We start from the raw sequence: 71,869 nt of genomic DNA on the forward strand, positions 1-71,869 counted from the left end.
AAAACGCAGCGTGGTTATTGTGATACATCTTTAATGAAGATGATAAATGTACAATATACAAAACAAGAAATGTGAAAAAACCAAAAACAGCCCTATCTGGTGCAGACACAGAGACAGGAACAATCACCCACAAAACCCAACATCAAAGAGGCTACCTAAATATGGTTCCAAATCAGAGACAATGACTAACACCTGCCTCTGATTGAGAACCATATCAGGCCAAACACAGAAACAGACAAACTAGACACACAACATAGAATGCCCACTCAGATCACACCCTGACCAAACAAAACATAGAAACATACAAAGCAAACTATGGTCAGGGTGTGACATCAGAACAGTTTTCAGCTGTGCTAACATACTTGCAAAATGATTTTCTAATGATCAATTAGCCTTTTAAAATGATTAACTTGGATTAGCTAACACAACGTGCCATTGGAACACAGGACTGATGGTTGCTGATAATGGGCCTCTGTACACCTATGTAGATATTCTAACAAAAAGCAGTTTCCAGCTAAAATAGTCATTTACAGCATTAACAATGTCTACACTGTATTTCTGATCAATTTTATGTTTTAATGGTCAATTTTTTGAGTGCTTTTCTTTCAAAAACAAGGATATTTCTAAGTGACCCCAAACTTTTGAACAGTAGTGTAGTTGAGTAAAAGTAGTAAAAAATATAACTGTATATATTTGGTGGGCCGCCATTTGGGGAACCCTGATCTAATGGACAAGTTGTCTTCTGTTCAGTGTCACATCTCACATTAAATCAAACCAGGGTTGTATTCACAAGGAATGAAATGATAGATTGACCAAAATGTGGGGGGACCACCTGAACTTGTCCAATAAGAAACATTTGTTTTCCGTTGGAAATTGTTTGCTACGGTGTGCACTAATGAATGCAACGATGTACTGTCGCTGGACAAAAATAAAATTGTCTTTAGGTACTGTAACTACTTATATAATGCATAATGATGGATAAAAAAAATAAAAATAAATCTTTGCAGTAATTATATACATTTTTCTCACAATGGTTTACTGCTTTTGGTTCCTTAAAACATTAAAACCGTTTAGACCTTAGAACATTTCAGATTAGCCTCCCCATCAATTATGATTTTCATAAAAAAAATGTAAAAGATTGTAGTAATTAAAAACTACAATTAAAATCTTCATCCTATTTACAAAACCCGAACAGTGTCAAGGTGTGGGATTTGAAAAGGAATTTCAAAGTGTGAAATATACAAAAAAAATCGTAAGTGGAGTAGGCCTCAAGCAGGCACATCAACAAATCGCTTGATATACACTTCATACAGAGAAGAAAACATTTTATTGAACTGCAAAATAAACAAAACTTTACACATGAACATCTCAAACCACTATAGTCGAGCTAAACCAAAAGCCCAAGCTTCTTTGGAAGAGCCCTGACCAGTGCCAAGCAGGGTAGCATATAAATTGATGAATCATTCTAGCTGTATCTATAGTGCCAACTTCCAATCATGTACTGAAGTAAGAAGGAACTGATACAAGATTTGCCAGGAATTATGGGAGGTGGAGTCTTGTCGTGGACACCATTCACCTCAAGCTGCCACAATACAACAGATTAGTCAGTCTATACGTAATGCCATCAGCAACATGATAGCAGTAAAACATAATGGGAATTGAAACAGTCATTCTATAACTACAATATTAAGACAGTAGCAGCCTCTTTCATAACATAAAACCATTGTGGCATTTACAAAAGTATCATAATCAACCACCAGGTAAACATTTACATGTTCAACTTGAAACTGATAACTAATTGACTCTCGTTTTTCAGGTTTACAGTTGCGTTCCATTGCACTGCCTTCATGGAGGCGAGCCCTGAGCAAGATATAAATGTAGATCAGAATCTTACACCAGCAGATGGCGCCAGACAAGAAAGGAGATAGAGGAAGGCCACAAACAAACAGCTGTAGGAGGAGTGACAGGCTGACTTCTGATAATGGTTATATATTACATTCAGTGCCAAAAATGATAAAACACAAAGTCAAGTCAAAGGTTGCATTCCAAATGGCACCCTATTCCCTCTGGTCAAAAGTAGTGCACTATATAGGGAATTGGGCGCCACATTCTCCCCAGAGATATTGTAGCAGAATCAAAGCCCAGGGAGAATACTGGCAGATGCAGGAGTATCTCTTGAAACCTGATGATCAACATGTTTACAGTTTCATTCCATTGCATTTCCTGGACGTGCGCTCTGAGCAAGATATAAATCTGCATTTTACACTAGCAGATCGAGCAAGACAAGGAAAAAGGAAGGCCTAAAAATAAATATGTGGTAGGAGCAACAGGCTGGCTTTTGGTTATACGAGTGGTTGTTGTGCAGTCTTGTGAAACCCTCTTTCAGAAGTGTAACCAGTTTAGCTACATGTTTTCAGAAAAGTGCAGTGTTCAAATTGAATGCTTGCACAAACTTAGTATAGAACGGCGTGTAACAGTGATTAGATGGTATGGTGTTACAGTATAGTAATAACAACCAATATGGTGGAATCTACAGTAGAGGAAATGTGGAATGTTAAACCATGCATCTTGTAGTATAGTGTGTACAGTGATTAGATTACCTGGTATTACAGTATACCAATGTTCTACAGTGGTAGAATCTAGAGTATAGTGACACCATGGCAACCCTGTATAGAAACATATAATTTGTAATCAACCACAGACTTTAAAGGCTGCCATCAGCAGTAGATTGTGAAGAAACAAATGCCTCAATTAGAATGACCCGAGTGCCAAAGTGACTGTCATTGGACACTTAACAGGAAAAAGTCCATCAAAGGATAGTGACAAGCCCCTTATTGATCGTCAAGGAAACAGTCCGTTCCAGAGACTGCCAGTTAACTAATCAGTTACTAAAGACTGGAATGCTGGTCATGTGTACTGTCACTATTTAGACCTGGAGAGACAGAGAGAGGGAGAGAGAAAGAGAGAAAACAAGAAAGAGCAAATTGTTATAAAATAATATAAAGTAAAAAACAGGAGAGACTTTTCACTAATCATTATAAGGAGCACGGCCAGCATGTAAACTTCAATCATAAAAAAAAACACAAAAAAACGTCCCCTATGAAGCTATGATGCTGAATAGAAAGAGAGCTATTATAAATACAGTAGATGTAGATACAATATGTTTTAGATATATTCATTTTAGATGTACAATAGAGATATAGACATATTAGATGTAGATACAACATACAGTAAGGATAGCGTTTCCTTATGCCTCATCATCGCGGTGCCTGTCAGTTGGGTGGCCACTGTGACCTATAACCGACAAGGACAAGTCAGAAGCTGATCTGTGACATATGGTGGACGAATGTCATGTAACGTTTCAATCTCCAGAAGAGCATTGCCTCCTTCAAATTTCAGTGAAAATAACAGTAGGGCAGAATTTTTTTTTAAAGTTAGTCAAGAGACTTGCAAGTAGGGTTGGGCGATAAGGCCTAAAAGTAATGGCTCCATTACCCCCCCCCCCCAGAGGTTTGGACGATTCACGATATATATATATATATATATATACACACACACCTCGATTTCTTGTTTTTCTATAAACAAATTAAAAAAGGACAAGACTTAATTCTAAACAGAATTTTCTTTATTAAAATAAAAAATATATACAAGGCCTCAAGGCCTATTTGTGCAAAACAAATGAACACACATCCACACGTCTATTCTATCGTTTAGGAATGTTTGACCGATCGCTGTTTGAACATGTCATTTATATAATCATTTTGATTGAAAATGCATTAATTGAGTTCATTTGCTGTTGTAATTAAAACAGCCTGTGGTTATTTGCTATTGGATTGGCAGAATGACAACTGCTAACACATTAACCTACAGTTGGCCTGAACATAACTTTTTTTGAATGCACTTTAATGATCCAATGTCACACTTACCGATGGCGAGGTGAAGCATGTGCCCAAAAGCACTGCAGGCGGGTCCAGTTGTTCAAGCACAATGCTTTTATCATGTTGCTCCCGCTGTCAGTTGTCATGCACACCTGTTGGTCTTCACTCATCTTCCACAATGCCAGAGTCTTTGAGATCCTGGGCTATTACTTCACCCGTATGATCATCGGAATGTAAGACGTCTGTAGGCAGACGTTTTACAATTTCCAGTCTTCATTTATGTAGTCGACTGTCAAATTTAGGTATGGCTCTGACGTTCTGCTCGACCATAGATGGGCTGTGGAGGAAAAATAAGAAACACTAGCCAGGTTCTCTGCGACTCTTTCGTGGGTAGCAGTGTATAATCGCCGCAGGGCTTCTTCTGTGAAATACTTGCGGCTTGGCAGCTGATTTGTGGTCACCTGTACCTAGCAGATTTTTAAATGCTGGCTTTTCTACTGTAAAGATTGAGACTATATATTTAGCTATGTAATAGGTCACTGCATCCGCCATCTCCTTCCACCTCAAACATTTGTCATAAGGGATTACGTTTGAAAAGGAAGCGACTATGGTAGTATGTCTTTTAGCTGACATTTTGGAAATTGGGCGACTGGAATCGGCATTGCATAGTCTCACGAATTCCTCCCATTCCACCGCGTGTTTCCGTTGCAGGTGATGGAAGGGGTTGGTTGTACTGCTGCTTTTCGTAGCAATTGTCTTTCGACACATTTTGCACAAGACATTCGTTTGCTGAACAACAGACCTCTTCAACCCAAACCACTTCCATATTATTGAAAAAACATTGCAGCCCTTTTCAGGGATGATTTCATCCTCACGAGAGGCTGAGTTGGTTTCCCCACTTTCCATTTTGGTGGAACTCTTACCGCCGCCACACTTTGTCAGCGTGGTTACAATTTGTGAAAGGCTGTCTACAGTTGTGATTGCTGCACGCGTTGGCACATGATTCGACATTGGCCTGACAGTGAAGAGACAGTGAGAAGCTGCATTTGTCAAACGTTACAACATTATAACAGAACCTCAATACTTGCGATAGACAATTTCCATATCACGTTAAAACAAACTCGAATATATCGAAAAAACTTGATCGCCCAGCCCTACTTGCAAGACAGCAGGTCTTCCCTTACAGTGCAGACAGGCCCATATTTCACCCAGCAGTACAAAATAAACTCTGCAAAAAAAAAACTGTCATTCAAAGATAATTCATAAAATTCTAATTCAAATAACTTCACAGATCTTCATTGTTAAGGGTTTAAACACTGTTTCCCATGCTTAAACAATAAACATGCACCTGTAGAACGGTCGCTAAGACACTAACAGCTTACAGACGGTAGGCAATTAAGGTCACAGTTATGAAAACCTAGGACACTATAAAGAGGCCTTTCTACTGAATCTGAAAAACACCAAAAGAAAGATGCCCAGGGTCCCTGCTCATCTGCGTGAACGTGCCTTAGGCATGCTGCAAGGAGGTATGAGGACTGCAGATGTGGCCAGGGCAATAAAGTGCAAGGACGGACAGCTGATCGTTCTCGCAGTGGCAGACCACGTGTAAAAACACCTGCACAGGATCGGTACATCCAAACATCGCACATGCATGACAGGTACAGGATGGAAACAACTGCCTGCGTTCCACCAGGAACACACAATCCCTCCATCAGTGCTCAGACTGTCCGCAATAGGCTGAAAGAGGCTGGACTGAGGGCTTGTAGGCCTGTTGTAAGGAAGGTCCTCACCAGACATCACCGGCAACATCTTTGCCTACGGGCACAAACCCACCGTCCCTGGACCAGACAGAACTGGCAAAAAGTGGCCTTCACTGACGAATCACAGTTTTGTTTCACCAGGAGTGATGGTCGGATTCACGGTTATCGTTGAAGGAATGAGCGTTACACCGAGGCCTGTACTCTGGAGCGGGATCGATTTGGAGGTGGAGGGTCCATCATGTCACAGCATCTTCGGACTGAGCTCGTCATTGCAGGAAATCTCAGCGCTGTGCGTTACAGGGAAGACATCCTCCTCCCTCATGTGGTACCCTTCCTGCAGGCTCATCCTGACATGACCCTCCAGCATGACAATGCCACTAGCCATACTGCTCGTTCTGTGCGTGATTTCCTGCAAGACAGGAATGTCAGTGTTCTGCCGTGGCCAGCAAAGAGCCCGGATCTCAATCCCATTGAGCACATCTGGGACCTGTTGGATCGGACATTGAGGGCTAGGGCCATTCCCCCCAGAAATATCCGGGAACTTGCAGGTGCCATGGTGGAAGAGTGGGGTAACATCTCACAGCAAGAACTGGCAAATCTGGTGCAGTACATGAGGAGGAGATGCACTGCAGTACTTCATGCAGCTGGTGGCCACACCAGATACTGACTGTTACTTTTGATTTTGACGCCCTTTTTGTTCAGGGACACATTATTAAATGTATGTTAGTCACATGTCTGTGGAATTCGTTCAGTTTATTTCTCAGTTGTTAAATCTTATGTTCATACAAATATTTACACGTGTTAGGTTTGCTGAAAATAAACAGTTGACAGTGAGAGGGCGTTTTCTTTTTTTGCTGAGTTTAGTATGACCCAAATAAATAATCTCCCTTCACCACAGCCATGCAGCTAAACTCCCGAAAATTAGAACAGGGGTGAGTCATTTCTTAAGATTTCCCCATGAGAACAATACAAAAGTGGAGCCATCATCATCGCCAACTGGTTTGGTAAACAATTAGTAATCATCCGGCCTCCATTTTCTACTCCACTTGTGACGGAAGAAACACTACCCTTTGACCTACATTCAATCAAATAAGTCATTCAATTCAAAGGGAGAGAACAGTGTTCCGGCTGAGTGACTAGTTTCACAAACCAAAAGCATGTGAATGCTAGCCTGGTCAAATATCTGTTTGTACTACTCTTGCCAACTCCATATCTCATTGTCAAGACAAAGATGTTAGGCATGACAATGAGTGACAAGGGGTTGGCATGATAGCCCAAACAGACTGGCACTCAGGCTATGTGAATGCATTACGGAGTATTGTTTTTGCCTTGGAAAATGTAATCATTTTAATTTGTTGAGTTATAATTATCAAGTTTTCCAAATGAAGATGCTGGTCATTATAAAGTATGTGTATTGCTTTTACAGGGAATTATGTGAACTGTCTAGGAAAGATGGGAAACAAGTTTTTTTTTTTTTTAATAAATACTGAATATTGAAGGACTTACTCATTAATGGGAAGGTAGACTGCCTTCGAGCCCCTGTGAAAAAATAAATGACATAAAACCTACTATTACAATTTAGCTTAAAACAAACTATACTGAACAAAAATATAAATGCAACATGTAAAGTCTTGGTCCTATGTTTAATGTCCTGAATTAAAAATCGCAGAAATGTTCCATATGCACAAAAAACATATTTCTCTCAAATTTTGTGCACAAATGCATCCCTGTTAGTGAACATTTATCCTTTGCAAAAATAATCCATCCACCTGAGAAGTGTGGCTTGTCAAGAAGCTGATTAAACAGCATCGTTACACAGGTGCACCTTGTGCCGGGGACAATAAAAGGCCACGAAAATGTGCAATTTTGTCACACATCACAATGCCACAGATGTCTCAAGTTTTGAGTGAGTGTGCATTTGGCATGTTCACTGCAGGAACGTCCATCAGGGGTGTTGCCATATAATTTAATGTTCACTTCTCTACCAATGTCGTTTTAGAGAATTTTGCATTACGTCCAACCGGCCACACAACCGCAGACCACATGTGACCACGCCAGCCCAGGACCTCCACATCCGACTTCTTCACCTGCGGGATCATTTGAGACCAACCAACCGGACAGCTGATGAAACTGAGGAGTATTTCTGTCTGTAATAAAGCCCTTTCGTGGGGGAAAATGAATTAGCCTGTCCTGGCTCCGAAGTGGGTGGACCTATGCCCTCCCAGGCTCACCCATTGATGCACCCCTGCCCAGTCATGTGAAATCCTTAGATTAGGGTCTAATTTATTTATTTAAGTTGACTGATTTCGTTATATGAACTGTAACTCAGTAAAATGGTTGAAATTGTTGCATGTTGCGTTTATATTTTCGTACAGTATACATAAAAAAGCTAATAAGTAAAGCAAAAGTGATGTTGATGAACAATAAATAGCCTACTAGTGCAGTTCATGCTGAATCCATTAATATTGACTTCGAGCATCAAATACACTGTTTTTCATGGTTAATATAAGCCTAAGCCACACATGGCTGAAAGCCACTGATCGTATAGTAAAGATGTCTGATGTTTAACTACTGTACATGACGACTGGCTGAGCCTGGGTATTTTCACTATGTTGTTTGACTACTGAGGTTCTTGGCAGTGTAACTTTAAGGTAATCATACCTATTCAGAGCCAAAATGGGTGGCTGTCAACTGCTAAAGCATGCAGACCCACTATACAGGTTAATTTAGCACGCCAAGCAGAGATCCATGATACTCAACAAAGCTTCATGCAATGATATCTGTTCATAGAGCAGTTACACACACAGAGAGATCACATATATCAGCCAGGCCCATGTAAGCACCGTCTGAGAGCTGTCATCAGTCTGTACTGTATGACAATTCCTGTACTTACGTTGGACAGAGCGCCTTTTAAATATCAGCAGCGCAGCAAGGAGTCCAATGACCAGAGATCCTATGACCCCAACTGGGGCAAGCCACTGGGTAGTGGAGTCAGAAGCAAAATCATCTTTTGAACCTTCAAATGCAGGTGGAAAATAAACAATTAGCAAATTAAATAGGAAATTCACATATATTTGAATTAAATACAGGTAGTGCTACTCTGTGACCAGACATAGATGCACAAAGTCCATGATTGAGAACAAATTAAATCTGATTATTTTTTACAAATCTAATCCAGCAGACCTGGATTCAGGCAACCAAAGTTCAATGTCATTTCAACTAAAAAGAAGTTCCAATATTATTCTAAAATATAAAATCCAGAGGAAAAGGTCAATTATGATTGGTCAAAGTCAGCATCAGGTCAACTTCATTTCCTGCAGAGTAATATTTGATTATTTTGATATCTTAAAATAAACAGACTAGAGCTCTTTTCTAATCTAAATATAATCTTAATTTACTCCCCATTGCTAAGACTAATTCGTTTTCGCATTAGATGGATAATTTGTGTTTGGAAATTCCCAGCCAGGCAGGTCAGAAAAAACATTCAAAATGGCTGCGAGAGGTGAGAAACAACTGCAGAGAAGGAATGTTCTGATAAGAAGGTATTATGACTGCACTGAATCGTGATAAGATGGAGCATTAGAGACATTTTGGAGACGATGAGCTCTAATTAGCAACTAGTGCAGGTATTTTACAACTCCACTATTTCTTCGAAGCTCACCAGATGACACGCAGACTGGGTTGAGCAAACATTGAAGATCTTCTGGGATCATACTGAAACATGCAATGGAATGTTTCTTAGACAAACCAAGACATTCATTTTCTTTTTTTCAATTTCAAGGAAGATGTTCAGTCAGATTTGGGAGCATGTTATGGCCTGATCTACTCCACCCCTCAGTGACATGCTCTCTCATTATGAGGCTGATTTATTGTGCTCACACATGATAAAGACGTTGTTAAAAAGGCCTATGCTAATAAAAGTAGGCTAGATTGAGGCTGAACTGTTTACAATGATCAGGGTTAGGATGAGTGAATAAGGGAGACTGGCATGTTTTGGATTTGGCCCAGCTTTCAAAAAGGATGACATCACAAACATTCATAGACACTGTGTATACCGACCACGATGGCAGAACATACCTGCTGAACATACAAACGGGATCTCAAATGATGCCTTCCCCTCCTGGACTCCATTGGTGTTGTGCACTGTGCATGAGTAGTTTGTGGAACCACTGTATGTAGCCTTCAGAACTGTCAATTTACTGGAGAGGCTAAACAGTGTGTCGTCTGTCTTTTTGGCCACGAGTTCAGCACTGCCTGTGCAGTTTGCGCCAAACTCGTCAAACCACCAGATCAACCCTGTCTGGTGCCCGCCTGTAGAGTTGCAGAAAATGGTCACGTCTGTGTTCTGTTTTATGCAGTTCTCAGGACTGGAACTCATGGTTGGTGATTTGTACATAGCTGGACAAGAGAGAGAAAGATACATTATATTACATACAGTTGAAGTTGAAAGTTCATACACCTTAGCCAAATACATTTAAAACTCAGTTTTTCACAATTCCTGACATTTAATACTAGTAAAAATGTCCTATCTTATGTCTGTTAGGATCACCACTTTATTATGTGAAATGTCAGAATAATAGTAGAGAGAATGATTCATTTCAGCTTTTATTTCTATCATCACATTCCCAGTGGGTCAGAAGTTTACATACACTCAATTAGTATTTGCCTTTAAATTGTTTAACTTGGGTCAAACATTTCAGGAAGCCTTCCACAAGCTTCCCACAATAAGTTGAGTGAATTCTGGCCTATTCCTCCTGACAGAGCTGGTGTAACTGAGTCAGGTTTGTCGGCCTCCTTGCTCGCACACACTTTTTCAGTCCTGCCCACACATTTTCTATGGGATTGAGGTCAGGGCTTTGTGATGGCCACTCCAATACCTTGACTTTGTTGTCCTTAAGCCATTTTGCAACAACTTTGGAAGTATGCTTGGGGTCATTGTTCATTTGGAAGACCCATTGGCAACCAAGCTTTAACTTCCTGACTGATGTCTTGAGATATTACTTCAATCTATCCACATAATATTCCATCCTCATGAAGCCATCTATATTGTGAAGTGCACCAGTCCCTCCTGCAGCAATGCACCCTCACAACATGATGCTGCCACCCCCGTGCTTCACGGTTGGGATGGTGTTCTTCGGCTTGCAAGCCACCACCTTTTTCCTCCAAACATAACAATGGTCATTATGGCCAAACAGTTCTATTTATGTTTCATCAGACCAGAGGACATTTCTCCAAAAATATTGATCTTTGTCCCCATGTGCAGTTGCAAACCGTAGTCTGGCTTTTTTAATGGCGGTTTTGGAGCAGTGGCTTCTTCCTTGCTGAGCGGCCTTTTAGGTTATGTTGAGATAGGACTCGTTTTACTGTGTATATAGATACTTTTGTACCTGTTTCCTCCAGCATCTTCACAAGGTCCTTTACTGTTGTTCTGGGATTGATTTTCACTTTTCGCACCAAAATACATTCATCTCTAGGAGACAGAACGAGTCTCCTTCCTGAGCGGTATGACGGCTGCATGGTCCCATTGTGTTTATACTTACATTTACATTACATTTAAGTCATTTAGCAGACGCTCTTATCCAGAGCGACTTACAATCGTACTTGAGTACGATTGTTTGTACAGATGATCGTGGTACCTTCAAGTGTTTGGAAATTGCTCCCAAGGATGAACCAGACTTGTGGAGGTCTGAGGTCTTGGCTGATTTCTTTTGATTTTCCTATGATGTCAAGCAAAGAGGCACTGAGTTTGAAGGTAGGCCTTGAAATGCATCCACAGGTACACCTCTAATTGACTCAAATGATGTCAATTTGAGCCTATCAGAAGCTTCTAATACCATGACATCATTTCCTGGAATTTTCCAAGCTGTTTAAAGGCACAGTCAACTTGTAAACGTCTGACCCACTGGAATTGTGATACAGTGAATTATAAATGAAATAATCTGTCTGTAAACAATTGTTGGAAAAATGACTTGTGTCATGCACAAAGTAGATGTCGTAACCAACTTGCCAAAACTATAGTTTGTTAACAAGAAATGTGTGGAGTGGTTGAAAACTATTTTTAATGACTCCACCCTAAGTGTATGTAAACATCTGACTTCAACTGTACATGTGGGTGCAGTTCGCAACAACGTCAGCGGGTAAACATCGTTAAGACAGACTTGGCACATTTTCAACACCCATCAAAGGGTTATAACTTGGAATGAGATTACTGGAGGAGTGATTTTAATAAACTGGAATTACCTTTCTTCACTCACATGTTCTAATTGAGTCTGTGTACATTATTTGTAAACATTGATTGCGTGACGTGGGTAGAATGGCATTATGGAGGCTAGTTGTGGACATTCCCACTGGTACTACTCTGTGCCATTTGAGCACTGTCAAGTAACTCTGGCTCCTGCTGTGCTGTCCAATCTCTCTCTCCCTCACAATAGATCTGAATTCCCCCTGAACACATTTCAGATTAAACATCCTTATCAACCTTTTATCATACCTGTATGGGCAGGTGTGTGTGTGTGTGCGTGCGTGCGTGCGTGTGTGTGTGTGTGTGTGTGTGTGTGTGTGTGTGTGTGTGTGTGTGTGTGTGTGTGTGTGTGTGTGTGTGTGTGTGTGTGTGTGTGTGTGTGTGTGTGTGTGTGTGTGTGTGTGTGACAACAATGGAAGTTGAATAGAACTTAATTTCAACATGTGGGCATCATAACACCCTGATGAAGGCTATGTGCTGAGACGCATTTAAAAAAATTAAGTGTTGTATTGTATTGTATTCTTCTATTGCCCTTAAAGTGTGGCTGAATATCTCACATGTTCCAGTTTTTTCCTTTCATGGACCTGTGTTGAAAGGTGCTTTTATAATCACACTTGGTTGAACTGTAGACAGTATAGGACTCACCTGTGACACTGAGGCTGATTGTAGCTGTAGCATCACCACTGTCTGTTCTCACCATGCATTCATACTCCCCCTTGTCGGCCATCTTGGTATTTGTCAACCACAAGGACACATTCATATTATCCTTGTTCCAGGATGGCTCAGCAAATTTAAACCCGAGGGTTGAGGCATTTGCATGTTTATGGTATTCCAACAAAGGTGCATCACCATCACCTCCCACCCTCTTCCAGGTCACCGTCAAGATGGTCACGTTCTGAACAGCTTTGACAATACACTGCAGCAATGACTGCTGACCATAAACCCCATGGTATTCTTCTTCACACTCCAGTTTGACAAATGCTGTAAGTAAAATATCATTTCAGAGAAAAAGACCACATAAATACAGAAGATAATTATTGTTATAGTAGTCAGGTTTATCATAATGTCACCAATCTTATTGAACTTTTAGTAAAAAATAATATACAGTTCTTCCAAACCACAATGTTAATAATCTGCTGAAAACATTAAATAAATTGTTGTATTTATGTATATAACATTTTATAATAATGATTATGGAATTTATGGCACAACTTACTCTCAGAAGAATTTCCAGTGCTGATACAGGCTAAATGGATCGCAAAAAACAGAAAACTGGTAGCTGAAGTCATCTTTGGATTCCTGAGTAGGAAGAGAGAAATGTACAATGACAACACTTGTCACAGCAGTTTGAGATAAGTCTCTAGACTGCGTGAGGTAGGTCTATAGACTGCCTATCACTCATTAGGCCCTAATTTATGGTTTTAACATGACTGGTAATACAGATGCATCTGTTGGTCACAGATACATTTAAAAATAAAAGGGATGTTCATTGTCCGTAGCTTATGCCTGCCCATACCATAACCCCACCGCCACTATTGGACGTACTGCCAAATTCCCTAAAAGGACGCTGGAGGTGGTTTATGTATACATCTATAAGTACCTAGGTGTCTGGCTAGACTGTAAACTCTCCTTCCAGATTCATATCAAACATCTCCAATCTAAAATCAAATCTAGAGTCGGCTTTCTATTCCGCAACAAAGCCTCCTTCACTCAAGCTGCCAAACTTACCCTCGTAAAACTGACTATCGTACCGATCCTCGACTTCGGCAATGTCATCTACAAAATAGCTTCCAATACTCTACTCAGCAAACTGGATGCAGTTTATCACAGTGCCATCCGTTTTGTTATCAAATCACCTTATACCACCCACCACTGCGACCTGTATGCTCTAGTCGGCAGGTCCTCGCTACATATTCGTCGCCAGACCCACTGGCTCCAGGTTATCTACAAGTCCATGCTAGGTAAAGCTCCGCCTTATCTCAGTTCACTGGTCACGATGGCAACACCCACCTGTAGCATGCGCTCCAGCAGGTGTATCTCACTGATCATCCCTAAAGCCAACACCTCATTTGGCCACCTTTCCTTCCAGTTCTCTGCTGCCTGTGACTGGAACGAATTGCAAAAATTGTTGAAGTTGGAGACTTTCATCTCCCTCACCAACTTCAAACATCTGCTATCTGAGCAGCTAACCGATTGCTGCAGCTGTACATAGTCCATCGGTAAATAGCCCACCCAATTTACCTACCTCATCCCCATACTGTTTATATTTATTTCCTTTTCTGCTCTTTTGCACACCAGTATCTCTACCTGCACATGACCATCTGATCATTTATCACTCCAGTGTTAATCTGCAAAATTGTAATTATCCGCCTACCTCCTCATGCCTTTTGCACACAATGTATATAGACTCTTTTTTTCTTTCCACTGTGTTATTGACTTGTTTATTGTTTACTCCATGTGTAACTCTGTGTTGTTGTCTGTTCACACTGCTATGCTTTATCTTGGCCAGGTCGCAGTTGTAAATGAGAACTTGTTCTCAACTAGCCTACCTGGTTAAATAAAGGTGCCAATTGCATGCCAATTGCACGCTCCCTCAAAACTTGAGACATCTGTGGCATTGCGTGGTATGATAAAACTGCACATTTTAAAGTGGCCTTTTAGTGTACCCATCACAAGGTGCACCTGTGTAATGATCATGCTGTTTAACCAGCTTCTTGATATGCCACACCTCTCAGGTGGATGGATTATATTGGCAAAAGAGAAATACTAATTAACAGGGATGTAAACAAATTAGTGCACAACATTTGAGAAAATATTGTGCGCATGGAACATTTCTGGGATCTTTATTTCAGCTCATGAGACATGGGACCAACACTTTACATGTTGCATTTATATTTTTGTTCAGTGTAAGTGCATAGTGAATGAGGGCCTAACATAGCTTAATAGGGGGCAGTTGCCTATCTATTTGTCACCTCCCACCTGGATTGTCAACATACCTGTTTTAACTATTTCTTTGGCAGGCAAACACAATAAAATGTGAACATTATGCAAATAGACAAAAGAGCATTTACATTTTAGTCATTTAGCAGACACACTTATCCAAAGCGACTTAAGTGTTCATCTTAAGATGCACTACATGTACAAAAGTATGTGGACACCCCTTCAAATGAGTGGATTCGGCTATTTCAGCCACACCCGTTGAAGACAGGTGTATAAAATTTAACACACACCCATGCAATCTCCATAGACAAACATTGGCAGTAGAATGACCTTACTGAAGAACCCGGTGGCTTTCAACTTGGCACCGTCATAGAATGCCACCTTTCCAATAAGTCAGTTCATCAAATTTCTGCCCTGCTACAGCTGCACCGGTCAACTGTAAGTGCTGTTATTGTGAAGTGGAAACGTCTAGGAGCAACAACGGCTCAGCCTCGAAGTGGTAGGACACACAAAATCGTCTGTCCTTGGTTGCAACACTCACTACCGAGTTCCAAACTGCATCTGGAAGCAATGTCAGCACAATAACTGTTTGTCAGGAAATTCATGAAATGGGTTTCCATGGCCAAGCAGCCGCACACAAGCCTAAGATCACCATGCACAATGCCAAGCTGTGGCTGGAGTGGTGTAAAGCTCACCGGCATTGGACTCTGGAGCAGTGGAAACGCGCTCTCTGGAGTGATAAATCATGCTTCACAATCTGGCAGTCTGATGGACGAATCTGGGTTTGGCGAATGCCAGGAGAACGCTACCTGAATTAATGCATAGTGCCAACTATGACGTTTGTTGGAGGAGGAATAATGTTCTGGGGTTGTTTTTCATGGTTCGGGATATGCCCCTTAGTTCCAGTGAAGGGAAATCTTAATGCTACAGCACACAATGACATTCTAGACGATTCTGTGCTTCCAACTTTTGTGGCAACAGTTTGCGGAAGGTCTTTTCCTGTTTCAGCATGACAATGCCCCCATACACAAAGCGAGGTCATTACAGAAATGTTTTGTTGAGATCGGTGTGGAAGAACTTGACTGGCCTGCACAGAGCCCTGACGTCAACCCCATTGAACACCTTTGGGATGAATTGGAATGTCGACTGCAAGCCATGCCTAATCGCCCAACATCAGTGCCCGACCTCACTAATGCTCTTGTGGCTGAATGGAAGCAAGTCCCCACAACAATGTTCCAACATTGCTGGAGAGCCTTCCCAGAAGAGTGGAGGCTGTTAGAGCAGCAAAGGGGGGACCAACTCCATATTAATGCTCATGATTTTGGAATGAGATGTTTGACGAGCAGGCGTCCACAAACCTTGGTAATGTATTCTAGCTAGGTGGGTCAACCACATAACGCATATCGCTATCAGCAAAGTTAGAGCTAGTAAGGGAGGGAGAAGTCAAGTGTGAAATGCTTTTTTTTCACACTGAAGGAAACACATTCTGTTTTTAAGGAAACAATGTGTGGGAGATGACAGCACTGTTAAATTAATTCAAGTGGCCACTAAAGCTGTTGGAGTTATTCTCACCCACAATATACAGTGCCTTGCGAAAGTATTCGGCCCCCTTGAACTTTGCAACCTTTTGCCACATTTCAGGCTTCAAACATAAAGATATAAAACTGTATTTTTTTGTGAAGAATCAACAACAAGTGGGACACAATCGTGAAGTGGAACAACATTTGTTGGATATTTCAAACTTTTTTAACAAATCAAAAGCGTGCAAAATTATTCAGCCCCTTTACTTTCAGTGCAGCAAACTCTCTCCAGAAGTTCAGTGAGGATCTCTGAATGATCCAATGTTGACCTAAATGACTAATGATGATAAATACAATCCATCTGTGTGTAATCAAGTCTCTGTATAAATGCACCTGCACTGTGATAGTCTCAGAGGTCCGTTAAAAGCGCAGAGAGCATCACGAAGAATAAGGAACACACCAGGCAGGTCCGAGATACTGTTGTGAAGAAGTTTAAAGCCGGATTTGGATACAAAAAGATTTCCCAAGCTTTAAACATCCCAAGGAGCACTGTGCAAGCGATAATATTGAAATGGAAGGAGTATCAGACCTCTGCAAATCTACCAAGACCTGGCCGTCCCTCTAAACTTTCAGCTCATACAAGGAGAAGACTGATCAGAGATGCAGCCAAGAGGCCCATGATCACTCTGGATGAACTGCAGAGATCTACAGCTGAGGTGGGAGACTCTGTCCATAGGACAACAATCAGTCGTATATTGCACAAATCTGGCCTTTATGGAAGAGTGGCAAGAAGAAAGCCATTTCTTAAAGATATCCATAAAAAGTGTTGTTTAAAGTTTGCCACAAGCCACCTGGGAGACACACCAAACATGTGGAAGAAGGTGCTCTGGTCAGATGAAACCAACATTTAAATTTGGTAACAATGCAAAACGTTATGTTTGGCGTAAAAGCAACACAGCTCATCACCCTGAACACACCATCCCCACTGTCAAACATGGTGGTGGCAGCATCATGGTTTGGGCCTGCTTTTCTTCAGCAGGGACAGGGAAGATGGTTAAAATTGATGGGAAGATGGATGGAGCCAAATACAGGACCATTCTGGAAGAAAACCTGATGGAGTCTGCAAAAGACCTGAGACTGGGACGGAGATTTGTCTTCCAACAAGACAATGATCCAAAACATAAAGCAAAATCTACAATGGAATGGTTCAAAAATAAACATATCCAGGTGTTAGAATGGCCAAGTCAAAGTCCAGACCTGAATCCAATCGAGAATCTGTGGAAAGAACTGAAAACTGCTGTTCACAGATGCTCTCCATCCAACATCACTGAGCTCGAGCTGTTTTGCAAGGAGGAATGTGAACATTTTTCAGTCTCTCCATGTGCAAAACTGATAGAGACATACCCCAAGCGACTTACAGCTGTAATCGCAGCAAAAGGTGGCGCTACAAAGTATTAACTTAAGGGGGCTGAATAATTTTGCACGCCCAATTTTTCAGTTTTTGATTTGTTAAAAAAGTTTGAAATATCCAATAAATGTCGTTCCACTTCATGATTGTGTCCCACTTGTTGTTGATTCTTCACAAAAAAATACAGTTTTATATCTTTATGTTTAAAGCCTGAAATGTGGCAAAAGGTCACAAAGTTCAAGGGGGCCGAATACTTTCGCAAGGCACTGTACTTGTTGCTTCTGGAGTCAATATAGCTGAAGAATAGGGATAAACAGCTGCAATGGGAGAATAAGCCATTTTTTCCTCCCTTGTGAGGACTACTGAAAGGACCTTTTACAGAAAGATGCATGAAATAGGCTTACAGATGCAAAACTGCAGGCAATGATCAAGGGATAGGATGTAGTACCACGCTAACTTGGTTGTGGTTTGAGACAACAAACAAATCCATATAGTATACTTGACATGTGGAGAAAACTCAAAAATGTTGGACACACAAAATGAAACATTTGCAGGACTCAGAATCCTCACTTTAATGAGTTAACATGATTTTACACAGAATCAATCTTGATTGGCTGGGAATAAACAGCTTGCCTTACCTGCTGCTGTGGTCAATTCGTTGAATGAGAAGTAGAACAACAGCAAACACCTCAGCAGGTACATCATATCACCACAGCTGGCTGTGTACTGCTGTCTGTCTCTGTCTGACATCTACTTATAAAGAACAGGAAATAGGATACATCTGACATCACAGTCCCTCACAGTCAACCACACCTTCATGTATTACTTCAGTCTAATTTAGAATTCTTAATTGAATCAAATGCTATATATATGTTATTATAATTGCAATGGTTTATTGTGTTAGTCAAAAAATATGGTAAGTGGAGAGTTGAGAGTAGAGTGGAGAGTTTAGATGGATTGTATTGTTATAGAACCACAACAACATATCCAACTGTAAATGAACTTCACTGCATTCACATTACAACAGCCATGTTAGAAAAGCATATCAAAGTTACATCATGTTGTGTTCATGTTATTCACCTTCCAGATGTCGATTTTTCTCAATGTTAGCTGTTAGCTTTAATCAAACTCAGCTCATAGCTCTTCTCACGCTTTGCATCAGAATTTGAATGAGAGGGGAGAATTCCCTCTAGTGGACATGTTGCTTCTGTTCAGTGTCACATGTCTAACTTCAGTTCAATCAATCCAGGGTTTATTCACAAGGGACCAAATGAAAGCCGATTGGGAATTGTTTTGCTGCTGTGTACTAATGAACTGTCGCTCGGCAAAAAAATACAGTCTTCAGGTACTGTAACTACTTATATAATAAATAATGATAAAGATTATTTTCTTTCTTTGTGCAGTAATTACATACATTTTCCTCACAATGGGTTTCCAGCTTTTGGTTCCTTAAAACTTATGAAAACAGTTTACATCTTGGAACATGAAAGAATGCAGATTAGCCTCCCCATCAATTATGATTTTCATTTGTTTAAAGATTGTAGTATTTAAAAACAACAATTGAAAATATTTACAAAACCTTCCGTGTAACATCTTTCTCACTGCCCTGTGTTTAATGAACAGTATCAAGGTGCGTCATTTGAACAGGAATTTCACAGTGCGAAATATACCCAGATACATGTTTTATCTGGACAAAGTAAAAAAGCTTTCATCTCAATGATATCATTAATAATAAACAAAGTCACATATAAAAACATACAAAATAGGGCAAGGTACATATGGGGTAAGGTACATATGGGGTAAGTTACATATGGGGTAAGTTACATATGGGGTAAGATACATATGGGGTAAGTTACATATGGGGTAAGTTACATATGGGGTAAGGTACATATGGGGAAGGTTACATACGGGGCAAGGTACATATGGGGCAAGGTACATATGGATTAAGTTACATATGGGGTAAGGTACATATGGGGTGAGGTACATATGGGGTGAGGTACATATGGGGTAAGGTACATATGGGGTACGGTACATATGGGGTAAGGTACATAGGCCTCAAGCAGACATGTGTTGTATTGCTTTTACAGTGACTTCTGTGAACTGTCTAGGAAAGATGGGAAACCATAAACTCAAAGTGACCAATTAAAATGACATATACTGAATATTGAAGGACATACTCATTAATGGGAAGGTGGACTGCCTTCGAGCTCCTGTCAAAATGGACATAAAACCTACTATTACAATTTAGCTTAAAACAAATTAAATAAAAAAGATCATCATTAAACCAAAAGCATTAAACAATAAATAGCCTAAAGTGATGCTGATTAACAATAAACAGCCTACAAGTGAGGTTAATGCTTAATCCATTAATAGATTAACAATAAACAGCCTACAAGTGCAGTTGATGCATTAATAGATTAACAATAAATAGCCTACAAGTGAGGTTAATGCTTAATCCATTAATAGATTAACAATAAACAGCCTACAAGTGCAGTTGATGCATTAATAGATTATAGTTTTATTACAATATTATATTGTCTTTTTTTTGTACCTATTATCAAATCACTTGACAATCACTTCATATACAGACAGGAGTCCTCTCTCATCTTGGCCTCTTACACTACGAAATAACATGTCTCAATTTGGTTAGAATTGGCAAATAGTCATAACTTTACACACAAACATCTCAAGCCACCATAGTAGAGCTGAGCAAAAATCAACAACAACAGAAAGAGATGAAAGAGCCCTGACTAGTTCCATGCAGGCTGGCATAGAGAGAGGTCAATCATATCTGTATCTACAGTGCCAACTGCCAAGTATGCACTTAAGCAAGAAGGAACAGATACTGTAGAAGGGTTGGAAGGAATTGTGGGAGGTGTAGTCTTGCTGTGGACGGCATTCACCTCAAGTTACCTCAATACAACAACAGATTTCTCAGTCGATATGTAACGCCATCACCAGCAACATGATAGCAGTCAAATGTGAACTGAAACGATCACTATATAAATATAAGACAATTGCTGCCCCTTGAAAAACACAAAATGTTTTGAAATGTTTCTCCAAAATGATCATAATCAACCACCAGGTGAAGATGTTTACGTTACCTTGAAACTGATACCAATTCTCTCTGATTAATAATTGACTCTAGTCCATCGGTTTTCATGTGTACTGTTGCGTTCCATTAAACTGACTTCATGGAGGCGGGCCTGGGCAAGACATAGACATAGATCTGCATTTTCCAGCAGCAGAAAGAGGAAGGACAAAACAAAAGAAACTGCTGCGGTAGCACTGTTGAAGCAACAGGCTGGCTGTTGGTAACAAGGTTGCTTTAATGTTACAATTAGTTCCAGATATTACACAAAGTCAAGTCAAAGGATGAATTCAAAATGGCACCCTATTCCTTCTAGTCAAAAGTAATGTACTATTTAGCATAACATTTCTTCTCATACACATTGTAGCAGAATGAAAGCCCAGGGGGGACAGTGGCAGGCACAGCAGTATCTATTAAAACCTGATGATCAACAAATCTTTGGTCAAATGAAACATGTCGTATTGCACTGTACAGTCTTGCGAAACCTCAAGAGGCGAATTTAGTTTTAGTTTAGTTTAGCAGACTTGTACTCTACACAGACCAGTGTGCCATAACCAATCAGAGCTGCAGTAGGCCTATATACAAATAGACCATTGCCATATATAGATCTGTGCCATTCACTTTGAACTGGACTGTTTTTACAGCATGAGCGGTTGTGAGTAGATCAAAGCAAGAACTATATGTAGCGACTTGTGCACATTTGTACATTTGTTCACTAGTTAGTGAGTTATTAGCCCAGTTATTAATCATTTGTAGTCAGAAATTGGGTGGGTGGGGGGGTGTATGGTATGGGAATAATGATGCAAGTGGTTTCTTGCATCAAACAACACAACAACATTTTCAATCACCTCCTTGTTTGAAGGACAAGTGGATAAACAAGTTCATGTCAAGTCCTACATGTTTTTTTTCAAAAGTCTCATGGAATGTAGACTTACATTGAACACCGCACATTGGCTGCTACTGTTGGCTGAATGACAGAACAGCTATTTCCATGTTATAATGTTATGGGATGCATTTTCTCCATTGTTTATTATGGTAGGCCACTCTGGTAGGCCTACATTATGATCAAATAGCCACAGTAGCCTACTTGACCACTGTTAAAACTAACTTAAAGCAGGAACAGCCTGTAAACCTGCACCGGAAGTTGCAAAGAATTTTCACAGTATTCAAATTTGCTCTTAGCAGACCTGAGTTTTAACAATCATGCTGGTAGAATCTACAGTTTACCTACACCATGGCAACTCTGTATATAACCATTTATGTTAGGCTTTTAAACATAGGCTGTTAAAGAGTTATACCATTTGTAATCAACCACAGTGCTTAAAGGCTGGCATCCTCAGTAGATTATGAAGAAACAAATGCCTCAAATCAGAATGACCTGAGTGCCAAAGTGACTGTCACCGAACACTTAACAGGAAACAGTCCATCAAAGGACAGTGAAGGTGACAAGCTCCTTATTGATCGTCAAGGAAACAGCCCCTTCCAGAGACTGCCAGTTAACTAATCAGCTCCTGTCGCTGTTTAGACCTGGCAACAGGGAGACAGAGGGAGAGAGAGCAAAAGAGAGAAGGCGAGAGAGAGAGAAGGAGAATAATTGTTACAAAATAATAGAAAGTAAAAACAGGAGACACTTCACTAATCATTACAAGGAGCACGAGCAGCATGTAAACTACAAGATAACTACAAGGTTAACTAGAAGATAATCAATCAAAAAAATTAAAAACATGTCCCCTATGAAGCTATGATGCTGAATAGCAAGAGAGCTATTATAAATACAGTAGATGTTGATACAATATGTTTTAGATAGATACAGTGGGGCAAAAAAGTATTTAGTCAGCTACCAATTGTGCAAGTTCCCCCACTTAAAAAGATGAGAGAGGCCTGTAATTTTCATCATAGGTACACTTCAACTATGACAGACAAAATGAGAAAAAAAATCCAGAAAATCACATTGTAGGATTTGTAATGAATTGATTTCCAAATGATGGTGGAAAATAAGTATTTGGTCAATATCTCAATACTTTGTTATATACCCTTTGTTGGCAATGACAGAGGTCAAACGTTTTCTGTAAGTCTTCACAAGGTTTTCACACACTGTTGCTGGTATTTTGGCCAATTCCTCCATGCAGATCTCCTCTAGAGCAGTGATGTTTTGGGGCTGTTGCTGGGCAACATGGACTTTCAACTCCCTCCAAAGATTTTCTATGGGGTTGAGATCTGGAGACTGGCTAGGCCACTCCAGGACCTTGAAATGCTTCTTACGAAGCCACTCCTTCGTTGCCCGGGCGGTGTGTTTGGGATCATTGTCATGCTGAAAGACCCAGCCACATTTCATCTTCAATGCCCTTGCTGATGGTAGGCTTTGTTACTTTGGTCCCAGCTCTCTGCAGGTCATTCACTAGGTCCCCCCGTGTGGTTCTGGGATTTTTGCTCACCGTTCTTGTGATCATTTTGACCCCACGGGGTGAGATCTTGCGTGGAGCCCCAGATCGAGGGAGATTATCAGTGGTCTTGTAGGTCTACCATTTCCTAATAATTGCTCCCACAGTTGATTTCTGCATAACCAATTCAGTCTTCCCAGTCTGGTGCAGGTCTACAAATTTGTTTCTGGTGTCCATTGACAGCTCTTTGGTCTTGGCCATAGTGGAGTTTGGAGTGTGACGGTTTGAGGTTGTGGACAGGTGTCTTTTATACTGATAACAAGTTCAAACAGGTGCCATTATTACAGGTAACGAGTGGAGGACAGAGGAGCCTCTTAAAGAAGAAGTTACAGGTCTGTGAGAGCCAGAAATCTTGCTTGTTTGTAGGTGACCAAATTCTTATTTTCCACCATAATTTGCGAATAAATTCATTAAAAAATCCTACAATGTGATTTTCTGGATTTTTCTTCTCATTTTGTCTGTCATAGTTGAAGTGTACCTATGATGAAAATTACAGGCCTCTCTCATCTTTTTAAGTGGGATAACTTGCACAATTGGTGGCTGACTAAATATTTTTTTTGCCCCACTGTACATTCATTAGATTTACAATATAAATATATTAATTGTAGATTGAACACGTGAATACAGTACCTCCTGCCTCAACATATTGATCATGCCTGGTATCTGTTGGTGGCCACCTAAAAAAGAAAAATACTAAGTGAGAAGCTAATCTGTGACATATTGTGGAGGAATGTCATCTAACGTTTAAATCTCCAGAGGAGCATTGTCTTCTCCAAAGTTCAGTAGAATTAAGAGTTGGGCAGAAAGAGAAAAGTGAGTCAAGACAGCAAGTCTTTCCTCTCAGTGCAGGTAGGCCCATATTTCACCCAGCATTACATAATAGTATGACCCAAAGAAATAATCTTCCTTCACTACAGCCATGCAGCTTAACTACCTTAATTAGAAAAAGGGTAAGTCAATTCTTAAGATTTCCCCATGAAAACAATGGTAAAGCAGAGCCATCATCATCGCCAACTGGTTTGGTAAACAATTAGTAATCATCCGGCCTCCATTTTCTACTACACTTGTGAGGGAAGAAACACTACCCTTTGACTTACATTCAATCACCCTAGTAGTCATGTTTAATAGGATAGCTAAGTCAGATACTGTGTGTAGAGCATATCAGATATTATACAGGGACAGATACTGGGACGAACTGGGACCAGAAATCTAACAAACAGGCAATAATGTCTAACACACAGGCCCATTTTTGCCCCTGGAGGCCCCAACACATGCCCTTGACAGATACTGTATGTACAGCATATCAGACAATGTAAAGAAAGTATCTCCCTCTGAAGCAACAGTAAAGAGGAACTGATAGAGGATGTGCTTAGTGAGGAGATTTGGAAGGGTGAGAACAGACAAACATGTGTTCCGGGTGAGTGGCCACAGTTTCACAGTTTTACTGTCCAAGGCTGAGTGGCTAGTTTCACAAACCAAAATCATGTGAATGCTAGCCTGGTCAAGTACTACTCTTGCCAACTCCATATCTCATTGTCAAGACAAAGATGTTAGGCATGACAATGAGTGACAAGGGGTTGGCATGATAGCCCAAACAGACTGGCACTCAGGCTATGTGAATGCATTACGGAGTGTTGTTTTTGCCTTGGAAAATGTAATCATTTTCACTTGTTGAGTTAAAATTTGGATCAAATATTTAAAATATGATGTAGGTCATTATAAAGTATATGTATTGCTTTTACAGTGACTTCTGTGAACTGTCTAGGAAAGATGGGAAACCATAAACTCAAAGTGACCAATTAAAATGACATATACTGAATATTGAAGGACATACTCATTAATGGGAAGGTGGACTGCCTTCGAGCTCCTGTCAAAATGGACATAAAACCTACTATTACAATTTAGCTTAAAACAAATGAAATCAAAAAGATCATCATTAAACCAAAAGCGATGCTGAGGAACAATAAATAGCCTACAAGTGAGGTTAATGCTTAATCCATTAATAGATTAACAATAAACAGCCTACAAGTGAGGTTAATGCTTAATCCATTAACAGATTATAGTTTTATTACAATATTATACACTGAGTATACAAAACATCAAGGACACCTGCTCTTTCCATGAAATAGACTGACCAGGTGAATCCAGGTGAAAGCTATGATCCCTTATTAATTGATTGGCTGAGTTACCAGACAACATTACAGGTTGTGTAATCTCCCATGCAAGGCCAAAATGGATGACTGCCAGAGCATGCAGGCTTGGCAGAGGCAGGGCCACTGTACAGGTTAATCTAGCACCAGCTAGCATGACAAACAGGTACATGATCAGATACATGAGTATGACAATTAATGCACTTACGTTGGGCAGAGCGCCTCTTAAAGAACAGCAGTGCAGCAAGGAGTCCAATGATCAGAGAGCCTATGACTGCAACCGGGGCTAGCCAGTTGGTGGTGGAGACAATATTCAAGTGGTCACTTTTAATACCTGGACAGACAAAATGGACAGAAATTATGAGTTACAAAATAAATAGGCAATTCATATGAAGTCAAGAGAAAAAGTGTCACGACTTCCGCCGAAGTCGGCCCTTCTCCTTGTTCGGGTGGTGTTCGGCGGTCGACGTCACCGGCTTTCTAGTCACTACCGATCCATTTTTCTGTTTCGTTTTGTTTTGTCTGATTACATACACAATTTTTTACATTCCCTCCTTCTGTTTTGTCCGTGATTGTTTATGTCATTGTGTTCGTGTTAGAGTTTTGTTTTATGTTCCATTTTGGAATTTTGCTTTATTCTTTGAGTAAATTCAGTTGGATTACTCCATACCTGTGTCCTGCGCCTGACTCTGCTTTCACTCTGCACCCAATCGCTGACAGAATCACGGATCAAATGGAGTCAGCAGGTACAGCCAGCCCTTCTCTCCCAGTAGAGGAGCGAGTTCAGCAGCACGCGACCATGTTAAACCGGCTAGGGTCAGCCATGGATCGCGTGTTGTAAACTATGGACAGGAGAGGAGGCTTTCCTGTCAACGCTACTATACCTCCACCCGCGCCTCAACCTACACCGATGTCCACCCCTCCGTCGTCAAGTCCCAGTGGAATTCGGCTCTTGCTCACAGGAGCCAGGGTATCCTACTCCAGCTGGAGCTCTACCTGGCAGCTGTTCAGCCGGCTCCTTCCGGACGCAAGAGAGTGGGCGCTCTCATCTCCTGCCTGACTGGAAAATCCCTGGAGTGGGCCAACGCCATCTGGGGAAGGGAAGGTCCGACTCTGGATGACTACGAGGACTTCTCCCTCCGCTTCCGGGCAGTTTTTGATCATCCACCTGAAGGGAGAGCGGAGGGAGAGAGATTGTTCAATCTGAGACAGGAGATGAGGAGCGCTCAGGAGAATGAGCAGGCCCTGATCGACCACTACAGGTGTAGTTTACGTGAGGACGTTCGTAGGGAGCTAGCCTGCAGGGTCACTACTCTCAACCTGGACCAGCTGGTGGAATTGTCTATCCGGCTGGATAACCTGTTGGCCTCCCGTGGACGTCTGGATCGGGGTCCGCCCGTTCCATTACCCAGCACATTGGATCCCACACCTATGGAGTTAGGAGGGGCTGCTATGAGGGGGACCGGAGGGGGGACCATTCCCTGCACCAGCTGTGGCCGCAGAGGGCACACTGCCGGTCGGTGCTGGGGGGGGTTCTCCAGTAGGTCGAGGTAGCAGGCGGAGCACTGGTGGGTCATCCCAGGTGAGTAGGCACACAACTCACCCAGAGCCCCCTGTTGCACACATGTGGTTACCTATAGAATTTCCTGAGTTCTCTCCACATTCCCAGCATAAGGCGCCAGTAGATTCAGGCACAGCTGGGACCTTTATTGACCACTCCTTAGCACATAGATTAGGGATCCCTATTGTTCCTGTTGATGTTCCTTTCCCTGTACATGCCTTAGATAGTCATCCTTTGGGGTCGGGGCTAATTAGGGAGGTCAAATCGCCCATTGCTATGAGAACGCATGGGGATTACGAGGAGAGAATTAGTCTCTTCCTGAACGACTCTCCTGCGTTTCCTGTTGTATTGGGTCTTCCTTGGTTGGCCTCTCATGATCCTATTATTTTGTGGCAACAGAGGGCTCTCAAGGAATGGTCCTGTCAGTGTTCAGGTAGGTGTGTTGGTGTTTCCTTAGGTGCCACTACGGTGGAAAGTCCAAACCAGGTCTCCACCATGCACATTCCCCCCAAATATGCCGGTTTGGCACTCGCCTTCTGTAAAAAGAAGGCGACTCAATTACCACCCCATCGACAGGGGGATTGTGCGATAGATCTCTTGGTAGATGCTGCACTTACCAGGAGTCATGTGTATCCTCTGTCACAGGAGGAGACGGTGGCTATGGAGACATATGTCACCGAATCTCTGGGACAGGGATACATTCAACCTTCCATCTCACCTGTCTCCTCAAGTTTATTTTTTGTGAAGGATGGAGGTTTGCGCCTGTGTATTGATTATCAAGGTTTAAATAATATCACGGTAAAATACAGTTACCAGCTAACGCTCATAGCCAGTATGACAGAGTCAGGCGCGCTTCTGCACAAAATTGGACCTCAGGAGCGCTTACAACCTGGTGCGTATCTGGGCAGGTGATGAGTGGAAGACAGCATTTAGCACCACTTCTGGGCATTATGAGTACCTCGTCATGCCATACGGGTTAATGAATGCTCCATCAGTCTTCCAATCCTTTGTAGATGAGATTTTCAGGGACCTGCACGGGCAGGGTGTAGTGGTGTATATAGATGACATTCTAATATACTCCGCTACACGCGCCGAGCATGTGTCCCTGGTACGCAGGGTACTTGGTAGACTGTTGGAACATGACCTGTACGTCAAGGCTGAGAAATGTCTGTTCTTCCAACAGTCCATCTCCTTCCTAGGGTACCGCTTTTCAGCGTCAGGGGTAGAGATGGAGAATGACTGCATTTCAGCCGTACGTAATTGGCCGACTCCGACCACGGTAAAGGAGGTGCAGCGGTTTTTAGGGTTTGCCAACTACTACCGGAGATTTATCCGGGGTTTTGGTCAGGTAGCGGGTCCCATTACCTCACTGCTGAAGGGGGGACTGGTGCGACTGCAGTGGACAGCAGGGGCAGACAGGGCTTTTGGTCACCTGAAGGCTCTGTTTACCTGGGCTCACGTGTTGGCTCATCCTGATCCCTCCTTAGCGTTCATAGTTGAGGTGGACGCGTCAGAGGCAGGGATAGGGGCTGTGCTGTCTCAGCGTTCGGGTACGCCACTAAAGCTCCGCCCCTGTGCATTATTTTCGAAGAAGCTCAGCCCGGCGGAGCGAAACTATGATGTGGAGAAATTGGCTTGAGGGGGCTAGACACCCTTTTCTCATTTGGACTGACCACCGCAATCTGGAGTACATTCGAGCAGCGAAGAGAACCCTCGTCAGGCAAGGTGGGCCATGTTTTTCACCCGTTTTGTTTTCACCCTTTCCTACAAACCAGGTTCCCAGAACGTGAAGGCAGACGCACTGTCCCGGCTGTATGATACAGAGGAGCGGTCCACGGATCCCACTCCCATAATTCCAGCTTCTCGCCTGGTGGCACCGGTGGTATGGGAGGTGGACGCGGACTTCGAGCGGGCGTCACGTGCAGAGCCCACTCCCCCGAGTGTCCAGCTGGGCGTCTGTACATTTCCGTTTGATGTTCGCGATCGTTTGATCTGTTGGGCTCACACGTCACCCTCCTCTGGTCATCCTGGCATCGGTCGGACAGTGCGCTGTGTATGTTTCCTCCTGTTCGGTATGCGCACAGTGCAAGGCACCTAGACACCCGCCCAGAGGGAAATTACAACCCCTTCCCGTTCCACTACGACCATGGTCACACCTATCGTGGATTTTGTGATGGATCTTCCCCCGTCGCGGGGTAACACCACGATTCTGGTCATTGTGGATCAGTTTTCTAAGTCCTGCAGTCTTCTTCCTTTGCCCGGTCTCCCTACGGCTCTACAAACTGCGGAGGCCCTTTTCACCCACGTATTCCGGCACTACGGGGTGCCTGAGGATATAGTTTCTGATCGGGTTCCCCAATTCACGTCTAGAGTATGGAGGTTGTTTATGGAACGCCTGGGGGTCTCGGTCAGCCTTACCTCAGGTTTTCACCCTGAGAGTAACGGGCAGGTGGAAAGAGTCAACCAGGTTGTGGGTATGTTTCTGCGGTCCTATAGCCGGGACTGGCCGAGGGAGTGGGCGGTTTACATCCCCTGGGCGGAGATGGCCCAAAACTCCTTCCGCCAACCTATCACCATTTCAATGTGTGCTGGGTTATCAGCCGGTCCTGGCACAATGGCATCAGAGCAAGATTGAGGCTCCTGCGGTGGATGAATGGTTTCGGCACTCAGAGGAGACATGGAACGCTGCCCATGTGCGGCTACAACGGACCGTCAGGAGGCAAAAGGCGAGTGCTGACCGCTACCGCAGTGAGGCCCCGGTGTATGCACCGGGGGATCGGGTCTGGCTCTCGACCCGAAACCTGCCCCTTCACCTGCCCTGCCGGAAGCTGGGTCCGCAGTTTGTGGGGCCATTTAAAGTCCCGAGGAGACTGAACGAGGTTTGTTATAGGTTACAACTCCCCCCCCTGATTATCACATTAACCCCTCGTTCAGGCCGATGGAGGCTGGTCCGCTCCAGCAGTCTGAGGTGCGGGAGGTTCCTACGCCCCCTCTGGACATCGAGGGGGTCCCAGCATATACCGTACGAGCCATCATGGACTCAAGGCGTCGGGCGAGGGGCCTCAGTACCTGGTGGAGTGGGAGGGGTACGGCCCGGAGGAGAGATGCTGTGTACCGGTGGATGACATCCTAGATCCCTCATTACTACAGGAGCTTCACCGTCTCCACCCGGATCGCCCTGCGTCCCGTCCTCCTGGTCGTCCCCGAGGCCGGTGTCGGCGCGCGGGGGGGCGGGGGTACTGTCGGCCCTTCTCCTTGTTCGTGTGGTGTTCAGCGGTGGTGTTCGGGTGGTGTTCATACATTTCTGTTCTGTCCGTGATTGTTTGTCGTTAGTGGTTGTGTTCGTGTTAGAGTTTTGTTGTATGTTCCATTTTGGAATTTTGCTTTATTCTTTGAGTAAATTCAGTTGGATTACTCCATACCTGTGTCCTGCGCCTGACTCCGCTTTCACTCTGCACCCAATCGCTGACAAAAAGGTTAGTTGTGCTTGGGTCAATGTCAGTATCAGGGCATTTCACACACACAGACTTGAGCTCTGTTCAAATCTGCATGCATCTTAATAACTTTTTACTGCAGTGGGCTAAATCAAGGTCACACAGAGAGATTATTAGTCTTAAACAAATCTTGAAGACTGAAATATAACAAAACCCTTTTGACATAGACACCGGATTTGTTAAAAAAAAAGAAAAAAAGAAAGGAAAATAACATTCCACCCATGAGGCCAGAGAGGGCCCTTTTGGTCATTGACTGCAAGAATGTGCTACTTTACTTCCCATTGCTAAGAACAATTTGTTTTGGCATTAGATGCAAGAACAACAGCTGGAGGACCGTAAAAGGAGTTACTCTTGGTTCGTTCAGCCATTCCTATGGTGAAAAAGAATATGGTTTTGAGATACATGCCGAAAATAAGGTCAGAGGTTAACAAAGGTTTTGGAGATTTTATACATTTTGTTCTATGAGATACTATCAGTCAGTTAACATGACCTTTATGATTTATGAAGCCTTTATGTGCTTTATTAAATTACATAAAGGCTTCAAAATTCACAAAAAGTTATGCTAACTGATGAAGATTCTCTCGTAGACCAAAACATATAAGATCTCCTAAGCCTATGCTTATCACAGACCTTATTTTTGGCGTTTATCCAAAAACTCCATTCATTTCCCCATAGGTTTCATCCAACAAACCATTGGGGGAGTTAGTGCCTACAAAAAGATGCCATTACTATTGCTATCTATTGTTTCTTACCCAAATCATTTTTATTTTTTCCAGTTTCAAGGAAGATGTTCAGTCAGATTTGGGAGCATGTTACGGCCTGATGTACTCCACCCCTCAGTGACATGTTGTTCTCTCATTATAAGGCTGACTTTTATTGCGTTCAGAAATGTGATAAAGATGTCGTTAAAAGGCCTATGTTGATAAAGTAGACTAGATTAAGGCTGAATTGTTTTACAATTATCAGGGTCAGGATGAGGGAATTACGAGAGACTGGCAGGTTTTGGACTTGACCCTGCTTTTACAAAGGGTGACATCACCAACATATTCATACCCATAGGTAGCAGGCACGGCAGCACGTACCTAAGTCTCGCGACGCAAACTGGATCACAAATGATGCCATCCCCTCCTCGGCACCATTGACATTGAGCACTTTGCACGTGTAGTTTGTGTAACTGGATGTGGCCTTCAGCACTGTGAATTTACTGGAGAGGCTGAACAGTCCATCGTCTGTCTCTTTGGCCACCAGTTCAGCACTGCGCGTCCAATTGCTGCCGAACTCGTCAAACCACCAGATCAACCCTGTCTGGTGCCCGCCTGTAGAGTTGCAGAAAATGGTCACATCTGTGTTCTCTTTGATGTTGGTCTCAGGGAGGGAGCTCATGGTTGGAGTCTTGTACTTAGCTGGAAGAGAGAGAGAGAGAGGAAGGGAAAAATATATTATACATGCGGTTGATATACGCTAGTAGTGAGTTAAACAACGTCAGTGGGTAAACATTGTCCAGGCGGACTTTGCACCTTTTCAACGTCAATCCAATGGTTATAACTTGGAATGAGATTACCGTAGGAGTGATTTTAATAAACTGGAATTACCTTTCTTCTATCTCTATGACATGTTCTAATTTGGTCTGTGTACACTGTGATTACATACCATGGGCAGAAAGAAAATGTGGAGGCTAGTTGTGGAAATTGGAACCAGTGGAAACAAACCAGTGGAAACAAAAACAAAAAGTTAACAAAGCCCCTGCTGTGCTGTCCAATCACACACTTACAAATAGATCTGAACTCCTCTAGTACATCCTTGCCTGTTTGTGTGTGTGTGTGTGTGTGTGTGTGTGTGTGTGTGTGTGTGTGTGTGTGTGTGTGTGTGTGTGTGTGTGTGTGTGTGTGTGTGTGTGTGTGTGTGTGTGTGTGTGTGTGTGTGTGTGTGTGTGTGTGTGTGTGTGTGTGACAACATTGAAAGTTGAATAGAACTTCCTTCCAAAGCATTTTCAGTGTATGGGCATCATAACCTATGAGCCGAGACACATTTAAAAAACATGTTGTCTATTCTTCTATTGCCCTCAAAGCTTGGCTGAATATCTCACATATTTAGTTTGCTCCTTTCATGAACCTGTGTTGAAAAATGTGTATATTTTCCTAAAATCACACTTGGTTGAACTGTTGACAGTCTACGACTCACCTGTGACACTGAGGCTGATTGTAGCTGTGGCAATCCCAACATCTGTGGTCACCATGCATTCATACTCCCCCTTGTCGGCCATCTTGGGATTTGTCAACAACAAGGACACATTCATATTCGTCTTGTTCCAGGATGGCTCAGCAAATTTAAACCCAGGGGTTAGCTCCCTTTTCTCTTTATGGTATTCCAACAAATTAGCATCAGCTTTAGCAGCAGCTCCCATTCTCTTCCAGGTCACCGTTATGATGGTCACATCCACAACCACAGGTTTGACAATGCACCCTAGAATTAACTGCTGACCATAAACCCCATGGTATTCTGTTTTACACTCCAGTTTGACAAATGCTGCTAGTAAAATACCAGAGAAAAAACATTGACATTAATACAAGAGAGAATTAATGTTATAGTAGTCAGTTTTATCATGTGGCCAATCTTATTGAACTTTTGGTAAAAAAAATAAATTAAAAAAAATAAAAATAAAAAAAACATTATACAGTTCTCCCAAACCACAGAGAAAGGTAACCAGCTGAAAGCTATTTTTGTATATAACCATTATTAAGGCATTCATGGCACTACTTACACTCCAAGGAATTTCCAGTGCTGATATAGACTAAATGGATCGCAAAAAACAGCAAGGAGGTAGCTGAAGTCATCTTTGGATTCCTGAGTAGGAAGAGAGAAATGTACAATGACAAGACTTGTCACAACAGTATGGGGTAAGTCTATAGACCGCATGAGGTATCTTTATACACTGTCTGTCACATAACATGACTCCGGACTGCAAAAAAAGCAAAAGGAAGCAGCTCCCTCGCTGAGGCTAGTCAGAGTCTTCACAAGGACCCAGTCTACCACCACCAGGGCAGAGCATTTACCAGGCAGTCAGTCATCAGAATGTAAGTTTAAATTCAGCTTGTAATAGATAATTTTGTCAGATTAAGCCTGACTTTAAAATGTTGGTTGTTGATTCATATGTGTTCTTGTTTTGATGGCTGTGGCATTTTTATTGTGATTACACACTAATGGTTCTTGTGTTCTTTTAATGTAATAGATGTATCAAGGGATGACACAGAGACCTCTGGCTCTGAGCAGGACAGTGAGCCAGAGCTGCCAGGAGGTGTCATCGAGCCCCTCCCTACTGCATCAAACACCAGATATGTTGTCCCAAAAAAGGATCCAACGGTAGACCAGGCCTATACTTTAAACTACACATTTTAGCTAGCAGCTGTTGGTATCTCATCTTGTGGCTCCCTTAATTATACATTTCCATAGAGACATTATAGACACATTATTTCATGTGTATTTCAGACATTTCAAGATCCAGAGAAGAGGGTCCTGTACAGTGTTTGAAAACATTTCCCAGAACTCAGCATGGTACTAGGAAAAGGGCTTTCAACAGCTCCTGGTTTTAGGACAATTCATGGATTGAATATTCTGTAAATCAAGATTTTATTTATCGTTTCGCCTGTAGGCAGTTTTTCTTTGCCCAATGCACCCGAATCTGGCTTCACATCACAGTCAGGTCTTTGTAACTGGAAAAAGGCCCTGTTTAAAGATCCTGGGTTTAAGCTCCATTCGAAGGCAGAGCATCATATCAATGCTATGTATGCTTGGAGTCAGCATAAAAGGGCTATTGACAGCAACTCATCAATGTTAGATGTCATAAATGAGGGCCGGAAAAAGAAAGTGGAGGAAAACTGTACTTCCATTAAAACAACTGCAGATGTGCTCCTATTAACTGCCACTCAAAACATAGCGCAGAGGTCATCAAGAGTCTGATGACTCTCACAGCAAGGGTCATGTTTTAACAATCTTACAAGAAATAGCAAAGCATAGAGAAAAGGATGAATGAATGTGGCAATGCTAAGTACACAAGCCACCAAATCCAGAAGGAAGTTCCCGAGGGCTGAGCTGAGATGGTACAAAGGGAAGTAATAAGAGAAGTAAAAGAAAGTGACGTTTTTAGTGTAACTGCAGATGAAACCAAAGATTTGAAAAAAAAAAAAAATTCTTTAGTTGTGAGGTACTATTACAATGGGGCCATCCACAAAAGCTTTTTACACTTTCAGTCAGCTGAAAGCTTAGATGCAGCAGGTCTCACAAAAATGATAATTGATTGCCTTGAAAAACATGGTCTGGACTACAGAAATGATCTTGTGGGTCAAGGCTACGACGGTGCATCCGTCACGAGCGGAAAGCATTCTGGTGTGTCTGCACGGATTAAAAACAGTGCAATATTTGCATTTTGTGTGCATTGTAATGCACATTGTTTACATTTGGTTCTTGTAAATGCTGTAAAATCAGTGCCTGAGGCAGTTAGTTTTTGCTCTCCTGCAGAAGTTTAGAACTTTGTATTTGGCTCGTACGTTCATCTCAAGTGGCTTGCAGTTCAGAAAGAGCTTTATCCACAGCAGCAGCCCAAGGAACGACAGATAATTACAGATGTAAGGTGGGCATGCAGATACATGACATGCCGTAATCTGAGGGACAGGCTTCCAGAAGTTCTGAGAGTGCTACTACAGGATATCACGCTTGAAAATAGTGGTGATAGATCACTGGAGGCAAGGGGCCTTCTTTCTCAGATTGATTTACATGTCATAGGGCTTTTGGTTTCCTTTTGTAAAGTGCTTGGTGATGCCAAATGTCTTTCTGACATGCTCCAATCAAGCTCTCTTGACCCAGCAAGGGCTGTGGATCTAGTAGGTGCCCTTACAGACACATTACAGGACTACAGAAGTGAGGGTTATTTTGGAGAACTATGGAAAGAGGTTGAAGAGATGGCTGAGCACTGTAAAATAAGTGTACAAACAGTGTGTAAAAGACAGCCTAAAACAAGCTTACGATTTCACGACTCATTGATGATGAGCACTGACAGAACAATAGTGACCAAAGTGATGGTGAGAGCTTCCAAAGAGCTATCTTTTATCAGGTGCCTGACAGTCTCACAGATGAACTGCAGAGGCGTTTTTCAAAGAAGAATTGCAAGATTATGCAACGGGTCCAGTCTCTCAACCCAAAGAGTACAAGATTCTTGAATGAGGAGCCTCTGTTTGCCTTTGAGTCAGATTTAGAGGACCTCAAACATGAGGTTCATCAAACCAAGCGGCTTCTTGATAGGAGAGAGAAAAGTGGAAGAGACAGACCGTCTACTCTCCTTGACTTTGTTGTGTTTCTAGAACCTTCTAGAACCTTCTATGAGCTATTTCGACATTGTAAGATTTCTGTTGTTACACCAGTCAGCAGTGCTTCTTGCGAGAGAAGGTTCTCAGCTTTAAAATGGATTAAAACCCACCTTAGGACAACAATGGTTGATGACAGGTTTAGTCAACCTCGGAATGATTAGTGTTGAGTCAAGGAGGGCACGCTCCCTCAACGTGGATAAGTTTGTGAAACATTTTGCCAGTTCTCACTAGAAATGCAAAATGATGCTGTTTTAAATCTACCTAGGTTAATTTGGCACTTAGGTGGTCCCTCTGGTCATGATTAAATCCTGCACTGTGTACTAGCTAGTACACTGACATTCTAAAATTATAAATCCAAAGGGTATCATGTCACAGAGATTTAATTTGGTCCTGATTAGGCCAATTCCAAAATGTGTCTTTGATATTAGTTAACATAATATATATTAGCATAAATATGATACTGCACATTTGTAATATTGATGGGAACCAAAATGATTTTCATTTTTCAAGTCCATTTCTGCTTGATACCTGGTATGTCAAATTGCAGTGTGTTTTTTTTGTAACTTTCCTTTTTTGTAAATAAACTATGCAATTTATTTAACACAAATGCTATCTTATCTCCTTGGTGCTTTATTTTCTCAAAATATTTTGGGTGTTTAACCTCTCTGTGCACGGAACCCGGTAGCGGGATGAAATTCGACAACATACGGTGATCGCTACATAAATAGTCATATTAAACATTCATGAAAATACAAGTGTCTCACATGTTTCGAAAGCCTAGAATCTTGCTAATCCAACTGCGTTGTCAGATTTAAAAAAGGATTTACTGCGAAAGATTACGATGCGATTATCTGAGGATAGAGCCCCATAAAAAACAACTATTTCAACCAGCACAGGCGTAACAAAACACAAACGGCAATAAAATAAATTGTTTACCTTTAACGATCTTCCTCTGTTTGCAATCCCAATGCTCATTGTTACACAATGAATGTTTTTTTGTTTGATAAAATCCATTTTTATAGCCTAACATGAAATATTTTGTGAACCGCTTGTGTCGTGAATTCCGTGTCATTCAATTTTCGACGACACATTCGAGGTAAATAACCCACACAGAACGTAACTTTTCCAGGCATGTTTGGTTTCACTGCAATCAACTGGTTTGTTTGTAACACAACCAAACCTGATGGGTAATTTCGCGGGACGTATTGACTGAAAGAAACCGATTTGAAGACAACAAGTAATGACATCATTGTGTACCAATGATTTGCCCGCTGTTTCGTTGATTGACTGTCTTTCAACCCAATGACCACTGATCGTCTTGAAATCTAGCTGGGCAGATAGCCAATGAGCTGAGGTAAACGGCAATATGTAATGTTTATGTGTTGGAAGACCAACCCATGTAGTAAACTCCGGCGTAAAGAGGTTCATTCGCCATTGACGATTCATACCGGAAGGAGCAATGCATGTTGCGCAAAGCATTGTTTTGGTAAAGCGCATATTCCGCTGTTTATATATCACTCAGTATGGCGACTAAGTCAGGAAAAGCTAAATCTAAGTCTAGATATACAGATGTACACACAATTTAGAAGAAATTGATTGAGTCCGATTAATTTAACGATTCCCAAATGGAGGAATATTTTTTGAATGGAGAGGACATTGTTTTGGACTGGTAAGTTCTTCTCATGCTAATGCCGTTGTTTGAAATGAACAATATAAAATATTATTTGTGAAATGAAATAGCCTATTTGAGGCTGTTGAGGGGAGGGCAGGCCCACAACAATGGCCAAAATGAAATGGAGACAGTAGATACAGCTGGTCTGTCATAATATAATAGAGACAGTAGATCTAGCAGGTCTATAATAATATATTCAACCTTATGTTCCCTGTACTCTACATATATCTGTTTATTATACCTGTTGATACAGGGCTCATATGTGAAACTATTTTCTTTCACAGTGACACTGACTCCGAACGGGAGCCCCCAGTGCCAAGGTGTCCATCCCCCACTGAAGCTGGTTCATCCAGCTCCTGCCACAAGTGGTGTTCATCTGCCCAAATGTATTTCTTCAGGCATGGATGTGCTATGGCACCTGGCATCAGCAACATAATATTGTGTAGAGGACTGAGGGTCTTCCAAATATTGAAAGTATTATTTTGTAAAGGTGTATTTTTTCCCCCATGTTTTTTCTCCATTTTTTTTTGGGGGGGTGTGTTAGAATACCATTTTGGTATTTTGTATTGTTAGGAAAATTATGATTAAATGACTGAACAAATCATTTTAAATGGAACTGTAACTAAGTAAACGTATACTCCGTTTTATTATATCTGATTAACAATATGAGTTCATAAGAAGGGATTGCGTGACACAGACAAGGAGTAATTAAAGTTAATTAAAGTTCAAGTTAAACTCCATTCCAACTAGGAAGAAAGAAATGAGTTGTGGATTAAGTAAACAGATAAGGTAGTTAACCTATGGTTGAACCGACGAAACTTAGCTCTGGGGTGTGTTAGATAAGACAGTGAGTGCATTCCTAGGTTCTGTCAGCTAAGTGGTGATCGATAATGTTGAGGGGTCAAAAGTTAATTCAGTTGTGTTGTGTGTCCTGTGTATGTGCTAGGGGGGTCAGAATGAACTTTTAAAGTTCCCTTTGTCCCGGTCGAGAGGAGGGGATTGTGTTAAGCAATGAAATGATGTCATGTTATTGTATATAAACTGTTGCTCGTGGTAACGTGGCAGCGCGCTCTGAGAATAAATTCTGTTACCTATTATTGATAAGACTGGTCTCCGTCTATTTTATGCAAACAAGAATCTTACAAATTCTCATAAAATAGATTAAGGGAATTCAATTCATGAAAACACATTGGTATAATTAAATTACAGTAACATGTATATAGTTATTCCATTCAAAATGTATAACTTCACCAATTTGGCCACTTGGGTACATTTGGGCTACTTGTGTGGGACACCTGGGTGACTTCATTATAAATGTCATGTTGCACACTCATTTTGGAAGTTATCATTCTGAAACTTTGCACAAGTACTGTTGCCCTCTTATGTTTTTCACTGAAATTGCCCCGATCATCCTATCTGAATGTTTGTTTTGTCTTGTTCATTTTAAAGATGATGATACAACAATATAAATAAAAAAACATGTTTTTTTTCATTGTTTTATCTAAACCAGATCTATTGTGTTATATTCTCCTACATTCAATTCACATTTAGACAAACTTCAGAGTGTTTTCTTTCAAATGGTACCAAGAATATGCATATCCTTGGTTCTGTGCCTAAGCTCCAGGAAGTTAGATTTGGTTATGTCTTCAGGCAGAAATTGAAAAAAGTAGGGGGTAGCTCGAAGAGGTTTTAACACTTATAATCCCATATTATATATTAATGAAAACAGAGTGGCCCAAGTCTCACCAGTATGTGAGTACAGTGTGTGGTGTGAGAGAGAGAGAGAGAGAGAGAGAGAGAGAGAGAGAGAGAGAGAGAGAGAGAGAGAGAGAGAGAGAGAGAGAGAGAGAGAGAGACAGAGAGAGAGAGAGAGACTGAGAGACAGAGAGAAAGAAAGAAAGAAAGAAAGAAAGAAAGAAAGAAAGAAAGAAAGAAAGAAAGAAAGAAAGAAAGAAAGAAAGAAATTGAGCTGCAGGTCTGAGGTAGAGACACTGACTATTCATAGTATGTTAAAGAATTCTAGTGAAGTAACCCTTTTGGACCACACTATCTGCCACATTGAAGAACTCTGGGTGAAGTGATTTATTACTTCTACCTCTAACCAGAAATCATAGGATTCATAAATGCTCCTTAGACGCCAGGTTAGGGTTACACACGCATTTTCTGTCATGGTCTATGGACCTCCTGAAACAGCCTTAGCCACACCATGTAGAAAACTCTAGTTCTGCCACTGTTTGTAAAGTCATGGAAATTTGTTTCATAATTGTTGTTAACGTAATTCATGAAAGCACACATTTAAATATGATCAATCAATTAAAAAACAACATATCAGCCATTATCGAATTGACCCTTCAGTGCATGTCTGTGGTGCTGTGTGTGTGCCAGTGTGAGTGGTCCATTGCCCGAGGAGAGAGAGCGAGACATTTCAGCAGCAGGTATAACATAATGACAGATGAACTAGATCACCAATTTAAAACATAACTTGTAGCAGTTATCTCGCTAGTTAACTATAGCTATCTAAGCATTAATTCCGTTGTTGCCTTTCCACCCGCTCTAAAGAGCCTAAATAGATCTGCACTGTTAATAAACAGTAGCCATGTAATTGCGACAACGTAAAACAATATTTGAAGAATAGCCTAATTGAAGAATAACTTGCTGTGCATAGATCTCCCCCGAAACATGAATATTGATGCCGTATATATAAACATGTCTAGTTAGACACCTTTAAAGTAGCCTACCTTATCCATTTGATCCCTGATTTATTGAATGAGGGAATTATTTTATAAAGACAAAAGTATTTGGTTGTAATGTTGAAAAAGCCAGGAGCTCTCCAGATGGAGGGTTAACCACATGTTGACATGTGATTGACAGTGCAGTTCTATGTGGGGGGCTAAGTGCCTTGATCAAGGGCACAACGGCAGGAGGTGGTAGGTCTACATGGGATCAGACACAGCAGCATTCCAGCGTTAATATTTCATACTTTTTCATGTAGGCTATAATAATAGTCTTGGAAATGTGGTTAAAATTCATGGAGAAATCATGGGAAATGTGTATAAACAGTGAACAGTGAATGATCAGAGGTCGTCTCTATAGCATAATGTCATTTGTGAATTTCAGTGAACATAGTCTAATGGACCGACTTGTAAAAAGACAGCTCCTGCACTTCTTCCATCCCAAGTCAACCATTGGTCTTAACTCAGTTCCGTGTGAATAAGAGCCTCACATAGGCAACTGTCCCCTATTAAGCTATCTATTTGTCACCTACCACCTGGATTGTCAACATGCCTGTTTCAACTATTTCTTCGGCAGACAAAAGATGGTTGTGATGCAATTATCAATTCCTTTTTTAATAAATGAGACATTGTATGGGTGTAATGTTAATAGAAAACATGTTTTATCTGGAGTAAATCAACCAGTTAATGAATACATTTAGCAGTAGAATCCCAGTAGAGCTCAGATAAAGGGGAAGTAAAGGAGAAGGAGGTTCTATAACTATAATTCAGTTTATGGACTCGGCATTTCACCTGGTTGTGGTTTGGGGACAAAAACGAACAAGCAATTCCATATAGTATACTTGACATGTGGAGAAAGCGCTAAAATGTATGATAACACAAAGGGACTCCGAACTTTCTCTTTTACTATGTAAATAGATAAGAGGTGGTGTAGCCTGTTCGACTAGGGAAAGTCCACCATGTATTTTGAGGGTAGCCCTAAACAAAGAAACATTACTAGTAACGGTACCTCACAAATCTACCCCTCGTGAAACATAGCCTAATGTTACCCATAATGGTTTTTAGTAGCCACTGTCAGTTGCATATAACTCACAACAACCCGCATACAGGCAACCTAGTTTTTCTCAGGGTCAACTTTTAAAAAGTTGCACATACAAATAATTGTGTCTCGAAGACACTAACATTTATTTTTCAAATGTATAAAACAAGATCAATGAGCAACAATTAAGAATATTTATTCAGAAAAACACAACATAGTCTACAGACACGGAAAACGTAAAAATCTTACCTCGCAAACAGTACAGGCTGTTGACGTTTAGAAGGTGTCGAAAGATCTGATAACGATCGCAAAATCGTCCGGCAACAGGCTGTTTGGTTACTTTCGGTTTCGCTATTACTAGGGTGACGTCTCAATTATTGTACGTGACTTCAGAAAGTATTGACACTCCTTTCATTTCTTCGCATTTTGTTGTGTTACAGCCTGAATTTAAAATGGATCAAATCGGCATCAGCAGCATAATATTGTGTAGGAAAAAAAGCTGAAATGTCTTGAGTCAATAAGTGTTCAACCCCTTTGTTAAGGCAAGCTTAAATACATCCAGGAGTAAAAATGTGCTTAACAAGTCACATAATAAATTGCATGGACTCACTCTGTGTGCACTGATACTGTTTAATTGAGGATGGATTAACAACATTGTAGTTAATCTCCACAATATTAACCTAATTGGCTGAGTGAAAAGAAGGAAGCCTGTACAGAATACAAAATATTCCAAAACATGAATCCTGTTTGCAACAAGGCACCAAAGTAATACTGCGGAAAATGTGGCAAAGCAATTCACTTTTTGTCTTGAATACAAAGTGTTATCTTTGGGCAAATCCAATACAACACATTACTTAGTACCACTCTCCATATTTTCAAGCATAGTGATGGCTTTATCATGTTATGGGTATGTTTGTAGTCATTAAGGGCCGGAGAGTTTTTCAGGATACATTTTTTTATGGATTGGCGCTAAGCACAGGCCAAATCTTAGAGGAAAACATGGTTCACTCTGCTTTCAGAATGGCAATAATCTAAAACACAAGGCAAAATCTACACTGGAGTTGCTTACCAAAAAGACAATGAATGGACCTGAGTGGCCGAGTTGTAGCTTTGACTTAAATCTACTTGAAAATCTATGGCAAGACCTGATTTTTTTGGTCTAGCAAAGATCAACAACCAACAAAAAAAATGTCAAATAATATTTAGCAAAGTTGTGAGATAAAGCACAATACAGGTGTGGTAAGCTATTGGAGACCCAGAAAGACTCACAGCTGTAACCGCTGCCAAATGTGTTTCTACAAAGTATTGACTCAGGGGTGTGAATACTTATGTAAATGAGATATTTATGTATTTAATTTTCAATAAATTAGCAAAAATGTATAAAAACATGTATTTACTTTGTCATTATGGGTTATTTTGTGTAGATGGGTGAGGGAAAAGAAGCACTTTGATCCATTTTGAAATCAGGCTGTAACACAACAAAATGTGGAACAAGTAAAGGGGTATGCATACTTCCTGAAGGCACTGTATATGAACTTTTCTATTCATTGAACAAATATCTAGGTAGAAGCTTTCCCAGTCATTGGTTGAAACGAACTAATTTTAGTCTCTGCTACAATAAAGACCATAGCCCCCTTCAAAAGTTTATCCACTGTGTGGCGAAATCCTGCACGGAGCCTTCACCGTGCGCTGCCACTTTAAGAGCGCATCGGCAGTAAGTTAAGGAAGGAGGGAACAAAGACAGCTCTGTCAGCTCTTTGGGGAGGAGCTCTTGGTTGGCGCGACAGTTTGATTGTGTGTGCTATGCTGCAGATGTCCATGTTTATTTTCAGCGTGTGTGGTTGATACAGTATTTAACTCAATCATCGGTGTGACCGCTCTAGGTCGTGGTTGTTATCGTTTGGACCGCGCCGTTTATGAACATACAACAAACCAACAAACCATCGTCGGTCAGACACCGGCATGCCTGAAGACCACAGCTGAGATCTCGCTTGTTCTCTTTCTCTCTTTCCTCTATCGTTCCAGTGCTTTACCCTGCAACAGACTTTCTATTTTTCAAATGCACTTCCCATTGAAGTTCATTAGAGCTGGACTAAACTTGCCCTGTCAGAAGTATTTGGTTGGACATTTTAGTTAAAGGGGAGGTTGTTTGCAAGTTGTGTATTGTTATTTGAACTGTATTGAGGTGGGGTGTACTAACGACATGTGGCCGAGAAGATTGTGGACATTTTTAAGGCCTTTGTTGTGTCTATGAACACCCCCCACATTCATGCATTCTGCACTCCTCTACTGGAAGATAATACATATTACTGCAAATCCTCTGTTGGTCACTGGGTTCTTTCCTGTATTATTATTATTATTATATGAGGTATTCTTGGTGGGGTTACCCCTCTGCTGTGATGTGGGTTTTATAGGGTGTGTATTCTCTTTCCCCTACACTGGCTATCTGGTAAACAGGCTACACTCTAGGTAGTCTCTTCTGCTGAGGTGTGTGGGTCTGGTAGTGGTACTCTCTCTCTATTCTACTGTTTTCCTTTCGGCATGGTTAATACCTGCCTGGCACCAGAACAAATTCTTTATCTTTACCCCTCTCTAATAAATACCGCTACAATTGTGCGTAAAATGTGATTTACATTCTGACTGGGAAGAAATAGTGCAATAATAATGCAACACCACCCCTTTCCCTTGGTACCAATGCAGCACTTGCACGAGATGGAAAATATTCAGTGCACCCAGGGCATTTTGCAGTTAATAAATCCCTTTCCTGCAGTCAAATAACCAAATCGCCATCTAGTGGCCTCTTGGGTGAAATATTATACATCTTTTTCATAATTTAATAATTAAACAATTTATTACAAATGATGGAAATCTGGTGTTTGTCAAAACGGCTTTTTTATATTTCAGTCTTCTGTGATGTGTGTGTATATACAGTCGTGGCCAAAAGACCAAAGAATGACCCAAATATACATTTTCACAAAGTCTGCTGCCTCAGTTTGTATGATGGTAATTTTCATAACATTATGGAGTATATGCAGAGTGATCAAATTAAGTATGCACACATGACTGTAAGTCGCTTTGGATAAAAGCGTCTGCTAAATGGCATATATTAATTGCAAATCATTTCAAAGTCCCTCTTTGCCATGCAAATGAACTGAATCCCCAAAAAACATTTCCACTGTATTTCAGCCCTGCCACAAAAGGACCAGCTGACATCATGTCAGTGATTCTCTTGTTAACACAGGTGTGAGTGTTGACGAGGACAAGGCTGGAGATCACTTAGTCATGCTGATTGACTGGAAGCTTCAAAAGGAGGGTGGTGCTTGGAATCATTGTTCTTCCTCTGTCAAGCATGGTTACCTGCAAGGAAACACGTGCCGTCATCATTGCTTTGCACAAAAAGGATTTCACAGGCAAGGATATTGCTGCCAGTAAGATTGCACCTAAATCAACCATTTATCGGATCGTCAAGAACTTCAAGGAGAGCGGTTCAATTGTTGTGAAGAAGGCTTCAGGGCGCCCAAGAAAGTCCAGCAAGCGCCAGGACCACCTCCTAAAGTTGATTCAGCTGTGGGATCGGGGCACCACCAATACAGAGCTTGCTCAGGAATGGTAGCAGGCAGGTGTGAGCGCCTCACTGTGCATGCAGATGCAAAGACTTTTGGAGAATGGCCTGGTGTCAAGAAGGGCAGCAAAGAAGCCAATTCTCTCCAGGTAAAACATCAGGGACAGGCAGATATTCTGCAGAAGGTACAGGGATAGGACTGCTGAGGACTGGGGTAAAGTTGTTTTTTTCTGAATCCTCTTTACGATTGTTTGGGGCATCCATAAAAAAGCTTGTCCGGAGAAGACAAGGTGAACGCTGCCAACAGTAAAACATCCTGAGACCATTCATGTGTGGGGTTGCTTCTCAGCCAAGGGAGTGGGCTCACTCACAATTTTGCCTAAGAACACAGACATGAATAAATAATGGTACCAACACATCCTCAGAGAGCAACTTCTCCCAACCATCCAGGAACAGTTTGGTGGTGAACAATGCCTTTTCCAGCATGATGGAGCACCTTGCCATAAGGCAAAAGTGATAACTAAGTGGCTCGAGGAACAAAACATCGATATTTTGGGTCCATGGCCAAGAAACTCCCCAGACCTTAATCCCATTGAGAACTTGTGGTCAATCCTCAAGAGGCGGCTGGACAAATAAAACCCCACAAATTCTGACAAACTCCAAGCATTGATTATGCAAGAATTTGGCTGCCATCCGTCAGGATGTGGCCCAGAAGTTAATTGACAGCATGCCAGGGCGGATTGCAGAGGTCTTGAAAAAGGGTCAACACTGCTAATATTGACTCTTTGCATCAATTTCATGCAATTGTCAATAAAAACCTTTGACACTTAGGAAATGGTTGTAATTATGCTAAAGTATTCCGTAGTAACATCTGACAAAAATATCTAGACACTGATGCAACAAATTTCGTGGAATTTCAAATTTGTGTTATTCTCAAAACAGTGTATTTGCAAAGTATTCAGACCCCTTCCCTTTTTGCACATTTTGTTACTTTACAGCCTTATGCTAAGATTTGTTAAATATTTTTTCTCATCAATCTACACTCAATACCCCAAAATGACAAAGTGGAAACAGGTTTTTAGAAAGTGTTGCACATTTTATTTATATATATGAAAACATAAATATGTATTCAGCAGCTTTGCTATGAGACTCGACATTGAGCTCAGGTGCATCCTGTTTCCATTGATTATCCTTGAGATGTTTCTACATCTTGATTGGAGTCCACCTGTGGTAAATTCAATTGATTGGACATTATTTGGAAAGGCACATACCTGTCTATATAAGGCTCCACAGTTGACAGTGCATGTCAGAGCAAAAAACAAAGCCATGAGGTCAAAGGAATTGTCCGCAGAGCTCCGAGACATGATTGTGTCAAGGCATAGATCTGGGGAAGGGTAGCAAAACATTTCTTCAGCATTGAAAGTCTCTAAGAACACAGTGGCCTCCATCATTCTTAAATCAAAGATGTTTGAAACCACCAACACTCTTCCTACAGCTGGCCGCTTGACCAAACTGAGCAGTCAGGGGAGAAGGGCCTTGGTAAGGGAAGTGACCAAGAACCCGATGGTCACTCTGACAGAGCTCTAGAGTTACTCTGTGGAGATGGAAAAACCTGTCAGAAGGACAACCATCTCTGCAGCGCTTCACCAATCTGGCCTTTATGGTACTGGCCAGACTGAAGCCACTCCTCAGTAAAAAGCATATGACAGCCTGCTTGGAGTTTGCCAAAAGGCACCTGAAGACTCTCAGACCATGAGAAACAAGATTCTCTGGTCTGTTGAAAACAAGATTGAACTCTTTGGCCTGAATGCCAAGCGTCACGTCTGTAGGAAACCTGGCACAATCCCTATGGTGAAGCATGGTCAAATCAAATATTTTTTTATTTATAAAGCCCTTCTTACATTAGCTGATATCTCAAAGTGCTGTACAGAAACCCAGCCTAAAACTCCAAACAGCAAGCAATGCAGGTGTAGAAGCATTGTGGCTAGGAAAAACTCCTGAGAAAGGCCAAAACCTAGGAAGAAACCTAGAGGAACCAGGCTACGAGGGGTGGCCAGTCCTCTTCTGGCTGTGCCGGGTGGAGATTATAACAGAACATGGCCAAGATGTTCAAATGTTCATAAATGACCAGCATCGTCAAATAATAATAATCAGAGTAGTTGTCGAGGGTGCAGCAAGTCAGCACCTCAGGAGTAAATGTCAGTTGGCTTTTCATAGCCGATCATTAAGAGTATCTTTACCGCTCCTGCTGTCTCTAGAGAGTTGAAAACAGCAGGTCGGGGACAGGTAGCACGTCCGATGAACAGGTCAGGGTTCCATAAGCCGCAGGCAGAACAGTTGAAACTGGAGCAGCAGCACGGCCAGGTGGATTGGGAACACCTGGTCTTAGGGCTCAGGTCCTCCGAGAGAAAGACAATTAGAGAGAGCATACTTAAATTCACACAAGACACCGGATAAGACAGGAGATGTACTCCAGATATAACAAACTGACCCTAGCCCCCCGACACAAACTACTGCAGCATAAATACTGAAGGCTGAGACTGGAGAGGTCAGGAGATGGTGGTGGGAGCATCATGCTGTGGGGATGTTTTTCAGCGCCAGGGACTGGGAGACTAGTTAGGATCGAGGGAAAGACGAACAACTAAATCCTTGATGAAAACCTGCTTCAGAGCTCTCGGGACCACAGACTGGGGTGACGGTTCACATTCCAACTGGACAATGACCCAAAGCACACAGCCAAGACAATGCAGGAGTGGCTTCAGGACAAATCTCTGAATGTCCTTGAGTGTCCCAGCCAGAGCCCGGACTTGAAACCAATAGAGCATCTCTGAAGAGACCTGAAAATATCTGTGCAGCGACGCACCCCATCCAACCTGACAGAGGTTGAGAGGATCTGCAGAGAAGAATTGGAGAACCTCCCCAAATACAGGTGTGCTAAGCTTGTAGAGTCATACCCAAGAAGACTCATGGCTGTAATCACTGCCAGAAGTGCTTCAACAAAGTACTGAGTAAAGGGTCTAAATACTTATGTAAATGTGATGTCAATTTTATTTATTTTTTATACATTTTCAAACATAAAAAAAAAACTGTTTTTGCTTTTTCATTATGGGGTATGGTGTGTATATTAAGGGGGAAAACTATTTAATACATTTTAGAATAAGGCTGTAAGGTAACAAATGTGGAAAAAGTTAAGGGGTCTGAATACGTTTTGAATGCGCTGTAAAGTGTAATATTGGGATGCAAACTAAAAATGGAATACATTTCAACTCTATATCTGACATGGTAGAGATTTCTTTTTTTTAAGCCCATAACCATGTGTGAGGTGTATATGTTTCTTTCATAGTAGATTTGTTTAATATTACTAATAAACACTCTGTGACCCTGATTTAGCCCAATGCAGTAAAAGGTTCATACATAGTATTATTAAATAGTCATTGTAAAGTATTGTGTTTTCGACTAACGACACAGCCAACTGCCTTATTCCCAGCAAAAAATAAAGCGACTTAGCCGTGTAGTGGAAATTTCCTGTATTTACCAAATCATGAGAGCAAACCACACACAAATCAGAGTCCATCTTTAATTATATGAGCTCCATCACAACCCTGTGACTCTCAGATCAATTCAGTGTCTATAAATGAATTCTCTGAGAGTCCTTACAAAACAGTTCTTGGTATCATTTATAGCCAAGACACACCCATCTCAACTCACATGACGAATAACAGATCTTAGGAACATTACAAAGGAAGACTTTACTTGAGAGAGGCGTATTCCATAGCCAGACAGCATTAGCTATAAATTATCGTTCAGTTTGCTCTCCTAAAACGAGGTTCTACTTCTCGTTCTTGGTACAACATAGTACCAAGACATTAGGATATATATCAATTGTCATTTTAGACACTCCCATTCTTGACAAGCTCACGGAGATACAGTGACTCGCACACAGACATTGTGGAGCCAAGAGATAATTGGCCCAGCTGACCGTTCAACAGCTGCAGAACAGTACTTCAACATGTGAATTCATTTTAATATAATTGGCGCGTTTGAGTAGACAGTGAACCAAAGGTTTTTGAGCAGTTCGAACAAGAACTCTGGATACTTTACTTAATGTACCAAATTTTGGCAAAACGTGTGAAATTCAGTTTCCATATAAATATTCATATTTTTGTTCAGGATAAAGATTTTACTGAGTTACAGTTCATATAAAGAAATCAGTCAAGTGAAATAAATTCATTAGGCCCTAATCTATTGATTTCACATGACTGGGCAGCCAGCCACCCACTGGGGAGACAGGCCCATCCAATCAGAATTAGTTTTTCCTTACAAAAGAGCTTTTTTACAGACCAGAAATACTCCTCATCTCATGAAACATGGGACCAACACTTTACATGTTGCGTTTTTATATTTTTATTCGGTGTACAAAGGCTCCAGCTACAGAGTCCGACTCGGAACAAACTAGGCGTACATTCGGTTTTTGCCAAACAATGAACCTAGCACAAAAGCAACAAATTCATATGTATCAAATGTTTCTTTTTTCACGGATCAGAGCTTTTGCCATTGGCACCAGATGGAGTGAGGGACAACTTACACCTCATGCCCTTTGGCCAGCAGGGCTGTGACTATAGCACTACAGGACTGTTTTGCTAGCACAGACTATGTTCCGGGATTTATCCGATGGCATTGAGGAGTATACCACCTCAGTCACAGTAACCTTACTTACATATCCAAACCAAAAGCCATGGATTACAGGCAACATCTGCACCGAGCTACACGTTAGAGCTGCCGCTTTCAATGAGTGGGACACTAATCCGAACGCTTCTAAGTAATCCGGCTATTCCCTTAGACCAGGCCTGGGCAACTCCAGTCCTCGGGGGCCAGATTAGTGTCACACTTTTGCCCCAGCCCTAGCTAACACACCTGACTCCAATAATCAACTAATCATGATCTTCAGTTAAAAATGAAATTAGTTTAAATCAGCTGTATTTGCTAGGGATGGGGAGAGAGGGGTGTGTGATACCAATCAGGCCTCCGAGGACTGGAATTGCCCAGGCCTGCCTTAGACAAACCATCAAACAGGCAAAGCGTTAATACAAGACTAAGCTTAAATCCTACTACACCGGCTCTGACGCTTGTCGGATGTGATAGGGCTTGCAAACTATTACGGACTACAAAGGGAAACCCAGACGCGAGCTGCCCAGTGACGCATGCCTACCGGACAGGCAAAATGCCTTTTATGCTCACTTTGAGGCAAGCAACGCTAACGCATGCATGAGCGAACCAGCTTTTCCGGACAACTGTGTGATCATGCTTTCTGTAGCCGATGTAAGTAAGACCTTGTAAATGTTGACCTGTTTAAAGGCTGTAGGGCCAGACGGATTACCAGGACGTGTACTTAGAGCATACGTGTACCAACAGGCAAGTGTCTTCACTGACATTTTCAACCTCTCCCTAACCGAGTCTAATACCTACATGTTTCAAGCAGACCACAATAGTCCTTGTGCCTAAGAATGCCAAGGTAACCTGCCTAAATTACCGCCCCGTAGCACTCACATCCGTAGCCATGAAGTGCTTTGAAAAGCTGGTTATGGCTCACATCAACATCATCATCCCGGAAACCCTAGATCCACTCCAATTTGCATACTGCCCCTGCAGATCCACAGATGACGCAATCGCAATTGCACTTCCTGACGGGCTGCCCCCAGGTGGTAAGGGTAGGCAATAACACATCTACCACGCTTAACTTCTACACGATGGCCCCTCGGGTGCACGCTTAGTCCCCACCTGAGACCAAGCACAACTCCAACACCATTAAGTTTGCTGACGAAACAACAGTGGTAGGCCTGATCACTGACAATGGTGAGACAGCCTATAGGGAGGTGGTTAGAGACCTGGCAGTGTTGTGCCAGGACAACAACCTCTCCCTCAAAGTGAGCAAGGCAAAGGAGCTGATCATGGACTATAGGAAAAAGGAGGGCCGAACACACCCCCATTCACATCGACGGGGCTGTAGTGGAGCGGGTCGAGAGTTTCAAGTTTCTTGGTTTCCACATCACTAAAACACTATCAAGGTCCAAACTCACCAAGACAGTCCTGAAGAGGGTGTGACGACGCCTATTCCTCCGCAGGAGACTGAGAAGAGTTTATTTTGTAAATATTTTCTTAACTCTTAAAACTGCATTGTTGATTTAAGGGCTTGTAAGTAAGCATTTCACAGTAAGGTCTACACCTGTTTTCAGCGACAAATACAATTTGATTTGATGCCAGGGGCTTGGATCAGATACATAACTCTTACCCACTACTCTTTTTGTAGAATATTCCTATCAAAACAATGGACTCTGGGACAGAAGAGATTCTTCTTTTTAAAAAAAGAGAAAAGGATGGCGGAGTTTGGAGAGGGTACTCAACCCAGGATGTCTCTCTGCTCTGGAGTGGAAATGCCCTCGACCTCCACAATGTTATCAGACAACTATTGTTATTATTAATATATAAACACTCCTAAAATAGATTTTACATTTAAAAAACTAGGATTTTAGTATGGTTTGAAGTGTTGAAACATTCCACATTCAATGAGTGTGTATGTTATTATGCAATGTTTAAAAGCTCAAGAGGCTGTATATTGCCACATGTTGAAATGCTTAAGAGTCTCAAGCATGTTATCCTGTCTCCTTTCCCATGTTGAGATAACCTGGACATTAAACCTTAAATTGTCCTCACCATTCCCCATGGTCTCCATTCTAAGAGGAGATGAAGGAAAAGGGGTTAATTATTAAACCACACAATGGAAAGGGGTAGGCAAACTACATGAAAGAAAAGTGAAAGAGATAATTGTAGCCTGGCAAAAGTAAACACAACACAGGACATGAACTAATTTGGTGTTGTTTATTCTGTCAAAGCTTAAATTTAAAATAAGATATTGCAGGAGGGAAATCACTGCAAGGTGAAGTCAATGTGAAGTCAACATAAAGGCCTTGAGGTGACACCGGTGCTGAGACATCTCCAGTGCTGTGGGATGCTTCCTGACTGGAGTTCACCTGTGTCTCTGGAGGTCCTACCAATTTGTGCTGCACCTGTGTCTCCCCTCTTCCACACCTAGTCCTGGCTCCTTGTATTTTCAGCCCCAATTTGTTTCCGCAGTGCCACTTTCCTTCTAAAGCATGTCATATTGCATCATATGGAATGCCATTACATTTTAAAATGGGAGTGGTGAGATAGTAACATAAGTACATTACATTACATTACTCTTTAGTCATTAGTCTTTGTATTCCTTGTTTCTTTGTCCTCACCTGAATAAAAGTATTATTTTTTTTCACCCAGATTTCTACTCTTACATTCATTGGGGGACAAGACACAAATCCTTTGACATGGAACATTCTTGCGCACATGTTTTTTGACGACACGCTCACTAAAACATTTCAGCGAGAAGGCCTTTCTAATTGGCGGGTATCCTGGAAGGATATTGACCTCATTCTGTCAGTAGAGGATGCCAGGTTATTATTTTTAAAGTGCTTTCCTCAACATCTTAAATAAGCATGCCCCATTCCATTAAAAAACTAAGAACAGATATAGCCCTTGGTTCACTCCAGACTTGACTGCCCTTGACCAGCACAAAAACATCCTGTGGCGTACTGCATTAGCATCGAATAGCCCCCGCGATATGCAACTTTTCAGGGAAGTTAGGAGACAATATACACAGGCAGTTAAAGCAAAGGCTAGCGTTTTCAAACAGACATTTGCATCATGTAGCACAGTTCTGGGACACTGTAAAGTCCATGGAGAATAAGAACACCTCCCACTGCACTGAGGCTAAGAAACACTGTCACCATCTATAAATCTACAATCATCTATCATTTCAATAAGCATTTTTCTACGGCTGGCCATGCTTTACACCTGGCTAACCCTACCCCGGTACACAGCTCTGCACCCCCCACAGCAACTTACCCAAGCCTCCCCCATTTCTCCTTCACCCAAATCCAGATAGCTGATGGTCTGAAAGAGCTGCAAAATCTGGACCCCTACAAATGAGCTGGGCTAGACAATCTGGACCCTATCTTTCTAAAATGATCCGCCACAATTGTTGCAACTCCTATTACCATGCTGGTCAACCTCTCTTTTGTATCGTCTGAGATCCCTAAAGATTGGAAAGCTGCCGCAGTCTTCCCCCTCTTCAAAGGGGGACACACTCTAGACCCAAACTGTTACAGACCATTATCTATCCTATCCTACCCTGCCTTTCTAAAGTCTTCGAAAGCCAAGTTGACAAATAGATCACTGACCATTTCGAATCCCACCGTACCTTCTCCTCAATGCAAGCAAAACTAAATGCATGCTCTTCAACCGATCGCTGCCCGCACCCGCCCACCTGTCTAGCGTCACTACTCTGGACGGTTCTGACTTAGAATATGTGGATAACTACAAATACCTAGGTGTCTGGTTAGACTGTAAACTCTCCTTACAGACTCACATCTCTAATCCAAAATGTAATCTAGACTCGGCTTCCTATTTCGCAGCAAAGCATCATTCACTCATGCTGCCAAACAGCCTCATAAAACTGACTATCCTACCATCCTTGACTTCGGCGATGTCATTTACAAAATAGCCTCCAACACTCTACTCAGCAAATTGGATGTAGTCTATCATAGTACCATCCGTTTTGTCACCAAAGCCCCATATACTACCCACCACTGTGACCTGTATGCTCTCGTTGGTTGGCCCTCGCTTCATATTCGTCACCAAACCCACTGGCTCCAGGTCATCTATAAGTCTTTTCTAGGTAAAGTCCCGCCTTATTTCAGCTCACTGGTCACCATAGTAGTACCCACCCGTAGCACGTGCTCCAGCAGGTATATTTCACTGGTTGTCCCCAAAGCCAACTCCTCGATTTGTCTCCTTTCCTTCCAGTTCCCTGCTGTCTGTGACTGGAATAAATTTCAAAAATCACTGTAGTTGAAGTCTTATCTCCCTCACTAACTTTAAACATCAGCTGTCAGAGCAGTTTACCGATCATTGCACCTGTCAACAAATGGAGTTCGGTTGGATATAAACTCAGCAAAAAAAAGAAACGTCCCTTTTTCAGAACCCTGTCTTTCAAAGGTAATTTGTAAAAATCCCAAAAACTTCACAGATCTTCATTGTAAAGGGTATAAACACTCTTTCCCATGTTTGTTCAACGAACCATAAACAATTAATGAACATGCACCTTTTGGAACGGTCGTTAAGACACTAACAGTGTTACAGACGGTAGGCAATTAAGGTCACAGTTATGAAAACTTAGGACACTAAATAGGCCTTTCTACTGACTCATATGTGTGAACGTGCCTTAGGCATGCTGCAAAGAGGCACGAGGACTGCAGATGTGGCCTGGGCAATAAATTGCAATGTCCGTACTGTGAGATGCCTAAAACAGTGCTACAGGGAGACCGGACGGACAGCTGACCGTCCTCGCAGTGACAGACCATGTGTAACAACTCCTGCACAGGAACGGTACATCCGAACATCACACCTGCGGGACAGGTACAGGATGGCAACAACAACTGCCCGAGTTACACCAGGAACGCACAATCCCTCCATCAGTGCTCAGACTGTCTGCAATAGGCTGAGAGAGGCTGGACTGAGGGCTTGTAGGTCTGTTGTAAGGCAGGTCCTCACCAGACATCACCGGCAACAATGTCGCCTACGGGCACAAACCCACCGTCGCTGGACCAGACGGCAAAAAGTGCTCTTCACTGAGGAGTCTCGGTTTTGTCTTACCAGGGGTGATGGTCTGATTCGTGTTTATCTTCGAAGGAATGAGCGTTACACCGAGGCCTTTACTCTGGAGCTGGATCGTTTTGAAGGTGGAGGGTCCGGGGCGGTGTGTCACAGCATCATTGGACTGAGCATGTTGTCATTGCAGGAAATCTCAACGCTGTGTGTTACATGGAAGTCATCTTCCTCCCTCATGTGGTACCCTTCCTGCAGGCTCATCCTGACATGACCCTCCAGCATGACAATGCCACCAGCCATACTGCTCGTTCTGTGCGTGATTTCCTGCAAGATAGGAATGTCAGTGTTCTGCCGTGGCCAGCGAAGAGCCCGGACCTCAATCCCATTGAGCACATCTGGGACCTGTTGGATCGGAGGGTGAGGACAAGGGCCATTCCCCCCAGAAATGTCCGGGAACTTGCAGGTGCCTTGGTGGAAGAGTGGGGTAACATCTCACAGCAAGAACTCTCAAATCTGGTGCAGTCCATGAGGAGGAGATGCACTGCAGTATTTAATGCAGCTGGTGGCCACACCAGATACTGGCTGTTACTTTTGATTTTGACCCTCCCCCCTTTGTTTGGGGACACATTAACAGAAATGTAATAAACACATTAATGTGGAACTTGTTCAGTTTGTCTCAGTTGTTGAATCTTGTTATGTTCATACAAATATTTACACAGTTTGCTGAAAATCAACGCAGTTGATATTGAGGGGACGTTTCGTAATGTTAGGCTACATTATTTCTTATATTCTGTTTTGACTGGAATTGTGTGGCCATTCTTAATCAGCGCAGCATTTATTCCAGCTCTGAAAGTAATATTTGGTCCCATATACCTAGCAGGCAATGATTACATCAAGCTTGTGACTCTACAAACTTGTTGGAGGCATTTGCTGTTTGTTTTGGTTGTCAGATTATTTTAGTTGTCAATAGAAAGTAATGGTAAATTATGTATTGTCATGTTAGAATATGTTTCTAAACAATTCTACATTAATGTGGATGCTACCATGATTATGGATAGTTCTGAATTAATCATGAATAATGATGAGTGAGAAAGTTAGACACAAACATCATATGCCCCCCAAGAATGTTATCCTCCACTGTTATTGTAATGGTGAGGTTAGCATGTCGTGGGGGTCAGTTGGACAACTGACTAGGTATCCCCCCTTTTCCTTTCCCTTTATACACATACACTATTAATATTCAACATTTCAACATAGCTGTGGGAAGTAAGGGTGGTGCTGCAGCATTCCCTGATAAATAAAAAGTGTATTTAAAATATAAATATATATATATATAAATACTTTTCCCCCTACCAAATTACTGCACTTAGGCCTTTGTTAGTCCTGTATGAGAGGAGAAAATTACTCCTCAGAAGTGGAAGTTAAATTGTCCTCACCAGCATTCCCCACGGCATTGTCTCCATTCTAAGAGATGAAGGGGAAAAGGGTAAGTGATTAGAAAACACAACAGAAAGGACTAGGTCAAATACATGAAATTGAAAGAGAAAATCCTCAACAAAGAATACCCATTGTTAAACTTTGAGGATATGTCAACATGGGACATTCCAGATTTATCACCCCCACACACACACACACACACACACACACACACACACACACACACACACACACACACACACACACACACACACACACACACACACACACACACACACACACACACACACACACACACACACACACACACACACACACACACACACACACACACACACACACACACAAAGCCATCATCTCACCCCGGCGTTGGTGTCTTTATGGCTGTTGGAGGAGAACTGGGCACCTTGTTTGATTCTCACTTGATAGAGGGCTTAGATTCTAATTTGCAGATGTCTCATGCCAGAAGTGATAACATTTCAGATGCTTGATAGAGTTATAAGCAGCCAAACACCTCATCTAATCAAGTAGAATGAAACTAAAACTGCTTAGCTTGGCCATTTCATGGATTGTTTTTAATTGCTCAATCCCAAGGGGTTGTGAGTTACGACCTAGAAAATACAATTTGGAGGATGAGTCAGAGTCCACAGCCATAAGCAACGACAGGGATAACTCCAATTCAACATCCTGCCTGGGCTGGACATCAATAGGTTACAGACAGACAAAGAATCCCTGAGAGAAGGGCTATCCACTGATGTCCATAGAGAGAGTCAGTGTAATGTAATGAACTGACATAATGACTCCAGACATTCTAAATGAAGTTATCAAAGGGGCGTCACCTAAAATAAGTAGATAATATCACTATCAACAGTTTTCTGTTGGTCCTTGACCCCATAGATCTATAACTTTAATGTGTTGCTTTGTTCAAATGAAATCCATCCAGATGAACCCTGTTCCTGTTCCAGTATCTAGGTGACAGAGTGTCGGAGGTGGTGAAGAAGAGAGTGGTAGATATGCTCTTCAGCTAGACACTCTCTTTACCCAATGAGGCCAAGATCAGTGAAGCTTATCAAATGCTGAAGAAACCAAGGTAAGATTTCAACATTTTAAATGATCCTATTGCATGTTTTCATTGGTTGTCACTTTTGGCCATGGCACTCCTAACTGTGGCCTTTTTTCAGGTATTGTCACAGTTGACCCTGAGCTTCCTCTGGATAAGACACTGATGCCGTCCCCCTCCTCCCGGCCCAAGAACCCTGTGTTTGAGAACGAGGAGAAGAGTAAGGTGAGATGCTTCCTTCTTATGATGTTTGATGGGAGATCTTTGTATACGGACGATGGAAACAGACAATGTGGAGAAAGTGTTAATTGTGCTCCCTTAAACATTTTTTTTTTATGAATTCGGTCTTTGAGATGCAAATAGCATAGGCTATAAAACCCACCTGACTATCTTACCCTCTCTCATTGGTCCTGGCATGTTTGCATTTCTGAGCTTCAAGTTGATCTATGATCAAAGATGTTTTCTCAAGCCCTGGGATCTGTCACAGGGATTGGCTGCTGTGACTGGACCCTACTGTGGGAAACAGACTAGAGTACTAGAGACTCTGACTTATTATTATCTCTCTCTGTAGCGACTGGCCAAGCTTCTGAAGAGCAAAAAGCCTGAGGATCTACAGTGGGGCAAAAAAAGTATTTAGTCAACCACCAATTGTGCAAGTTCTCCCACTTAAAAAGATGAGAGGCCTGTAATTTCCATCATAGGTACACGTCAACTATGACAGACAAAAGGAGAAAAAAAATCCAGAAAATCACATTGTAGGATTTTTTATGAATTTATTTGCAAATTAACATGCGCAGAATACAACATGTGTAGACCTTAGAGTGAAATGCTTACTTACATGCTCTAACCAATAGTGCAAAAAAGGTATTAGGTAAAAAATAGGTAAGTAAAGAAATAAAGACAGTGAAAACTAACAGTAGCGAGGCTATATACAGTAGCGAGGCTACATACAGACACCGGTTAGTCAGGCTGATTGAGGTAGTATGTACATGTAGATATGGTTAAAGTGACTGCATATATGATGAACAGAGAGTAGCAGTAGCGCAAAAGAGGGGTTGGTGTTTGGCGGGACACAGATGATAAAATATCGAGGCATGCAATGGATAGCAGAGAGTGCACCAATACTGGCGAGCATGTTCTAAAACCGGAAGACTAAGGTCATTAACCTTTCCCAGACTTCTCAGAAGGAAATGTCTGGCCTCTGGCATCTCTGCATGGGAAGTTGTTCTCCATCCTCAACAAGCACATGCACAGATAGGACTCTACTTATGCAGAACACATGTCCATTTCAGCCCCATTTGCCTTTCCACTCTCAAAAGTGTTAAAAAAATTGTGTTGCTCTGAACCCACTGCCGGCAAGCTGTCTTTAAATTGTCATCTATACTTCAGAACCAAAATGTTGCGTGTCTTCATTGTTGATGGCATTGGCGCGTAAAGCGGTTATGCATATCCAGATTAGTGCCCTGAAAACTTTTCTTTTCCTCCAGTTTAGCCTGACAACAGAGTAGACCTATGTTTATATTTTCCGAAATGTACTTCAGAGTCATCTTTGCCAGAACAATAATAGGCTACCTGGCAATTTGATAGGCTAGTTTGGGTGGCTACTGGCTACATGTCTAAAGATATGCAGCTGATCGCACTGCCTTAAATATTATGGGATGAAGATGTAACATATTCTGGCAAATGTATTAAGATATTTGTGAGGAAAAACCGGGCTACCCGGCTGGCCAACCTGGTCTCAGAGCATTTTGTAATATTCTGTACATAAATCCTAACATATTTTACATTTTGTAAATTCATAACATAATACACTGCTCAAAAAAATAAAGGGAACACTAAAATAACACATCCTAGATCTGAATGAATGAAATATTCTTATTAAATACTTTTTTCTTTACATAGTTGAATGTGCTGACAACAAAATCACCCATGAAGGTCTGGATTTGGAGTCACACTCAAAATGAAAGTAGAAAACCACACTACAGGCTGATCCAACTTTGATGTAATGTCCTTAAAACAAGTCAAAATGAGGCTCAGTAGTGTGTGTGGCCTCCACGTGCCTGTATGACCTCCCTACAATGCCTGGGCATGCTCCTGATGAGGATGCCAACTCCTGGGCAGTCTGTGATGCAACGTGGAGTTGGTCGATGGAGCGAGACATGATGTCCCAGATGTGCTCAATTGGATTCAGGTCTGGGGAACGGGCTGGCCAGTCCATAGCATCAATGCCTTCCTCTTGCAGGAACTGCTGACACGCTCCAGCCACATGAGGTCTAGCATTGTCTTGCATTAGGAGGAACCCAGGCCAACCACACCAGCATATGGTCTCACGAGGGGTCTGAGGATCTCAACTCGGTAATGGCAGTCAGATCTCAACCTAATGGCAGTCAGGCTACCTCTGGCGAGCACATGGAGGGCTCCCCAAAGAAATGCCACCCGACACCATGACTCAGGAACCTGCGAACCTGAGAAGAGCACAGGGTGCCAGTGGCAAATTTGCCAATCTTGGTGTTCTCTGGCAAATGCCAAATGTCCTGCACGGTGTTGGGCTGTAAGCTCAACACCCACCTGTGGAAGTCGGGCCCTCATACCACCCTCATGGAGTCTGTTTCTGACCGTTTGAGCAGACACATGCACATTTGTGGCCTGCTGGAGGTCATTTTGCAGGGCTCTGGCAGTGCTCCTCCTGCTCCTCCTTGCACAAAGGCGGAGGTAGCGGTCCTGCTGATGGGTTGTTGCCCTCCTAAGGCCTCCTCCACGTCTCCTGATGTACTGGCCTGTCTCCTGGTAGCGCCTCCATGCTCTGGACACTACGTTGACAGACACAGCAATTCTTCTTGCCACAGCTCACGTTGATGTGCCATCCTGGATGAGCTGCACTACCTGAGCCACTTGTGTGGGTTGTAGATTCCATCTCGTGCTACCACTAGAGTGAAAGCATCGCCAGCATTCAAATGTGACCAAAACATCATCCAGGAAGCATAGGAACTGAGAAGTGGTCTGTGGTCACCACCTGCAGAACCACTCCTTTATTGGGGGTGTCTTGCTAATTGCCTATAATTTCCACCTGTTGTCTATTCCATTTGCACAACAGCATGCAAAATTTATTGTCAATCAGTGTTGCTTCCTAAGTGGACAGTTTGATTTCACAGAAGTGTGATTGACTTGGAGTTACATTGTGTTGTTTAAGTGTTCCCTTTAATTTTTTGAGCAGTGTATGAATTGTAATGGATATACACAAATGAAAACATTAATACATACCAAGCATCTCAGATTAATATACATAATCAGAAGAAATGCTCTGAGACCAGGTTGCGCTGGCCAGCCTGGTCTCATAGACTAGACGTAACATAGTAGACGAAACATAGTAATTGTCAATTGGGACACTCAAATTAGTATGAAATGCTACATTTGCTATGGTTACATAAAACATATGATTAATTAATTCAAAATGAAAGTAGGATTGTTTTCGGGCTGGCAATGAGCACTCCCGCAGGCAGCCTGCCCTCCAAAGTGATGGTGCGTTGCAGACCGAACATGGTTTCCATCCGATCATGCAACCTCCCCTACAAGTAGGTTATATGATTTTGCCTGCTCTGGGCTCCAGAGAAGTGACATAATATATCCCTAGTTGACATTGAATGCTAACATGAATGAATTTCTGCTCCAGATGCAGTTGTAAAATGCAGTTTATTTCTGTAGCCTTTCTTGCTTTTTGAAAATGCATCAACATTTATGGCTGTAATGCTACATTTGCACGCATGTTGGTGTGTGCATGTGTGTTGCAAGTTCTGTATCACTCCTTTTTGTGGTAGCAGGTCAAAAAGCTTGAAACCCACTGGGTTGCATGATAGTGGGAATTGCCACTTTAATAATGGGAATTGATGGGAAATGATGTAAATATATCACCAGCCACTTTAAACAATGCTACCTTATATAATGTTACTTACCCTACATTATTCATCTCATATGCATACGTATATACTGTACTCTATATCATCGACTGCATCCTTATGTAATACATGTATCACTAGCCACTTTAACTATGCCACTTTGTTTACATACTCATCTCATATGTATATACTGTACTCGATACCATCTACTGTATCTTGCCTATGCTGCTCCATACCATCACTCATTCATATATCCTTATGTACATATTCTTTATCCCCTTACACTGTGTATAAGACAGTAGTTTTGGAATTGTTAGTTAGATTACTTGTTGGTTATTACTGCATTGTCGGAACTAGAAGCACAAGCATTTCGCTACACTCGCATTAACATCTGCTAACCATGTGTATGTGACAAATACAATTTGATTTGATTTGAAATGGAGTTCGGTTGGATATAGTAACGGTAGGCTACAGTATTTCTTACAATCTTCTATTTTGACTGGAATTGTGTGTCCATTCTTAATAAGGGCAGCATTTATTACAGGTCAAAATACAGTGGGCTCTGAAAGTAGTATTTGGTCCCATGTTCCTAGCACACAATAATTACATAAAGCTTGTGACTCAGCAAATGCATCCAACAAATTTGTAGTTTGTTTTGGTTGCGTCAGATTATTTTGGGTACAATAGAAATGTATGGTAAATAATTGGTCATTTTAGAATATGTTTCTAAACAATTCTACATTAATGTGGATGCTACCATGATTATGGATAGTCCTGAATGAATTGTGAATAATGATGAGTGAGAAAGTTAGACACAAACATCATATGCCCCCCAAGAATGTTATCCTCCATTGTTATTGTAATGGTGATGTCATGACATTGGCCTGGGGGTAGGTTTATGACAGTCATAAATACCTCACCCCCCTTTTTCCTCTCTCTACCCTACTGATGTTACATTTGAAAACCCCTTGGTTAACATAGAGATTCTGGGAACATCAGAAGGTGGGGGGAAATTAACTATATTCTGGTAATCCGACCAATCCAACATATGCGGTGGTACTTAATGAATATGATGTCGTTTCGGTTGTCATCTGATCAGTCTTATGGAAAAAGCAGATTTTTAACAACAAGCACTCAAAACGGGCACTGAAGTTATAACTTTGACCTGTAAAGACTACAGATACAATACAAAAAATGACATTAGAATGGCCCATTATCTGGACATATTCTCTGAATTTAGAAATAATGATGCCAGTGTGTTGGATTTGACAGCTTGGCTCCCCCATGTGGATTATGGTTTCCATAGAAATGTTCAAGTTCCCAACTTCATGTAACACTACATCGTGTACCCCACCAATTAATTAATACGACTTACAATTTAGTCCAGCATAACCTTAAATAAAAAAATCTTTCACAGTACATTATTTTTTTTACATTTAAAAAAATTACAAAGGATTCACCAAAAATGTTTGGGTGAGTCGGTCTCGGGAACAAACGAGGCCGTGCATGCAGTTTTTGCCAAACAATGGGAACTGTGCAAAAACAATTGCGCATTGGAGCATTTGCAATTGGCACCGGGATGGTGCCTTATACCCTTTAGCCAGCAGGCCTCTGACTACAACACTACAGATGCCAGAGGCTTGGATCAGTTACATAAAGTGCTTCTATCAAAGAACTCTTACAAATATTAAAAAAGAGGGGGTATCAAACAATGGACTTGGGGAGGGAGGAAAGAAAGAGGAGGACGGGATGAAATTCCTGGAATCACATGAACGGTTGGGGCTTCTTCTTTTTTCAACTTGTTTTTTTTTTGAGAATAGGATGGCAGAGTTCAGAGAAAGAGAGTGATAGGGAAGGAAGGAGAGGGACCTCAACCCAGGATGAGGCTGGACTTGCCCTCTGGGGAGTTCCTGTGGCCTGACAACATCCCTGCTGCAGGCTGGGAGAACCCTCATGACAGCTGGAGCGTAAAGTCACTCTGCTCTGGAGCAGGAATGGCCTTTGCACCTACATCATTATCTAAAGATGGGAAAGGAGACAGGACAGCATACTTGAGACTTTTAAGCATTTAAACATGTTTCACTGTAGAGCCTCCAACCCTGCTCAAAAGGCCCTTATGTTCCACCCCGCCACACATGCGGTGACCGCACTTGGCTTAAATGGTGCCTCTAGAGACAAAACCTCTCTCATCGTCACTCAACGCCTAGGCTTACCTCCACTGTACTCACATCCTACCATACCCTTGTCTGTACATTATGCCTTGAATCTATTCTTCCGCGCCCAGAAACGTGCTCCTTTTACGCTCTGTTCCAAACGACTAGATGGCCTTTAGCAGTACTCTTACCCTACTCCTCCTTTGTTCCTCTGGTGATGTAGAGGTTAACCCAGGCCCTGCAGCCCCCAGCATCACTCCCATTCCCCAGGCACTCTCATTTGTTGACTTCTGTAACCGTAAAAGCATTAGTTTCATACATGTTAACATTAGAAGCCTCCTTCCTAAGTTTGTGTTATTCACTGATTTAGCACACTCTGCCAACCCGGATGTCCTAGCCGTGTCTGAATCTTGACATAGGAAGGCCACCAAAAATCCTGAAATTTCTATCCCTAACTATAACATTTTCCGCAAAGACAGAAAAGCCAAATGGGACGGAGATGCAATCTACTGCAGAGATAGCCTGCAGAGTTCTGTTATACTTTCTAGATCTGTGCCCAAACAATTTGAGCTTCTACTTTTAAAAATGCACCTTTCCAGAAACAAGTCGCTCACCGTTGCCGCTTGTTATAGACTCCCCTCGGCCCCCAGTTGTGCCCTGGACACCATATGTGAATTGATCACCCCCCATCTATCTTCAGAGTTCATACTGTTAGGTGACCTAAACTGGGATATGCTCAACACCCCGGCCATCCTACAATCTAAGCTAGATGCCCTCAATCTCACACAAATCATCAAGGAACCTCCCAGGGCACCCTCTTAGATATCATCCTGACCAACCTGCCCTCTAAATATCTTTCCTGTCTTCAACCAGGATCTCAGCGATCCCTGCCTCATTGCATCCTGGGTCCACATTCAAACGACCCCCCCCCTCATCACTGTCAAACGCTCCCTAAAACACTTAATCGAGCAGGCCTTTCTAATCAACCTGGCCCGGGTATCCTGGAAGGATATTGACCTCATCCCGACAGTAGAGGATGCCTGGTTGCTCTTCAAAAGTGCTTTCCTCTCCATCTTAAATAAGCATGCCCCATTCAAAAAATGTACAACTAAGAACAGATATAGCCCTAGGTTCACTCCAGACTTGACTGCCCTTGACCAGCACTAAAACATCCTGTGGCATACAGCATTAGCATCGAATAGCCCCCGTGATACGTAACTGTTCAGGGAAGTCAGGAACCAATATACTCAGTGAGTTAGGAAATTTAAGGCTAGCTTTTTCAAACCAAATTTTGCTTCCTGTAGCACTAATTCTTAAAAGTCCTGGGACACTGTAAAGTCCATGGAGAATAACAGCACCTCCTCCCAGCTGCCCACTGCACTGAGGATAGGAAACAATGTCACCACCGATAAATCAATTTTTCCACGACTGGCCATGCTTTGCACCTGGCTACCCCTACCCTGCCCAACATCTCTGCACCCCCTGCAGCAACTTGCCCAACCCCCCTCCCTCTCCCCACTTCTCCTTCACCCAAATCCAGATAGCTGATGTTCTGAAAGAACTGCAAAATCTGCACCCCTGCAAATCAGCAGGGCTAGACAATCTGGGCCCTCTATTTCTAAAGTTATCCGCTTAAATTGTTGCAACCCCTATTACTAGCCTGTTCAACCTCTCTTTCGTATCATATGAGATTCCTAAAGATTGGAAAGCTGCCGCGGTCATCCCCTTCTTCAAAGGGGGAGACACTCTAGACCCAAACTGTTACAGACCTATATCTATCCTACCCTGCCTTTCTTGTCTTCGAAAGCCAAATTGACAAACAGATTACCGACCATTTCGAATCCCACCATACCTTCTCCACTATGCAATCTGGTTTCCGATCTGGTCATAGGTGCACCTCAGCCACGCTTGAGGTCCTAAACGATATCATATCCGCCATTGATAAAAGACAATACTGTGCAGCCGTCTTCATCGACCTGGCCAAGGCTTTCGACTCTCTTAATCACTGCATTCTTATCGGCAGACTCAATAGCCTTGGTTTCTCAAATGACTGCCTCGCCTGGTTCACCAACTACTTCTCAGATAGAATTCAGTGTGTCAAATCGGAGGACCTGTGGGGGTGTCTCTATGGGGGTGCCACAGGGTTAAATTCTCGGTACGACTCTTCTCTGTATATATCAGTGATGTCACTCTTGCTGCTGGTGATTCTCCGATCCACCTCTACGCAGACGACACCATTCTGTATACATCTGGCCCTTCTTTGAACACTGTGCTAACATACCTCCAAACGTGCTTCAACTCCATACAACACTCCTTCCGTTGCCTCCAACTGCTTTTAAATACTAGTAATACCCACCCGCCCGACAAGCATCACTACTCTGGACGTTTCTGACCTAGAATATGTGGACAACTACAAATACCTAGGTGTCTGGTTAGACTGTAACTCTCCTTCCAGACACACATTAAGCATCTCCAATCCAAAATGAGATCTAGAATTGGCTTCCTAATTCGCAACAAAGCCTCCTTCACTCATGCCACCAAATTTACCCTCGTAAAACTGACTATCCTACTGATCCTTGACTTCGGCGATGTTATTTACAAAATAGCCTCCAACACTCTACTCAGCAAACTGGATGTAGTCTATCACAGTGCCACCTGTTTTATCACCAAAGCCCCATATACAGTTGAAGTCGGAGGCCTTAGCCAAATACATTTAAACTCAGTTTTCACAATTACTGACATTAAATCCAAGTAAAAATTCCTTGTCTTATGTAAGTTGGGATCACCACTTTATTTTAAGAATGTGAAATGTCAGAATAATATTAGAGAGAATGATTATTTCAGCTTTTATTTATTTCATCACATTCCCAGTGGGTCAGAAGTTCACATACACTCAATTAGTATTTGGTAGCATTGCTTTTAAATTGTTTAACTTGGGTCAAATGTTTCAGGTAGCCTTTTAAAAAGCTTCCCACAATAAGTTGGGTGAATTTTGGCCTATTCCTCCTGACAGAGCTGGTGTAACTGAGTCAGGTTTGTAGGCCTCCTTGCTTGCACACGCTTTTTCAGTTCTGCCCACACATTTTCTATAGGATTGAGGTCAGGGCTTTGTGATGGCCACTCCAATACCTTGACTTTGTTGTCCTTATGCCATTTTGACACAACTTTGGAAGTATGCTTGGGGTCATTCTCCATTTGGAAGACCCATTTGGGACCAAGCTTTAACTTCCTGACTGATGTCTTGAGATGTTGCTTCAATCTATCCACATAATTTTCCTCTCTCATGATGCCATCTATTTTGTGAAGTGCACCAGTCCCTCCTGCAGCAAAGCACGACCACAACATTATGCTGCCACCCCCGTGCTTCACGGTTGGGATGGTGTTCTTCGGCTTGCAAGCTTCCCCCTTTTTCCTTCAAACATATCGATGGTCATTATGACCAAACAGTTCTATTTTTATTTCATCAGACCAGAGGACATTTCTCCAAAAAGTACGATATTTGTCCCCTTGTGCAGTTGCAAACCGTAGTCTGGCTTCATTATGGCGGTTTTGGAGCAGTGGCTTCTTCCTTGCTGAGCGGCCTTTCGGGATATGTCGATAGATGACTCATTTTACTGTGGATATAGATATTTCTGTACCTGCTTCCTCCGGTATCTTCACATGGTCCTTTGCTGTTGTTCTGGGATTGATATGCACCTTTCGCACCAAAGTACGTTCACCTCTAGGAGACAGAACACGTCTCCTTCATGAGCGGTATGACGGCTGCGTGGTCCCATGGTGTTTTTACTTGTATACTATTGTTTGTACAGATGAACGTTGTCTTTTCAGGCATTTGCAAATTGCTCCCAAGGATGAACCAGACTTGTAGAGGTCTAAAAAGAAAATCTGAGGTCTTGGCTGATTTCTTTTGATTTTCCAATGATGTCATCAAAGAGGCACTGAGTTTGAAGGTAGGCCTTGAAATACACTGCTCAAAAAAATAAAGGGAACACTTAAACAACACAATTAACTCCAAGTCAATCACACTTCTGTGAAATAAAAAAAAACACTTCTCAGTTCCTATGCTTCCTGGCCTATGCTTCCTGGCTGATGTTTTGGTCACATTTGAATGCTGGCGGTGCTTTCACTCTAGTGGTAGCATGAGATGGAGTCTACAACCCACACAAGTGGCTCAGGTAGTGCAGCTCATCCAGGATGGCACATCAATGCGAGCTGTGGCAAGAAGGTTTGCTGTGTCTGTCAGCATAGTGTCCAGAGCATGGAGGCGCTACCTGGAGACAGGCCAGTACATCAGGAGATGTGGAGGAGGCCGTAGGAGGGCAACAACCCAGTAGCAGGACCGCTACCTCCGCCTTTGTGCAAGGGGGAGCAGGAAGGGCACTGCCAGAGCCCTGCAAAATGACTTCCAGCAGGCCACAAATGTGCATGTGTCTGCTCAAATGGTCAGAAACAGACTCCATGAGGGTGGTATGAGGGCCCGACGTCCACAGGTGGGGGCTGTGCTTACAGCCCAACACCGTGCAGGACGTTTGGCATTTGCCAGAGAACACCAAGATTGGCAAATTCGCCACTGGCGCCCTGTGCTCTTCACAGATGAAAGCAGGTTAACACTGAGCACATGTGACAGACGTGACAGAGTCTGGAGACGCCGTGGAGAACGTTCTGCTGCCTGCAACATCCTCCAGCACGACCGGTTTGGCGGTGGGTCAGTCATGGTGTGGGGTGGCATTTCTTTGGGGGGCCGCACAGCTCTCCATGTGCTCGCCAGAGGTAGCATGACTGCCATTAGGTACCGAGATGAGATCCTCAGACTCCTTGTGAGACCATATGCTGGTGCGGTTGGCCCTGGGTTCCTCCAAATGCAAGACAATGCTAGACCTCATGTGGCTGGAGTGTGTCAGCAGTTCCTGCAAGAGGAAGGCATTGATGCTATGGACTGGCCCGCCCGTTCCCCAGACCTGAATCCAATTGAGCACATCTGGGACATCATGTCTAGCTCCATCCACCAATGCCACGTTGCATCACAGACTGTCCAGGAGTTGGCGGATGCTTTAGTCCAGGTCTGGGAGGAGATCCCTCAGGAGACCATCTGCCACCTCATCAGGAGCATGCCCAGGCGTTGTTGGGAGGTCATACAGGCACGTGGAGGCCACACACACTATTGAGCCTCATTTTGACTTGTTTTAAGGACATTACATCAATGTTGGATCAGCCTGTAGTGTGGTTTTCCACTTTAATTTTGAGTGTCACTCCAAATCCAGACCTCCATGGGTTGATAAATTTGATTTCCATTGATCATTTTTGTGTGATTTTGTTGTCAGCACATTGAACTATGTAAAGAAAAAAGTATTTAATAAGAATATTTCATTCATTCAGATCTAGGATGTGTTATTTTAGTGTTGCCTTTATTTTTTGAGCAGTGTACATCCACAGGTACACCTCCAATTGACTCAAATTTTCCAAGCTGTTTAAAGGCAGAGTCAACTTAGTGTATGTAAACTTCTGACCCACTGGAATTGTGATACAGTAAATTATAAGTGAAATAATCTGTCTTTAAACAATTGTTGGAAAAATTCCTTGTGTCATGCACAAAGTAGATGTCCCACCCGGCTTGCCAAAACTATAGTTTGTTTACAAGAAATTTGTGGAGTGGTTGAAAAACGAGTGTTAATGACTCCATCCTAAGTGTATGTAAACTTCTGACTTCAACTGTACTATCCACCACTGCGACCTGTATGCTCTCGTTGGCTGGCCCTCACTACATATCCGTCGCCAAACCCACTGGCTCCAGGTCATCTATAAGTCTTTGCTAGGTAAAGCTCCGCCTTATCTCAGCTTACTGGTCACCATAGCAACACCCACCCGTAGCACGCGCTCCAGCAGGTATATTGCACTGGTCATCCCCAAAGCCAACACTTCCTCTAGCCGCCTTTCCTTCCAGTTCTCTGTTGCCAATGACTGGAACGAATTGCAAAAATCTCTGAAGCTGGAGTCTTATATCTCCCTCTCTAACTTTAAGCATCAGCTGTCTGACTAGCTTACTGAGAACTGTACCTATACACAACCAATCTGTAAATAACACACCCGACTACCTCATCCTCATAGTATTACATACCCTCTTGCTCTTCTACACCCCAGTATCTCTACTTGCACATCATCATCTGCTCATCTATCACTCCAGTATTAATGCTAAATTGTAATTATTTTCGCCTCTATGACCAATTTTTTACCTACCTACTCGTTTTGCACACACTATACATAGATTTTTCATTTTATTTATATTTGTCTTTTCTCTTGTGTTATAGACTGTACCTTTGTTTATGTGTAACTCTGTTGTTTTTGTCACAATGCTTTGCTTTATCTTGGCCAGGTCACAGTTGTAAATGACAACTTGTTCTCAACTGGCCTACCTGGTTAAATGAACTTGAAATAAATAAATAAAATGTGGTAATAACATAGACAGAAACAAGCCTATATACACATACACTAAATATTCAACAGTTCAACATAGCCGCAGGAAGTAAGGGTGGTGCTGCAGCACTCCCTGATAAATAAATACAAATATTTTTTATTGAAAATGACTGCACTAGGCCTTTATTATTCCTCTATGAGAGGAGAACAATACTAATCAGCAAGAACACATCAAAAATACATTAAACTGTCCTCACCAGCCCTCCCCATGTCAAGAGGAGATTGTTTAATTTTATTTAACCTTTATTTACCTAGCCAAGCCAGTTAAGAACAAATTCTTATTTACAATGACGGCCTACCCCGGCCTACATCCGGACGACCCTGGGCCAATTGTGCGCTGCCCTATGGGACTCCCAATCACAGCCGGATGTGATACAGAAATTAAGGGAAAAAGGGTAAGTGAAAACACAACAGAAAGGAGTATTCCAACTGAATAAAAGCAAAGTGAAAGAGAAAATCCTCAACAAGGAATGCCCATTGTTTAACTTTGAGGAAATGTCAACATGGGAAATTCCAAATTCATCACCCCCACACACTACAAACAGTCTTAAGCCATCATCTCCCCCTGGCGTTGGATTCTTCGTGGCTGTTGGAGGAGGACTGGGTAGCACCTTAGTGGGGCAAAGGGCTCTCCTCACAGCACTCCAGTGGCCTTTCCACCAGTTTGATTCTCATTTATCTTCAGCGAATTGTCTGGCTAATCACCAAGTGATAGAGAGCTACATTCTAATCTATGGACGTCTATTGTCAAACGTGATAACGTTTAAGATGCTTGATAGTGTTATAAACAGCCAAATACCGCATCTAATGAAGGAGAATGAAACTAAAACTGCTTAGCTTGGCTATTTCATGGATTGACCCTCACATGGGGTTAAAAGTTATGACCTAGAATGGAAAGTTTGGAGGAAGAGTGAGAGTTGAATTGGAAACACTCCAATTCAACACCCAGCCTGGGGACAAGCCAAAAACCACTCAGTCTCCCCACCTGACCTTTCAGACAGCATGCCGAACTCCCCTACTCAACAGCTGCTAATCAGACAAGTCAGTTGAATTTATTGTATCATATATCATCGTATTTACTTATCATACGCAATCAATATCACCCTCAACGGAAAACAAAGAGGAGACAAGCAGCGTCAATAGGTTTCAGATAAAGAGTCCTCGAGAGAAGGGCTGTCCATTGATGTCTATAGAGCAGTCAGTGTAATGTAATGAACTGACTTAATGACTCCACCACAATGAGATCCTCTTGAAAGCTGTTTTTGAGGACTCAAAGCACCGACTGGGTTGGTGCAGGGGACTTTGACTGCTTTCGTTCCACATCTGGCAAACAGAGACAACGTTAAGGCACAAGCACCCCAAATGGAAAAAAAAACAGCATTGTGGATGTCTGAGGGAATCACTTCCCCCAAAAAAGTATATTTTGAGGACATCAGTTGTGGCACGGCACCCGGTAGTTCTGCTAGCTTATTATCCCCCACACAACTAGCTCGCCAACACTCGCTGGAGCAATTATAAGTCTTCAAACATTTACAGGCCGGGTGGACTCAATGACAACTGATCATAGGGATGGACGAACAGCTCTGCTCCCACAAGGATGTGGCTGTGGTCTCCCGTCCTCCCACTTCACCCGGTACACAAGGCCTCATTAGTGGTGCGTGGGTAAAACCACCGGGGAAGACAAGCCAGGAAAGTAAATAACCATTTTACAACCTATGTGTTGTGATAATTGTGTTGTTTGCTCTATAACCACAGCTAAGGGCTGTTCATATGCCTTGACACCATGATATATAGGCCTAAAGGCAGAGACAATGAGAAGGCACAGTGGCACAGTGGAAGAATAAATTCAACCACACCTTTTGTTTCGTCACAAAACCGAGAGCAAAGACCTGTCTGGTGAAGTCCACAATTCATTTTGCATGTAACAAACAGTTAGGAGGGCCGGGTGTCTCCAGGTTTTCGCACCTCCCTTGTACTTGATGAATTAAGGTCACTAATTAGTAAGGAACTCCCATCACCTGGTTGTCTTGGTCTTGACTGAAACAAAAAACAAAAACCTGCAGACACTGGGCCCTCCATGGATTTAGTTTTACACCCCTGACTTAGCATGGTCAAGCAAGTTAATGTTTCTGATATTTTCCAAATACTAAACTACCATTGATTTAGAACCATGGAGAGTTACTGCAAATCGAAACGAAAGCAGGGACTGCCTCCACTATTCCAGCATCATTTCAACATATCAATATTGTGTGTGTGTGAGAGAGAGAGAGAGAGAGAGAGAGAGAGAGAGAGTGAGAGTGAGAGAGA

At 42.2% G+C, this 71,869-nt stretch overlaps 2 protein-coding genes across 3 annotated transcripts; both read right to left on the reverse strand.

The window, feature by feature from the left end:
- Nucleotides 1–4,098: 4,098 nt before the first annotated feature.
- LOC118389296 (uncharacterized) lies at nucleotides 4,099–20,928 on the reverse strand. Of its 2 annotated transcripts, none has more exons than XM_035779207.2 (8): nucleotides 20,852–20,928; nucleotides 18,386–18,497; nucleotides 13,096–13,178; nucleotides 12,525–12,860; nucleotides 9,716–10,036; nucleotides 8,532–8,654; nucleotides 7,145–7,177; nucleotides 4,099–4,215 (listed from the first exon to the last, which is right to left on the reverse strand). In XM_035779207.2, exons 3-8 carry the CDS (start codon nucleotides 13,166–13,168, stop codon nucleotides 4,136–4,138), a joined length of 966 nt encoding a protein of 321 aa, XP_035635100.2. In that variant the 5' UTR covers nucleotides 13,169–13,178; nucleotides 18,386–18,497; nucleotides 20,852–20,928; the 3' UTR covers nucleotides 4,099–4,135. The 2 variants fall into 2 exon arrangements, with proteins under 2 accessions (XP_035635100.2, XP_052383737.1); XM_052527777.1 differs by lacking the exon at nucleotides 20,852–20,928 and adding an exon at nucleotides 18,828–19,917.
- A 105-nt stretch (nucleotides 20,929–21,033) lies between these two features.
- On the reverse strand, nucleotides 21,034–41,655 carry LOC118389298 (uncharacterized). Its single transcript, XM_035779210.2, has 8 exons — nucleotides 41,537–41,655; nucleotides 33,246–33,328; nucleotides 32,666–33,013; nucleotides 31,567–31,887; nucleotides 25,638–25,763; nucleotides 25,114–25,146; nucleotides 23,910–23,956; nucleotides 21,034–22,365 (listed from the first exon to the last, which is right to left on the reverse strand). Exons 2-8 carry the CDS (start codon nucleotides 33,316–33,318, stop codon nucleotides 22,360–22,362), a joined length of 954 nt encoding a protein of 317 aa, XP_035635103.1. The 5' UTR covers nucleotides 33,319–33,328; nucleotides 41,537–41,655; the 3' UTR covers nucleotides 21,034–22,359.
- Nucleotides 41,656–71,869: the final 30,214 nt, after the last annotated feature.

This window comes from Oncorhynchus keta, chromosome 10 (assembly GCF_023373465.1).
Source record: "Oncorhynchus keta strain PuntledgeMale-10-30-2019 chromosome 10, Oket_V2, whole genome shotgun sequence".
NCBI lineage: Eukaryota > Metazoa > Chordata > Actinopteri > Salmoniformes > Salmonidae > Oncorhynchus > Oncorhynchus keta.

Excerpts from the sequence above, each read along its gene's own strand:
- LOC118389296 (XM_035779207.2), bottom strand. The coding sequence starts at position 13,168 with ATGACTTCAGCTACCAGTTTTCTGTTTTTTGCGATCCATTTAGCCTGT. Across the intron at positions 10,037-12,524 it reads AATCAGCCTCAGTGTCACAG|CTATGTACAAATCACCAACC; the intron begins GTGAGTCCTATA and ends TCTCTTGTCCAG. Across the intron at positions 8,655-9,715 it reads CCCGTTTGTATGTTCAGCAG|GTTCAAAAGATGATTTTGCT; the intron begins GTATGTTCTGCC and ends CTGCATTTGAAG.
- LOC118389298 (XM_035779210.2), bottom strand. The coding sequence starts at position 33,318 with ATGACTTCAGCTACCTCCTTGCTGTTTTTTGCGATCCATTTAGTCTAT. Across the intron at positions 33,014-33,245 it reads CACTGGAAATTCCTTGGAGT|CAGCATTTGTCAAACTGGAG; the intron begins GTAAGTAGTGCC and ends GTATTTTACTAG. Across the intron at positions 25,764-31,566 it reads GTTTGCGTCGCGAGACTTAG|GTATTAAAAGTGACCACTTG; the intron begins GTACGTGCTGCC and ends TTGTCTGTCCAG.